Source organism: Bombina bombina, chromosome 3, assembly GCF_027579735.1.
Source record: "Bombina bombina isolate aBomBom1 chromosome 3, aBomBom1.pri, whole genome shotgun sequence".
Lineage (NCBI taxonomy): Eukaryota > Metazoa > Chordata > Amphibia > Anura > Bombinatoridae > Bombina > Bombina bombina.
The window spans coordinates 994,580,236-994,652,324 of record NC_069501.1 but is presented as its reverse complement, the minus strand read 5'-3'; the positions used below and the strand labels follow the sequence as shown (position 1 = coordinate 994,652,324).

General features: G+C 39.4%; 1 protein-coding gene across 2 annotated transcripts; it reads left to right on the top strand.

The window, feature by feature from the left end:
* The first annotated feature begins 41,310 nt into the window (after positions 1–41,310).
* On the top strand, positions 41,311–63,850 carry PYM1 (PYM homolog 1, exon junction complex associated factor). Of its 2 annotated transcripts, XM_053708135.1 has the most exons (3): positions 41,311–41,364; positions 56,875–56,968; positions 59,725–63,850. In XM_053708135.1, exons 1-3 carry the CDS (start codon positions 41,334–41,336, stop codon positions 60,170–60,172), a joined length of 573 nt encoding a protein of 190 aa, XP_053564110.1. In that variant the 5' UTR covers positions 41,311–41,333; the 3' UTR covers positions 60,173–63,850. The 2 variants fall into 2 exon arrangements, with proteins under 2 accessions (XP_053564110.1, XP_053564111.1); XM_053708136.1 differs by lacking the exons at positions 41,311–41,364; positions 56,875–56,968 and adding an exon at positions 59,323–59,439.
* Positions 63,851–72,089: the final 8,239 nt, after the last annotated feature.

The following is a 72,089-nucleotide window of genomic DNA, read 5'->3' as shown; positions in this document are numbered from 1 at the left end:
ATCGTCAAGGACAACCCAGGTTTTTTTTAAACAATTGTCCGTAATATAAAATATCATTATTGATTTGCAAAGAAACATAACAAGATAACTGTTTACATTTGATAATCGGATTAAATAATAAAGTTGATTAACATTTCATGCTCAATCACCAATGCTAAATTTGTTTGGACAGTGTCCCTTTAAGAGCTTTAAATAGTGTATTTACTTCTCTTCTTATCTTGACATACTTTGCTTGAAAAGCATATCGAGATCGGCTCAGTAGATGAAGATTGGTGGATGCACAGAGATGCCTTATGTGATTGGCTCAACCATGTGCATTTAAATTTCTTCTGTTGAGGATATATAAATACTAAGAGAAATTGATTTACATTTTAAAGTCTAAACAATCTTCTATCTCTACAGATCATTTGATACAATTGTTTGTTTGTAATGTCTATTTAAAACTAAAGACGCCATTGCACAATAACATATATGAGCACTTCAGAGAAATACAAGCTCGAGGTTTATTTGCTAATAACAAACCTGTAGTTTAACATTTATAAACAGATTATCAAATTTACTGACATTCTAACCGGAATTTGAACATTAAGAAATATTGCGTGGGAAACGCATCTTGAAACACCATATTTTCATCTTTAAACATTAGAGTCTAATGTCACGCAATAGCACACAATCAATGTGCATTATAAATACATTTAATAGAGCAATGTCAATACTTCACAATAAGTCAATAAATTTATTTAAAGAACAATAAAGACATACAATATTAAATGTGTATTTGTATTAAAGAAACAGACCGTTATTAAACCGAGAAATGTCGACAACATTTAATAATGTGACAGTATTAGATTTTAAAGAGTATTTAATCATTAATATTTAACGGATCACGGATATTAAATCTGCGTCACACATATCCGCATGACAGGCCCATGAGTTACAAATAAGTCTACATGAAAAATGAAGTAACAGCACCACCAAGCGGTATGTGTAAGGAAGTTACTAAGATATGAAACATTAAGGAACGGCCAATCAGAGTTCATCACACAAACACAACTTGATTCAGGATGGTCTCACAGACATTCAAACAATATTTCAAACTTTTATCCAATCAGATGTACAGATAACTTGTCCCATGGTGCATCTCATGTTTACTTCACCATATAAAAGTCCATTACACGTTGCCATCTTTGTCAGTTCTCTAATGCCTGCAGGCAGTATATATTATATCCATACATATATTCTACAACCCAGCAGGCATGTCAGTTCCCAGGTTCACCAAGGAGGAGAGCGCTGCACTGGTCCACACTTTTATCCCCAGCTGTTTGGGAACAAGAGGAGCTCGACAGATGCGCCTGTTAAGAAGGCCCTCTGGGAGTCTATCACCAATGCGGTTAGATTGGTGTGTGACGTCCAGAGGACTCAGGATCAGATCATGAGGAGATTCGGAGATATGAGGTTGCGTTTATCCAAAAAAGTCAACCTCATAAGGGACTGGGTACAAGCCCGTAAAAGAGGGGGCCAAAGAAAGGCCCCGCGGAAACTGTACCTACTCCCTTATGAGGTGACTTTATGCGAGCTCCTCAATCTCCGGGTCCCCAAAAGATTTCGATCCTCGCCATCCTCGGCCTCCTCTTCTTCCCTCCCAGCTGCGGGATCTGAAAGTCCTGACGCGGGGGACAGGGCAGATGCTTCTCCGTCTGGTGGCCTGGGAGGAGATAGAGAATCTGAACCAGGTAATTATCCAACTTCATATAATATCTTATTTATTTTTTTATAATCAAAAAATGTGTATATAGTCAGATACTAAACCTATACAGATCTCACAACATACACTACATATGATGTTTAGATATCTGATTTTAGATTAGTGACACATGAAATAGGAATGATGTTTCTTGCGCTCTACAGAATATGCGTCACAGAGCGGAAATGTAATTTCTCATCCACGTTAACATGGCTTTGCTGTAAGTTGCATTGCTTTATACATGTTGTTCAAATGACGGATGCGTAATTCCGCTTGGAATCATTGCGCAATGATCGCAAAAATGGAATTTCTCATCCACGTTAACATGGCTTTGCTGTAAGTGGCATTGCTTTATACATGTTGTTCAAATGACGGATGCGTAATTCCGCTTGGAATCATTGCGCAATGATCGCGAAAATGGAATTTCTCATCCACGTTAACATGGCTTTGCTGTAAGTGGCATTGCTTTATACATGTTGTTCAAATGACGGATGCGTAATTCCGCTTGGAATCATTGCGCAATGATCGCGAAAATGGAATTTCTCATCCACGTTAACATGGCTTTGCTGTAAGTGGCATTGCTTTACACATGTTGGTCAAAATTAAACGTGAATTCTTATATTAGTGAAGAATACAGTATTCTTATTTTCAATATTATAGCTAATAAAAAACGAAGAATACAAATAAATTATAACATATGGCCATCAATTGATGATTAGGAAATAACAACCAGAAATTATTAAAGATACAGTAAACAACACAACTGATTGAAAATAAGAGTCCAGGATATATTTATCATTAATTTAATTGAGGAAACAATTAACTCATGGGACTACCAAAGGATTAATATTTTTAAATTGATTTGTTAATAATGTAAAGTTTTTAAACATGGCATGATTAGTATTAATGATATGCAATCCTCATTTAATATATTACAGATATGGATGTGGCTGCTGGATCCTCAAGCCAGGGCTTGTCACAGTATGGTATGTCTCTTTTTAATTGACATTTGTCTTAGAAACATGGACAGAACATTACATACTAAATCCACATTGTTCAATATTTATATGTAATGTCTCTTTAATAGATGAAAATTAAATAATTCTTCGGATATCCTTAAATAACATATTTGATTTGAATTGCATGCTCAATACCATTCATTACATCAACATATGGAGTAGATAATTCATTAACAACAACATTGTCGAATCAATTTAATTTTAGATTAAAGGGATACTGAGCTACAATTATTAATGTAGTCATTCAGATACAGTATGCAATATTAATAAACATAAAAATATAATACTATCATCATATGTGACATATTCTATTGCTAAATGTATTTTAAAATCAAGAAAGTACGTTTATGTGCATCTAAATTTTGGTTGACCAACCTGGGTTTTTATTGATGATTGGTGGATACCTTCAACAAACAATATTTATTGAATCCAATATTGCTTATCTGCCTTTAAGATTAAAATCTAGCAACATTCTAATTATAATAGGAGTCAATGTTAAATCATTTAGAACAGTTTGAACATAGAAATCAATGATTTAAATTAATCATGTCAGTGTCCCTTTAAGACAAAATAGATTCATTCATCTTTACATTCTTTTGATTAGACAATATTGATATATAATTCACATATTCTCTGTTGGAGTTACTTTATAGATATCTGCATACTCTAACAGCACCATGATTACATATTTGTAATAATCAATTTTGTTTTGTATTGTGATAAATATGTGTTGTGTCCTAAACAAGATTACTGTACATTGCACAAATGGCTCGATGTGACACATGTGTTTGTTTAGATTTGTCAACAGATGCTCTTCAAAATGTGGTTTGTGTGTATTCTTTTAACCTCTTAAGGACATATGACGGAATTATTCCGTCATAAAACAATTGAGCAAACTGAAAGCTGTGTCCTTAAAGGGTTAAGAACATTGATCAATGGGTATATTTAGATATGCAATAGCATTGTATGAGATGATTTTGATGTCTAATATAGTCTGACATTAAACATATGTTCAATACAGAATATTTAACAGAATCCCCTTGATTCAATCAAGCATTTTCTGGTGTAATGACTGCTCTATTCTTCACATTTTAAAGTTGATTAATGGTAAAATTCGAGACAGATGTGATTTAGTGATATCCCAAATGTGTTTCATAATATATATCTATATCATTCATAGAGAGAGTTGGTGTGGTGAGCCCACAGGAATCCAGCAGTGACATAGAGCCGCCTTTGCGGTCTCCTGGTAAGTCCATTGACTCATTTATATGTAATTGAAGGTGTATTGCTAATCAATATTATGATCATGATTCTGAGGAAGCATAACATTAGAAAAAAAAATAAGATTGTCTCTTCTGATTATATATTAATTTTCTTTTAATATTGAACGATTAATAATTTCAACTTTATTAGTCTCCACATTTGTTATTCAGAAGATGTATAACATATGTTTGTTTCCATGTTCTTTTTTACAACAGTCATCAAGTGATACACACATGAGAAATCTTAAATGTTCTATGTACTATGCTTTTATGATTTTTACATTAATCCAAACAATACATCGAAAATATGAATCATTGAGAATAACAAATATAATGTAATTTGTATGCTCCATCAAAATGATGTAAATCATAACTTTGGGTGTGTATATCTTTAATGCAACATTGATGTGTGTCTTTGACCAACAGTAACATATGTTATAATATCTGTTGTTAACGTGTACACAACATGTTATGTTTTACAGAGATTGATTTAACATATGTGACGGAGGAGGAAGAGGCTGCCTTGGAGTCTAATGGTATGTGAAATATATCTATCATGTTTCCAACATGTTTGTTTATTTGAAATAATTTGATTGAAGACATTCAAAGTCTACATCTTTTGCACTTTAAAAAGGAATATTATTTGTCTGTTCAAATACATTACTGCCCCCTTTCTATATCAGGCAGCATGAAATATTTTGAATAGAAAATATGTAAAATTCATGACATCATTATGTCACATGCATATTCCAGGCCAAAACACAATAATAATGTAATAATTGTACAGACAGTCATTGATATTCATCTGAGTGCCTATATACATACCATATCCTCATTTCATAATTGTTTACAAATTCAAACACACTTCGAAGTATATTGAAAACATAATCAATTTGAAATGCGTTGATTTGATGTCAGGATGTATGAGATGTTAATATATTTTCTTTAAATTTTCAGATGGATCCACCACTTCTGGTCATCTGGTTTCCGCCCCTGCCCAGTCACAGACCCCTCCCCATGCACAGACCCCTGACCATGGCCAGACCCCTGCACAGACCCAGACCCCTGCCCATGACCAGACTCCTGACCATGCCCAGACCACTGCCGGCCCTTCCCATAGTTCATATCCTGTCCCTCCCAAAAAACGCACCTACACCCCCCTTCGCCGCTCTCCCCGTATTATGGCCCGTACAGCTGCCCAGACCCAAACTCCCCACTCCCCAGCTGTACGGCCTACCACGGAGCAGCAGCTCACCCCTCCCCAAGCCATTAACATCCCTCCCCAAGCCACTCCCATCCCTCCCCAAGCCAATCCCATCCCTCCCCCCTGTCTCAACCTTCATTGTCCTGGGTGTCGGATTGTCCTTCCCAGGCACAGCTGTAAGTATCATTCAAAATACACGTTATAAGATGCTTAAATGTACAGTGAAGTTAAATTTTGTAAATTGTGATTCCAATCCAGCATGCAATGTTAATCAAATTTATAATTTACTACTCTTATGAATTATTCTTCATTCTCTTGATATTTTTTTTGAAACAAAGAAATTCCTATAATTAGTTTAAACAATAAAATAATTCTGGCCATCATTTCTTTATTGTTGGATGAATGTATCCATCAACCAGCAGGGACAAACAAAGTTGATAAACAAATATTGGCTTCCATAAAAAGCAACATTCTTGCATTCAAAATCTAGCTAGAGAATTAAAAAATGTAATGAATATGTGTAAGTTTTAAAGATTTGTAATGTCATGCTCTATCTGAATCAGTCCATTAAATATTTAGGTTCAGTGTCCCTTTAATTGGATATCACTACATATACCAATCACCACTACTTGGATCCAACAATTTATGTACAAATGTTGATACATTATCTCTTGTCTAACCCAGTGGGAATGTAATTTCTTCAGGTTGCTATGTTTACACAGCTTGTCCTCAATGCCAAAATGTTTAAGGATAGGTGTGCCTACCACAGTATAATTTTAATTTTTAAATTGCTAATGTAAGTACAATGTAAATCCTTTAACAAGATTTGATACACTCAAGCTGTATAAGTGGATCATCTAAAACCAATTAAAGGGGACAACATGTTTGAGTTAAATGTCCCTTTAATGATTTCTGTCTGTCTGAATAACCTAATTCATGTGTAAAGAATAAATGTAAAATAATTGATGTAAAGAATTATTTGTCTTTATGATGACAATGTATGTTGTAAATTTTTTCGTCTGTTGTGTAATTATCCTTAATATTTAATGTATTCTTTATTTTAGGCTGTGACTCAGCATGGCTCATGCTAGAAGGTATAGCAAGAGTAGAGCAGGCCGTGTTGAGGAACGCAGCTGTCCTGAGAGGGATGAACGACACCATGCAGGCCCAGCTCCGGGTTCAGGACTTGACTCTGCGTGCAATTATGAGATTAAGTTCAAGGCCTGAATCTGGAGCTGGACATGCACAGGACGATGAAGAGGATGACCAGTAAGTGGAGGATCTGGAGATGCTCCATGGTGGCAGATAAGAATCCTCCGTCCACATGTTGATTTTGTTTTTTTATTGTTGCCATTTGGCCTTTTTAAAAGTTTATTGTTGTGCCTGTTGCACTCTTTTACCTTGTCATATGTCTCCAATGGGGCTATGCTGGCCCTTGTCAACTCTCTTCATGGACTGTGATGCACTGTGTTACCTTGTCATATGTCTCCAATGGGGCTATGCTGGCCCTTGTCAACTCTCTTCATGGACTGTGATGCACTGTGTTACCTTGTCATATGTCTCCAATGGGGCTATGCTGACCCTTGTCAACTCTCTTCATGGACTGTGATGCACTGTGTTACCTTGTCATATGTCTCCAATGGGGCTATGCTGGCCCTTGTCAACTCTCTTCATGGACTGTGATGCACTGTGTTACCTTGTCATATGTCTCCAATGGGGCTATGCTGGCCCTTGTCAACTCTCTTCATGGACTGTGATGCACTGTGTTACCTTGTCATATGTCTCCAATGGGGCTATGCTGGCCCTTGGCAACTCTCTTCATGGACTGTGATGCACTGTGTTACCTTGTCATATGTCTCCAATGGGGCTATGCTGGCCCTTGTCAACTCTCTTCATGGACTGTGATGCACTGTGTTACCTTGTCATATGTCTCCAATGGGGCTATGCTGGCCCTTGTCAACTCTCTTCATGGACTGTGATGCACTGTGTTACCTTGTCATATGTCTCCAATGGGGCTATGCTGGCCCTTGTCAACTCTCTTCATGGACTGTGATGCACTGTGTTACCTTGTCATATGTCTCCAATGGGGCTATGCTGGCCCTTGGCAACTCTCTTCATGGACTGTGATGCACTGTGTTACCTTGTCATATGTCTCCAATGGGGCTATGCTGGCCCTTGGCAACTCTCTTCATGGACTGTGATGCACTGTGTTACCTTGTCATATGTCTCCAATGGGGCTATGCTGGCCCTTGGCAACTCTCTTCATGGACTGTGATGCACTGTGTTACCTTGTCATATGTCTCCAATGGGGCTATGCTGGCCCTTGTCAACTCTCTTCATGGACTGTGATGCACTGTGTTACCTTGTCATATGTCTCCAATGGGGCTATGCTGGCCCTTGTCAACTCTCTTCATGGACTGTGATGCACTGTGTTACCTTGTCATATGTCTCCAATGGGGCTATGCTGGCCCTTGGCAACTCTCTTCATGGACTGTGATGCACTGTGTTACCTTGTCATATGTCTCCAATGGGGCTATGCTGGCCCTTGGCAACTCTCTTCATGGACTGTGATGCACTGTGTTACCTTGTCATATGTCTCCAATGGGGCTATGCTGGCCCTTGTCAACTCTCTTCATGGACTGTGATGCACTGTGTTACCTTGTCATATGTCTCCAATGGGGCTATGCTGGCCCTTGTCAACTCTCTTCATGGACTGTGATGCACTGTGTTACCTTGTCATATGTCTCCAATGGGGCTATGCTGGCCCTTGGCAACTCTCTTCATGGACTGTGATGCACTGTGTTACCTTGTCATATGTCTCCAATGGGGCTATGCTGGCCCTTGGCAACTCTCTTCATGGACTGTGATGCACTGTGTTACCTTGTCATATGGCTCATATATTCCTTATTTTTACAAGATTATTTATAAACGTTGTGTATGTTTTCTTACATACTAATAAAATACATTTTATTTCACGAATCTTTGTCCTGATTCTTCATGTTATTTTTTGAAAGCTCTAGTTTATGTTGTTGATCCTTAAAGGGACCTACCAAATATATTTGTAATAATAAAATCATATATGTAACACAATAGTAAATGACTTTAAGATTAACATCTCCAATGTAATCTTATTATTTGTCTTTATATATTTTTCTCTTAGCTTTATCATTGCCTGATTATGATTAGCATAGTAATTGTTTTATATATGTATATATAGATTGTTATTTGTGTATATATGTATATTTCAATGTTCAGATCCATGTGTGTATTTAGAAACTCTGCATGAATTGATGCACCTTTACCAAATGATCTGAGTATTGATACAATGATATAATCCCTGTAAAGTGTTCATTTTATTGAAATAGTATTGTCTATGTGTATGCTCTTTTTAAAAACAAAATAATGTCCCTTTAAGTGATGGTGAGCACAATTGTTAATGAATGTATTTCCATTTCTAAAGCGTTTTTGTCCTTTTTACATGAACAAGGACATATAATCTTATTAATAAACAATCTTATTGTAATGTTGACAGCACATGTATTTCATTTTCAATTCTATATTATTGTAAAAGTGTAACCAAATAAATCTCTGTGTGTAATGCAAATAATTTAGATGATGAATATTTGTTAACAAAGATGTTAACAAAATACTTATCCTCCCATATATGGTTATAGGTAGGCTGACAATAATTAAACTTGAATAAATGACACGTTTAATCAATCCATGTATAACTATTGTTATTCCACAACAATCCAAACATATCTTAAAACATCAATGGCATATGTATTTCTCATGTGTATCTTTTAAATGTTAAAGATATACACCATAGCTATAGTTCAAGGGACAGTCAAGTCCGAAAAGATGAATCATGATTTGGTGACATTCCTAGATAGCAATCTAGACACATACTAGTTCCTAAAATATAAATACGTTTCTTAGTGATATGCCAAGATGTCACTGAGTCCTTGTATTGTCTGCGGTTTTTCTGCGATCTCGGATGCGCCATGTTGCTTAAGACGTCACCTGCCAGGCTGTCCAATGATTCCTTGTATTGACTGACGTTCTTACGGGATCAAGAATGTGCCTTTTATTGGATTGCGTTTTGACGCGATCAAGGATGCGCCTTTTTTTTTGGGCGTTCTTACGTGATCAATAATGTGCCTTTCATTGGATGGCGTTTTAACGCGATCAAGGATGCGCCTTTTTTTTTGGCCGTTCTTACATGATCAATAATGTGCCTTTCATTGGATGGCGTTTTAACGCGATCAAGGATGCGCCTTTTTTTTGGCGTTCTTACGTGATCAAGAATGTGCCTTTCATTGGATGGCGTTCTTACGTGATCAAGGAAGCGCCATGTTAAGACGTCACATGCAAAGGTAAAAAAACGTCTGATTGGATTACGTAGTCCCGCAATATTTGTGCACGTTAAAAACGTTTGTGACTGCAGCCAATTTTAAAAACCTTGCGAATATGTATTATTTGCATCATGTTACATTGTTGACCCGTAGCTGATAAAGACCAACACATTCTCTTTTGCTGGATGTCTGGTTGAATAAACGAACGAAAGCAAAATGTTTTCATGCATATGATATTTCGAGGCAAGTGCAAATCTCTATAGTCCATGTTTAATATGTTTGTCAACAATGTTCCTTTTTCTGAAAAATGACTGTTGTGTTTAATGTTAAAGATATCTAATTAATAAATATGCGCTATTGTGTTTGAATAAAGTAATCAATATGCATTTATATTTATCATATGCTAAATATATGATGCCGACTTCTTCTAAATGTAATTTTGTTGTATATTTTATTAAAGGTTCATTAGACACTCACATTATAAATCAAAAGCTTTGATTTTGTCTCTAGTTAGATAGTCCATTGTTTAACCAATACGTTTATTTTTTCTTCTGTTCTACGAAAATGTAAGTAATTTTCTGACTCCTCGCAAAGCCTCTGAGTTTCATGTGAGTACCATCTCTAGCTTTCTCCAGTTTGTGTAAAGGGTCTTTTCATATGTTAATGATGGGGTATTGTCTTGTTTTACGGTTGTAATGGGGGTTCATCTATATTTTCAATATAGCTAACCCTATTTTATTTTCAAGTGTTTGAAGCTTTGTAATATTGATATCAGTATATGTTAATCTTGTTGTTTGTAGTAGTGTCTATTACATACAGTTCTGTTAAAAATATAGTATACTGTCCCTTGAATGCAAATGTTGTTTTTTGTATCATGTATGAGATCCACATTGTTTAATCTTCAAATATATTATTGTTAGCATATTTTCACCCCCCCTCTCCTAAAAGGACTTTAAACCATATTCATTGTTCAAACAAATGTCTTTACAATAAAATATTAACACAATAATGTCTCTTAAAGAAATAGACTTTATTTAACACGTCAATATAAATGTGATTTCAATATTTATTTTTTCACAAAGTACATGTAGATATACCAACAAGCTTCAAATATGTGTTAGCATATGTAATGTTGTTAAAGGGACAGTTTCGAAAACAAATAATGTTTTGCATTATTCTAAAAGTCAATTATGTAATATCAATGATATCAAATGTTTCTCAACAATTGAACATTTGTCTGTGTTTATTTAAATTTGGTAGCTAAACCTATGAGGTTGGTGTGCTCATTTCTTCGATCTTGAAGAGTGCTTGTAATCATTATACAATTTGAGCACTAGAGGGCATTTGGATAGCATTTGTATATGTAAAACCTTGTGCTCATACAGCATATTATTGACCATGTATTGATCATTGATATCTAAAATGTTGTTATGTCTGAACAACAAATAAGTGGTCATTTTTCATAGTCAGAGATACAAGGGTAAGCACATAAGTCACACGTATTTCTCCATGTTTTGTTGTTTCCAACTTTATAATGCGTAATACAGTGTTTTCTTTGTAATCAATAATTTTCTGACTGTCCCTTTAAGCTGTGTTATTGGCATTCAAACAGTAATATGCCATCATGGATAATTGTAATGGTAATTTTGTTTGCGATTCGGGAAACAGTTTGGACATCACATCACAGAAACCAATCAATATCATGAACAAGGATAGGTATGTGATGATGTGGTTTTCACACACTTATAACCCACACTCTGCAAACAATCTCCCTCCATGGACCCGGTCCCATAGAAGTCGATTATATACAGAGTGTGGTCCACAAGTGTATGAAAACCACATCATCACATACCTATCCATTACACATTAAATTAAGAAAACCCAGTAAAGATGAAAAAAAATACTTACTTCCTCTTCCTTCCCCTCTTCCCACGGGGCTGAGGCTCTGGGAGAGGCAACTGCCGACTTCGAAGAGTTCTCCTTGGAGCTGTTGTGGGAAGAGTGGAAGGAAGAGTACTGGGACGACCAAGGTGAGGAGAAGATGGATGAGGAGGAGAAGATGGATGAGGAGGAGAAGATGGCTGAGGAGGAGAAGATGGATGAGGAGGAGTAGATGGATGAGGAGGAGTAGATGGCCCGGCAGGAGGAGATGGGCCGGCAGGAGGAGATGTGCCGGCAGGAGGAGATGGCCCAGCAGCAAGAGGCCCAGCAACAAGAGGCCCAGCAACAAGAGGCCCAGCAACAAGAGGCGGACCAGGAGGTAGACCAGCATGCGCCTCCCGGAAAAAAGTGAACATTTCTTGGTGAAGCTGAAATATTCTGGTTTGTCCTTCTTCAATTCGATTCAGTATGGTGATGATTTGATTTTGTCCTTGAATAATTTGATTTTGGCCATCAAGTATTCTGTTGCGTCCTTCGATATTTTCTATCCGGGAGGTACGCATCTGGTCTATGTAGTCCAGTAGAACCCGCACCTCCGCTATTTCCTCTTGTTGGGCTTGTTGTTGTACCCGTGCACGGCGGGGTGCCCGTGCACGGCGGTGTGCGGGTCCTTGAGGTGCCTCGGGTTCCACGGGATCCTCCTGTGCTTCCGGGGCCTCTTGATCATCTCCCGTGCGCTCTTCGTCATGGGGGGCCTCTTCCCTCCGAAGTGGAAATTCCTCCCCACCACTCTCATCCCGGGGAGATGCATGAGGCTGTGTTTCCTGTGCTGCCTCCTCCCCAGACTCTGTATATTAAAAAAAAAAAAAAAGAAAAAAGTATATATTAGCATATTAGAAAATCAAGCTTTAAATGACTTAGCTTACGATACAATTACAAATGCAGAATCATTAATCCACTTAAAAATCTAACAAACAATCAATACGATTTCAGCTTTTTCATAAACCGTGTTTGTGATATCTCTGGTCAATCTGAATGTTTTAGCGTTTGTTTTCAGTCTGTTTAAATGCACACCTAACCTATAGCCTAGATACTGATGTAACCGCAAAGTAATTGAATGCGTGTAAACAACGTTATAGCATTAATCGGATCCTTAACACATGAAACCCAATGTTTTATCTTTCATGATTTAGAAGCATACATTTTTTATCAACTTTCGAATGTACTTTTATTATCTAATTCGCTTAATTCTCTGGATATTCTTTGCTGAAAAGCATATCTAAATATGCTTAGAAGATGCTGATTGTTAGCTGAATATAGCTGCCTCCTGTGATTGTTTCACCGTGTGCATGGCTATTTCTTCCTTAAAATATATCTCAAGAATGATTCAAATTAGGTAATTTAAGTACATTTGAATGTTTTGTCAAATTGTATTCGCTACCTCAATCATGAAAGTAAATGTTTGCGTATAGTGTCCATTGAAATACATTCGTATGTGAAATTATTGTTCAATGAGCTTACCGTCAGATGAGAGTGGCAGGTTCCCGGTATCAATTCCTCCGATACGACTACTTCCACCTCGGAGATGCTGGGCCGCAACATTTCCTCCCATCGGCAGTACTCGATTTCAAGGGCAGGTCTGCCACCGGTTCCTGCGGCATGTCGTGCCTCCAGACCTAACTTTTTTTTGAGTTCCTGTTTACAGTCCCGGTAGCGATGTTTGATAGAATCCATATCTCGGTTCCGGCCACCCACTGCATTGACTGCATTCCTGATCTCATTCCAGAGCCTCCTCCTGTCAGTAGAGGTTGTCTTTTGGTGCTGCAGCCTCCTATGCCTTGCCATATAGGCCTCTACGAGGGCCTCCTTCTCCTCCATCGTAAACCTCGCCTCCCTAGTCGCCTTGGCCTTCCCCTGTGATGATGCCCTCTGTTTCCCGGACTGTGAAGCCCTACTCTGACCGCCACTGGGCCCAGCCACTTGGTCATCTTGAACCAAGTGGCTGGGTCCACCCACCGCTTCCACCCCCGCTTCCTGCCCCCCTTCCTGCCCTGTTCCTCTCCCCCTCCCTCTCCTCCCCCCTCTACCTGTCCCCTGCCTGGCCTCCATCTCTTCCCTAAACTAAACCCCAAATAATCAAACAAAAAGTGAGTGTGATGAAATGAAAGGGGGTCAAAATAAAGAACTAAAAAGACTAAAAAGGTGCTTAAAGTGTGAGAGGGATGTAAAAAAACAAAGAGGGTAAGGAGTATTTAAATAAACGAAAAGAAGAAGACTAAAAGGAGGATATGTAAACTAAATGTAACTAGGGGATGGGTATGGGATGGGTATGGGGTATGGGATAAGAGTAAATGGGATGAAAGGGAATGGGACTACAAGGAATGGGGTATGGAGTGTAGTATGAGGGGGTAGGGGGTATGGAGTGTATGTAGTGTTATTGATAAGTGTATGTATGTATTGAATGTGTTTGCGTGTAAATGTGTTAAGTGTACAGAAAAATCACTCGCTCGCTAACTCACACTACTACTAATTCTCACTAACAAACACTCCCACTAACTCTCACTAACTACCAGTAACTTACGCTCCCACTAACAACTCTCACTAATAACTCCCACTAACTCACTCACGCTCCCACTAACAGACTCTCTCCCACTCCCACTAACTCCCACTAACTCACTCACTCTCTCACGCTAACACTAACAACTGACTCTCTCACGCTAACACTAACTCACTCTCAAAAATTCTCAAACTCTCTAATCTTAAACCTCCAATCTCCAAAGACCCAACAGCAACACAGTCAAAGAAGCCCTGCTTGTGTGGTGCTTATATACCCTGTGTAAATGTTTAATGATGTACCAATTTCCGTTGTAAATAGTTTTCAGGTGTGCTTTATTAGCAATTAATATTATTGCAATGTGTATTAAGTGTGTGAATTTGCGCATGCTCATTTAGAGTTGGTATTTGTGGAATGTGTAGAATGCGATGATGTCATAGTGGTCGTTTTCTCTTTCATTGTCCAATAGTATTCTTTTTAAATGTGAATTTGCGATGGTGTGTTCTTCGTGAAGTGTTGTATATGTATGTTTGTCATAATATATAGTGATATTGAATGCGATTTTTTTTCTAGCGTATGTATATCTTTTTTAATCCTTGTTGTTATTTTGCGATTTTCCGCATCTTAAAGTATATGCGTATTCCCCGTATAAAATTTTATTACAAATTCCCCCGCTTGTGAATGTGTAATGCTTGTGTGCTTTGTTGATTAATTGTTGTTGTGACATTTGCGGCGTGTTATTGTTGTGCATGATGTGGTATGCGTCATATGACCGAGCTGTGCGTATTCTCGCGAGATCGAGTGTTAGGTGAAAAAAAATCAATTTTTTGCCTTTCCCATTGATCTCTATGGGAGACTGTCTAACGTGGGCAGGATTACGCGTGTGACATACACGCGTTAAGAGCATCGTTAGATGGTCTTATTTGAACTCTAAATACCGGAGTCAAACAATGCCGTGCGTTAGACATAAAACACGCGTGGCGTTAGCAACCCATCTACCGCCGAACTCCAAATCTAGCCGAAAATTTGCAAAATGCAGTTGTTACTACAAGCAGAACATGTTATATTCTTAAGTTTTAAGAAAACAGAAGTAATAGAATGTAAAACATTTATAGTAATGCTTATAATTCTAAGTAGAAATTTGATTTTAAAAGGGTGGAAAAGCGAAAGGGCACCCTCACTTAAAATATTGAAAAATATAGTACAGAAGCAATTCTTGATTGAGCAAAATGATATTTGGGATAATGTTGAGGTAAATGTTAGCAGGTTTTTTGAAAAATGGAAATTCTGGATTAAGAACCAAGATAGAGAGTTCCAGAGAGAGCTTATTACAAGGTTTGAAAATACACTGTATATAATGGAAAGTAGGCTCAGAGAAGAATGGATATGAATGTATAAGGGGAAGGGGAAAGAAAGTTAGGGGAAAGGAAGGAAAAGGTACTAACTCCTCTGATATAAAATATTGTTTATGGTTTGATTATTGATAATGCACTTTCTTTTTCCTTCTATTTGTTTCCTTTGTTTGCACAAATACACCTGGATAAACATTGTATGAATTATGACAAAGTAAATGTCTGTATAATTATGTTAAGCTACTAATAAAAATTAATTGGAAAAAAAAAACAACTATGCACCGGTGCTGACAATATAGTCAAATTTAAAAAACATACATATGTATCTTATTTGTAAAACATTAATATGTATCTTGTTTATAAAACGTTAAAAATAGCAACAAGTGCTGTAAAAATTGACTAGAGCAGTTTCTATGGACAAAAATTATTATATATGCAGTGCACTATTTATCCGATATAAGAGTTTGGAGTTAACTATTGTCTCTTAAGTCTATTGTAACAAATTAAAGTGCAGCATATGTTTGCAGTGATGATTAGTGGATACAATGTATCCCGTATTACCTTACAGTGTATCTGACAGATTACACTATATTTGTAAAAGGTGATCTGTCCAAAAGTTCAAACAGTTATCCTCCTGTCTGTGACCGATTGTATGTTGGTAATTAACCGCTCTGTCTGCGATGATTCCTCAGCGGTTTTTCGTAATTGCGGTCCGTGTTAACCGCTTGGTGAAAAGTGCTTGGTTTCAAACTTTGGTGTTGGTACCTGTGGTATCACGATGATTGGTACTTGTTGTGGTCTTGTTGTGTGTGTTTGTAATAATGTGAGACAAGTGTAGTGTGTATCACACATGTAACTTTATAGAAAATAATATGTTTCCCAAGCTACATATATGAATTGTTATAAGCCAAACACAGTTTATACTGAAATCAGGGACATGCAATAACAGCAAGAAACAGTAAGGCTTTTAAATAAGAAATTGCACAAGTAAATGACAGTACCTTAAGTCCCAGATTAGTTCATGTAGCTTGAGTCAGCAGAAGAGTTTGGAGGTTGCTAAATGCTTAAGCAAGCAAAGGATCAGGAAAGAGGTGTTCCGGCGATACAGTGAACAGAGCTGCAGGGAGAGAGACAAGCTTACCGCACAGCGGCCGTAGCTGATGACGTATTCAGCGGCTTTGGATGGAACTGGAACGGTGCCAAGTTGAAATATCAGGTTACGCTGTTTGGGTAGCAGAGCGGTTGCAGCAATCTTTAGTTTGGTATCAGAATGTCAGGAAGCCGGTAGCTGCAAAGGAGGTAAAGGAGAATTCACTTGAATAGAGTAAACCTCTGTAAGGCTGACTGTGCTGAAGATCCTTTAGAGACTTCAATTAACCAGCAAGGAACTGCTGGGAGGAAGTTCCTTATAAAGGGAGGAGGTAGTGATCCTTAAAGGTACAGCCAGATAGAGTAATAGCGAGGAATCCTTACATAGGCCCCCCACCAAGGAAACCACAGCGAGGTTTCACGGACGAGGTCTATCTGGGTTTCTCCGATGAAAGAGGGAGACAAGACGAGGAGCAGAGAGGTTAGAGGCCGGCTCCCAGGAGTCCTCCTCATGACCATAACCCAACCAATGGACCAGGTAGTAGAGTTGACCACGGAGAAGACGGGAATCAAGGATACTATGAACTTGGTATTCCTCCTGAGGATCCAAACCCACCTCGTCAGGCTGTAGAATGGGAGTAGGCACAGTAGAGGTACAGGGTTTCACCAAGGAAATGTGGAAGGTGGGATGCACCCGCAAAGAGGGTGGAAGATCCAAAGTAACAGTAACCGGGTTACGCATGGAGGTGATAACAAAAGGACCAATGTAAGTCCTACTCAACTTCCTACAGGGATAGTGTAACTTCAAGTTCTTAGTGGAGAGCCAGACCCGCTGTCCAACCGCATACTGAGGACTGTCCCTATGACGTAGGTTATAGTATTTACTCTGGGAGGCCTGGGCTTCAAGGATATGAGCCCGTGCAGAAGTGAATATGCGTGAAATGTCATTCACCGTATCGTTCACCAGAGGACATGGAGAATCGATTTTAGGTAAAAGATCATGCCGAGGATGAAGTCCATAGTTGATGAAAAAGGGGCTGAAACCAGTGGAAGAACTGACATGGTTGTTATGCACAAACTCTGCCAAAGGTAAATAAGTCGCCCAGGCATTCTGTTCCTGAGAGCAGTAACATCTCAGATACTGTTCCACAGCTTGATTCATTCGCTCAATCTGCCCGTTAGACTGTGGGTGGAAAGAAGTCGTGAGGCATTGGTCAATATGTAAGGCCTTACAAAGGTGTCTCCAAAACCTAGACGTGAACTGCGTTCCTCGGTCACTAACCACAGATTTTGGTATGCCATGCAAGCGAATCACCTCTCTAATGAAGAGTTCAGCAGTATGTTTAGACGTAGGAAGAGCAGAAATAGGGATAAAGTGGACCATCTTCGAAAACAGATCGGTAACAACGAAGATAGTAGTATACCCATTGGATCTGGGCAACTCAACGATGAAGTCCATAGAGACTTTATCCCAGGGCCTCAGTGGGGCTTGGAGTGGTTGTAAGAATCCAATTGGACGTTGTTTTGAATGTTTTGAGGTGGCACAGATAGTACAATTAGATAGATAGGATTTAACTGATTTTCTGATTCCAGGCCACCAATAAGAACGAAGAATAAGTTCGGTGGTCTTGCTTACCCCCATGTGTCCTGCTAAAGGTGAGTCATGGACACTTTTCAACACCAAAGGACGGAGGGAAGCTGGCACATACAATTTCTCTTCTTTGTATAACAACCCATCTGTATGCAAAGTAAGACCATCTGAAGGTCTGTTGTCGTCAGAATTTTGAGCATTCTTCATCTGTGGCAAGATATCACCTAAGAAACCTAGGATACAGTCTCGAGGAATTATAGTGGATGGGGTATTGTCAAAGGTGGAAATGGCATGTTGTCTAGAGAGGGCATCGGCTTTTCCGTTCTTCTCTCCTGGCCTATAAGTGATAACGTAGTTAAACCTCGAAAAATAAAGGCTCCATCGTAATTGTCTGGAGGAGAGAGTTTTATTGGATTGCAAATATTGCAGATTCTTATGGTCTGTGAATATTATGATAGGGTGAACAGCGCCTTCCAGCAGATGTCTCCAGTGATCAAATGAACTTTTGTTCGCCAGCAATTCCTTTTCACCGACAGAGTAATTAATTTTGGCAGGCTGTAAAATCCTGGAGAAATAGGCAACCGGATGCAAAGGATCCTTGAATGATGGTCTTTGGGAGAGGATAGCACCGATTGTATATTCGGAAGCGTCTACCTCCAGTACGAATTGATGATTCATATCTGGAAATCTCAAGATAGGGGCTGTAGAGAATCTTTCCTTGAGGATATCAAATGCTTCTTGAGCTTTAGGCGTCCAGCGGAATATGCTATGTATCTTTGTGAGTTCCGTAAGAGGTTTAGCAATTGCAGCAAACCCAGGAATAAACTTCCTATAGAAGTTTGAGAATCCTAGGAAGCGTTGAGTTTCTTTTCTAGTGCTAGGAATTGGCCAATCAAGCACCGCTTGTACCTTTTTGTTATCCATAGAAATTCCTTGTACGGTGATATGATAGCCTAGGAAAGAGATGTCTTGAGTTTCAAAAATACATTTCTCAAGTTTAGCGTATAAACAATTTTTTCTTAATCTGGTTAGTACTTCTTTGACGTGAATTCTATGTTGGTCAAGATTTTGTGAATATATTAGAATGTCATCTAAATAGACGACAATATATACATCCAATATGTCTCTGAAAAGGTCGTTAATGAAGCACTGAAATGTTGCTGGGGCATTACAAAGCCCGAATGGCATTACAGTATACTCATAAAGACCATGTCTGGTCCTAAATGCTGTAAGCCATTCGTCACCAGCTCTTATTCTGATAAGATTATAGGCGCCCCTAAGATCCAATTTGGTGAATATTGAGGCGCCCCGCAATCTTTCTATCAGTTCAGGGATTAATGGAAGAGGGTACCTGTTTTTTCTAGTGCGTTTATTTAGCTCTCTATAGTCTATTATAGGTCTGAGAGAACCGTCTTTGTTGGTAACAAAGAACATGCCAGCACCCGCAGGTGAGGTGCTGGGTCTTATAAAGCCTTTTTTAAGGTTCTCATCTATATATGTTTTCAAATGCTCCAATTCAGGCTTAGACAGGGGATACAGATGCCCGAATGGTATAGAGACACCTGGAAGCAGATCGATGGGGCAGTCATATGCCCTGTGGGGAGGTAAGGATTCTGCTTCTTTTTTGTCAAATACGTCAGTGAATTCATAGTACTGAGGGGGTAACTTATTCTCTGAATCAGTCAGAGTTAAACAAATAGGATTACTAGTTGTAATCTTGATGTTATGGTTTTCTGGGAATGTAATGGTTAGACTAGACCAATCAATATGTGGTTTATGCAGACTTAACCATTTAATTCCAAGAATAACTTCGAACATAGGTGAAGAGATAACATCTAAACTTATCTGTTCAGAGTGATTCTGTTCTGTGTGTAACAGGAGGGGAATGGTTTGATGAGTGAGTGGACCACTAGGTAAAAGATTACCATCAATAACCTTCACAGAGACTGGGATGTGCTTAGTGATCAAAGGAATTTTATTTATTTTCACAAAATTCGCATCAATGAAATTACCACAGGACCCTGTGTCAATTATGGCTGTAGTCCGGATCTTGTAATGTTCCCACTGTTAAGAGATGGGCAATGTTAAATACTTAGTGGCAGCAGTTTTGGAGAAAAAGTTAGGAAGAGGAAGGTCATTCTTACCTAACTTCTGTTTTGCCAGTAGGGGGCATTCCTTAACCTCGTGTTTAGGGGAAGCACAATATAAACACAGGTTTAGTGTTTTTCTTCTAGATTTTTCTTGTGTGGATAAAGGGCCTTTAATAAAGCCTATTTCCATAGGTTGTGGGAAATCTTTTCCTGAAGAAGGAGAAGGTATAGCAGAAACTCTCTTTGTGAATCCAGATTTTTCAGAACGTCTCTCCCTCAGACGCCGGTCGATGGATATGGACACTGTGTACAGCTCCTCCAAGGTGTCTGGTATTCCAATCCGTGAGAGTTCATCTTTCAGCTCCTCACTTAATCCCAGGCGAAATTGATTCCTTAGTGAAATCTCATTCCACAAAGAGTCAGTGGCATAAATCTTAAACTGAGTTATGTATGTTTCAACAGCATTTTTATTTTGTTTCAAAGCTCTGAGGTTATTCTCTGCTGAGATCTGCTTATAAGGATCATCGTAGAGTGTGGACATTTCTGAAAATAAAGCGTCCAAAGAACCTAGGATAGAATCCTGTTTTTCAAAAAAGGTGTTCGCCCATGCCCTGGGCTCTCCCCTTAAATATGATATAACGGTTAGAACTCTGGTTCTTTCAGAAGCGTATGTTTTAGGTCTCAGTTCAAATAATAACATACAGGAGTTTCTGAACTCTCTGAACTGAGAGCGGTTGCCAGAAAATTTCTCTGGTGTAGAAACTGCAGGTTCAGGCTGATGCTCATTCTGACCTGGTTTAACAGCAAGTGTTTCCCTAAGACAGGCTTTTAGAGCCTGATTTTCTATTTGCAATTCATGAAATGAGCTGGCAAGCAGGTCAACCCTGTCAGATAGATTCTTTAGGTGTTCAGACATAGTACTCAGACCCATTTGCATATATGTGTATTTTAAACAGGACGAAAAGGAATCAAACAAAAAAATAAATTCAATGAAAATTCAACAAGTCCTGTATCTCTTTTGGCTGGTTAATTATGTAATAATGTGAGACAAGTGTAGTGTGTATCACACATGTAACTTTATAGAAAATAATATGTTTCCCAAGCTACATATATGAATTGTTATAAGCCAAACACAGTTAATACTGAAATCAGGGACATGCAATAACAGTAAGAAACAGTAAGGCTTTTAAATAAGAAATTGCACAAGTAAATGACAGTACCTTAAGTCCCAGATTAGTTCATGTAGCTTGAGTCAGCAGAAGAGTTTGGAGGTTGCTAAATGCTTAAGCAAGCAAAGGATCAGGAAAGAGGTGTTCCGGCGATACAGTGAACAGAGCTGCAGGGAGAGAGACAAGCTTACCGCACAGCGGCCGTAGCTGATGACGTATTCAGCGGCTTTGGATGGAACTGGAACGGTGCCAAGTTGAAATATCAGGTTAGGCTGTTTGGGTAGCAGAGCGGTTGCAGCAATCTTTAGTTTGGTATCAGAATGTCAGGAAGCCGGTAGCTGCAAAGGAGGTAAAGGAGAATTCACTTGAATAGAGTAAACCTCTGTAAGGCTGACTGTGCTGAAGATCCTTTAGAGACTTCAATTAACCAGCAAGGAACTGCTGGGAGGAAGTTCCTTATAAAGGGAGGAGGTAGTGATCCTTAAAGGTACAGCCAGATAGAGTAATAGCGAGGAATCCTTACAGTGTTCCTCTTTTCGGTCAGTGACCGATCGCTTGTTAAGATGCAGCTTCTCCTTCTGCAGGGTTCCTCCGTGATTCTGTGCGGGTAAACGTTCTCCGCTAGATGTAAATTCCTGCTTGGGGTTATAAGTTTCCCTTATGTTGGGCAAGAGTATGCAACAATAGTATGCATAAGCTGGTTGAACTTGCCGGTTTTGCTGACGGTGAAAAAGCTGGTTTCCACACTGGAAACTTGAAGCTCTCTTCTTGCTGTTTGTGTCCTTGTTCACCACAATCAGTGTGGCAGTAGCTCAGGTATCTACGCGTTTCGGCTTAGCAGCCTTTCTCAAAATACCGGTGGGATGGATTTCCTGGCTATTTAAAGCCTAATTGTTAACTCTTGAAATGCTGGTTGTAATTTCATTGTGGGTGTCATTTTTAATTTGCTTATTTCGGACTTAGCTGATAATGCATCATATACAACACTCTTAAATGGCTCAGTCTTTAAAACACGACATGTTTATAACATGTTTGTACTTAAAAGAACTGAAATAAGGGGCAGTCAGTAGGGGCTTAGATACAAGGTAATTACAGAGGTAAAAATGTTATTAATATAACTGTGTTGGTTATGCAAAAAGGAAGAAAGGGTAATAAAGGGATTATCTATCTTTTTTAACAATTAAAATTCTAGAGTAGACTGTCCCTTTAAGTTTAGCTATAGTGTAGAGATTACCCTCCCACCTAACTCCCACCCCCTGATCCCTCCTAAACAGCTCTCTTCCCTCCCTCACCCCCACTAGTTATCACAATCTTAGGTACCAGTAGACAGTCTGCCAATGTGAAGTTTTAGAGCATTTCTTTTTTTAATATTATTTATTTTTTATTTTCTGCAGTGTAGGATACCCCTCTTACTCTCCCACCTCCCTGAACCCCCCAAACAGCTCTCTAACCGCCCCCCCCCCCCTTCTAACTAGTATCCGTTATCTCAGGTACTGGTAGCTGTCTGCCATACCTAGTTCATATATTTTTTTACCTTTTTTTTATTTATTAGAAAAAAATGTATTTGGTGTAGCGTGGGGCATGCAGAAATAGCGTGATACAGGGTACAGTGCTGGTTATTAAGGGGCTAATATTGTTTTAGTTACACTTCAACCTGAGGTTGGAGTACTGCCATCATACTTAAATGGACAGAAAACACCTTGTAATTTAAAGACGTTTGTCTACTACTACAAATTAATTAACATACTAGCTGAGATGCTCTGAATACCTTAAAACATTCTTTGCTGTGAATGCAGGGGGAGCTCAATGCTTAATTTATTTAATTAGCCTGTTATGTGAGCACTACCTAAAACTGAATTGATCAGACAAAATTTAAAGGGAAGATTTCACATAACTATTATATATATATACAAAACAAGTGTGGGAACTTACCAAGACTTCCACCCCCCTCACAATTAATATTGTTTTATATACACACACACACACACTGTATTTATATGTATATAATCTGTACACCTTGGTTAAGGAAAGCAAATTAAAGCCAATGAAGAGTTGAATGGTTGCCTTTGGGCCTGAGAATCCTCCTCTGTCACAGAGTCTCACCCAGAATTGTAAGCACCATGTGTTACACACAGCAATCACACAGCAGAACTGTTGACACTCTTGCAATTAGTGTATTGAAGGAAGTGTTACTGCCCATTACTAGAGGATCTCACTATCCCTCTATCTATCTATTGGGTACTTATAGAGCGCAAACTAATCACCCGTGAGGGTCTCAAGGCGCTAAGGGAAAGGGGATAGGAGAAGGGGGAGGATGGGCATTCAGTCGAAGAGCCAGGTTTTGAGGTCCTTTCTGAACTTTGTAAGGGAGGTGGATTGTCTGAGGTGCAGCGGGAGGGTGTTCCATGTCTTTCCTGCCATGTGGGAGAAGGATCTTCTGCCCGGTGTGGATTTTCTGATGTGGGGGATGACTGCGAGTGCTTGGTCGGCCGATCGGAGTTGTCTGGCGGGGCTGTAGAAATGTACGCGGTGGTTGAGGTATTCGGGTCCGATGTTGTAGGGTCTTGAATGCGTGGGTATGGAGCTTGAAGGTGATTCTCTTGTTGATGGGGAGCCAGTGAAGGTTCCTTAGGTGGTCGGTGATGTGGCATTGGAGAGGGATGTCAAGGATAAGTCTGGCTGAGGTGTTCTGGATACGTTGGAGACTCTTTTTGAGTTTGATGGTGGAGCCGGCGCAGAGTACATTGCCGTAGTCTAACCGGCTGCTGACAAGGGTGTGGGTGACTGTTTTCTTGGTTTCAGTAGGGATCCACTTGAAGATTTTTCATAGTAGGTGGAGAATGTGGAAGCACGTTGAGGTGATGGCATTGATTTGTCGGTCCATGGAGAGTGAGGAGTCCAGGATGAAGCCTAGATTTTGTGCGTGGTCGGTTGGGGTTGGAGGGTGACTGAGGGCTGTGGGCCACCAGGAGTCATCCCATGCAGATTTATTGGGTCCGAGGAGGAGGACTTCGGTTTTGTCTGTGTTCAGTTTGAGCCGGTTGTCCTTCATTCAGGCAGCAACTGCTTTCAGGCCTTCATGGACGTTCTTTTTGGCGGTGGTGGGATCTCGGGTGAGTGTGATGATTAACTGGGTGTCGTCGGCATAGGAGACGATGTTGAGGTCATGGCGTCGAATGATGGTGGCGAGAGGGGCCATGTAGATGTTGAAGAGTGTGGGGCTCAGCGAGGAGCCTTGTGGTACAGTTGACTGGTGTGGGTATGGAGGAGAAAGGCAGGAGTCTGACTTTCTGGGTCCTGCCCGTGAGGAAGGAGGTGATCCATTCAAGGGCTTTGCTGCGGATGCCGACGTCATGTAGGTGGGTGGGGAGGGTGTTGTTGTCAACAGTGTTGAAAGTTGCTTAGAGGTCTAGGAGGATGAGGGCAGCGGTTTCTCCTCGGTAGAGCATGGCACGGATGTCATCTGTGGCGGCGAGGAGGGTGGTCTCGGTGCTGTGGTTGCTTCTGAAACCGGATTGGGAATGGTCCAGGGTGTGGTCGGCCTCAATGTGGTCAATAAGTTGCAAGTTGATGGATTTCTCTATGACTTTGGCTGGGAAGGGGAGTAGTAGCTATTCGGGGTCCGTGGGGTCTGCTGAGGGTTTCTTCAGCAGGGGTTTCAGTTCCATGTGCTTCCAGATATCCGGGAAGGTGCTGTTTTTTTTGAGGTGGTCATAACAATCACAATGCAAACAGGCTATTGAAGGGTACAGTTACAATTACAAGAAACAATAAAAATAAAGGAACAATATAATGTAACGAGTGTGGGTAGAGACCTTTCATGAGTGGGTGTTTGCATAATCAATCACCCTTCTTTAACACACCTCATTTTATTGTTATGGATTCATAGTGTCCTCCATGAGAGATAGATCCACACGAGGGACCTTAGGGTTAAAGAGCAGCTGAGGGCACAAAGTCAGTGACAACTGATTTAAAGATCTAGAAAAACAGTATGGTCTGCTGATAACAAGTTTAAACATGAACAACAACAAAAAATACCATCATTAGATCATCAACAAGAGCCATCACATATTTTATATCAATGAAATATAAAAAAAAAAAACATAGCAAATTTTCTGAGAAGAGAACCCAAAGAACTTTGAAAAGATCGGAAAGATCGCCACTGTTGTATTTAAAAAAAAAGAGGGGGGCACAATAAAAAAGGGAGGGAAGGGGAGGAGGGGGAAGGGGGGAATGGTAAATGATGAATTGGGAAGAAAATAGGGGAAGGTATTGGAGGTTGAGGAGGGCGGACAGTTACTCAACATTCGGGAGTCCCTACTTGGCACAGTACGCCTTCTCTGTATTGTCATTAGTTTAATCATTCCCGTCAAATTGTAGTCTATTTCTCTGGTACTCGTCCCATTTATACCATATGGAGCAATAGAGATTGTAGCACCCCTCTACTCTCAGAGAGTATTCTTCCATTTTCTGTATATAGTCAATGATATCTAGTACTAGCGTCAGGGTTATGGGGGAGTCTTTAGCCCACTGTCTAGCTATCGCTAGCTTAGCAGCCAGCAGAATGATAACACATAGGGTCCTGGCTGGCCTCTGGAATTGTTGCAGTCCCAAATGGAAGAGCGCAGTGTCCCCAGTAAGCTGCTGTACTAGATGTAGATGGGATAGTAAATATGCCACCTGAGCCCAGAAGGCTGTCAATCTAGGGCAGCTCCACCACATATGCAGGTGGGTGCCTCTCTGCCCACAACCCCTCCAGCACTCTGCCGATCTAAGAGGAAAAATTCTATGCAACCTGGTCGGGACCCAATGCCATCTAAGTAGTAGCTTAATGTATAGTTCAAACAAATTAGAGCAACGTACTGCCATATTAACGTCCTGGAGAGATGGGGGGAATCGAGCAAAAGTTTGTAGTGGAAAGATAGCGAGCCTCGGAGAGATGTGCCCATCATCCATCTTCTTTCCCAGTGAGTTAGAGAGCGGGAATCTGACTTGGGGAAGCCCCAGGATAGGAGAAGCGATGTTAATCTGAGATATTCAAATTGTAGATCTCCAGGAAAATCAGCTAATGGGAAATTGAGAGGCGGCAGCATAAGGGTATCACCTCTATAAAGGTCCGAGACCTGCCTGATCCCCAGGGACTCCCATCTCCCTGGCATTGAGTCAGGGATCACTGCAGCAGTGCCTTAATTGAATGGATTGGCGAGGGATGCGGCACAACCATAGTATGAGAACGAAGCTCTCTCCAGCAGCGTAAGCATGTCTTAATTGTGCGTCTGTGAATCCCCTTAAGAATATCAGCATGATCTGGAATCCAGATCAGATCAGTCAAATCAACTCCCGCTGTCAGTGAATCCTGTTCAATCTGATACCAACGGGAGGTAGATGTCTGGGCCCCCCAAGCTGTAATGTGCGAAAGCATAGTCACCTTATAGTAATGGGCAACATTGGGAGCCGAGATGCCGCCGCATTTCTTAGGCTTTTGTAATTGAAGGAGAGATAGCCTAGGGGGTCGACCCTTCCAGATAAATTTAGTGAAGACATACTGAAAGTGATTAATTAGGTAGGCAGGGACAGCCACAGGAAAACACCTGAAGAGATAAGTCAGTTTAGGAAGTAACATCATCTTCAGGGCCATTACTCTACCCATCCACGAGACCTCCAAATCCGACCATTTCATAGTTGTCTGTCTGAAATCCTGGAGGAGGAGCTCGTAGTTTTTTGGGATAATTATCTTGGGGTCATGAGAGAGTTCTATTCCCATTTATTCCCATTTTTTGGACCATTTAAATGGGTATAGCTTCTTCAGGTTATCCAGTCTGGTGGTGTCCAAGCCCAGCGCATATGCTTCAGTCTTATTATAGTTAAGTTTATAATATGATAAGGCTGCAAACTCGGCTAAGAGTTTGAACAATTCCGGTAGGGAATCTTCCGGCTCGGATAAAAACACTGTCAAATTGTTCGCGAAATGCACTAAGGTATGCGGAGTATCGTAGAGCACAAGGCCCTGAACTAGCGGGCTCGCCCTAAGCCTAGTCGCTAAAGCTTCAATCATCAAGGCAAACAATAAAGGTGACAAGGGACACCCCTGTCTTGTGCCATTCTATATATCGAAGTCCTGGAAACAAAACCCAATCCTCGTACCCTAGCCGAGGGCCTTGTATACAGCGCCATAACCGCCGCTATGAACTAAGGTGCTGGTTTTGATGGAGCAGTTGATGGTGCGGCAGAGTTCAGAGGCAATGGTGTTGCTTGCTTTGTTGAATATGTGATGGGGGCATGGCTCCGAGGGTGTCATCTGTGGTGACGGGGCTCCAGATAGTCCATGTGTGGTTAGGGGGGGCGAATTTGGGTGGGGTGTCGTTGGGTGTATGGGAGTGGGTGGTGGAGGTTGAGTTATGAAGCGTGAAACTGTCATAGATGTCGAGGATCTTGCGGTGGAAGTGTGCAGCAAGGGTATTGCAGAGGTCCTGGGAGGGCGGTATGTTGGTGGTGTCGCTGATGGGTTTAGAGAATTCCTTGATGACTGAGAACAACTCCTTGCTGTTTTGTGCATTAGAGTTGATTCTGTCTTGGATGGCTGTTTTTTTGGCGGTTTTTATGAGGTGGTGGTGGGTGGTGATTGCTTCCTTAAAGGGTCTTGCTGGATCTCCAAGTTCTTTCCAGTCATCTGCAGTGGCGTTTGGAGTCCTGGAGGGCCGGGGTGAAACAGCTGGCTTTGTTGGTGGTTTGGTGGCCAGATGGTTTTTTGAGGGGGGGAGGGTGTTGGAGCAGTCTGTAATCCAGCGGTGGAGGTTGCGGGCGGAGGAGTTGGCGTCTGTGGAGGAAGGTGGGGAGGATTTGTTTAAGGTGCAGAGTAGTTGGTTTTGGGTGATGTTGTTCCATTTTCTGCGGGGCGGGTGGTACTATCGGAGGTGGGTGGTGGGTTTGTTGAAGGAGAAGTGTATGCAGTGGTGGTCAGTCCAGAGGAGTTTGGTGATGTGATTGACTGAGATGTGGTTGCCTGAGGAGAAGATCGGGTCGAGGCTGGCTGTGTGGATTGGGTAGTTTACGAGTTGCTTCAGTCCGATAGTTCCAAAGTTTTCCAGGAGGGTGGAGGTTTTGTGATCATTGGGGTTGTCAAGATGGAAGTTAAGGTCACCGAGGAGGATGTAGTCCTTTAAGGTGAGGGCATGGGGTGCGATATGGTTGGTGATGGAGTCGCAGAAGGTGGGACGAGGTCCGGGAGGTCTGTAGATGAGGGTGCCATGGAGGGTGGTGTTCGGGTTGACCTGGATCTTGAAGTGTAGGTGTTCTAGGCCTGATGAGTGGTCATCGGAGCTGGTTGTGACTTGGTGTGTTTGTGGATGATGGTGATGCCTCCTCCATGCAGGATTGAATAAGGGTACCCTTGTTAAGGATTCAGGGAGCTCCCTGTTTCTGTATAGCACCAGTCGTGGGGTAATTCCACCCAGTTAATAGTCCCTTTATTAGTAATCATTACACAAGTGTCCAAGCAAATTGCGCCTTAAGATGCAGAACCCCATCTGAAGGTATGGTTATTAAGCAGTCTCCCCCACATGAGGTCTGTCGGCAATTCAAGCATAGGATGGTTAAGTAGTCATACTCACTTCCTTGTGATATCCAGATTGATCGTTGCTGCTCCGTGAGTGGGGCCTACTTTGGTGACTTACCTTACCCTCCTGTTTTGCTTAGCTCCACTGTCTGTAATAGCTGTGGGGGTCAAATACAGTTCAAAACCGACTGCTTACCAGACCGGGCGTTCTGTTGAATCCGGAGCTTCCTTTGTAAGGTTAATAGCTAGTTGCAGCTTATTATAGCTTAAGCGGGTCCTGGTGTATCCTGCTGGAGTTTAATGTAGCTGCCTTGCTACTCACGTTTCACCCCTAAAGGCACGGGGCTTCTTCAGGCTTAGTTTGATTACGTCACTCTGTATCGACGCCCTTTAAAAGCATATAGCTCCGCCTTCATCTCTGGGTGAAGTTGAGACATAAAGTTTCATTTTTTATAAAAACAAACAATGTTTTACCGCTAGTGGCTATAATGTGGCTCATTATTATTTACATTCATGGTAATGTTAATTCATCTATTTAACACGATTAAATCCACAGCAAAGGATTTTGATTCATTGTTATAAATCACAATGTATTTTCTAGTCAGTCAAACTTTCTTAACAAATAGTTATGTTTATAGAAGTATACAATGTTAACTATTTTACTCAGATTCACATCTTTAGGGAAAATAAATTGTTTACTATGTTTGCCATTTATATACTCAAGGTGTATAGAAAATACATAAAAATATTTTGCCACCGCCCGGAAGACCCATAATCTCTGGGATTAATTCCATGACTAAAAACATTTCTGAATATGTTGATTATTGTCTGAGACTATTCCTGAGCTCATTGCCCTCGTACATACAAGACACACTAGAATGGTGGGGCAAAAAACAAGTTCAACAACTAACCTAAAGGACAAATTAGTAAGTAGTCTATTTAAAGGTCAGAAAAGCAAAATGTGGATAAATACAAAGCAAGAGATGGCAACTTTAGATGTACAAAGTGTTCAGTTTGATGGATATTAAAAATAAATTTATCAAAACCAGTAGTGTAGCAAGGCACTTTTTCTATAATCACAATAGTGATGAGAAAGCCCTACAATTTAGAGGCCTTGAATTAGTTACTTTGAATGAAAGAGGTGGCAACCTGGATAAACTATTACTATAAAAAAATGTAATTGGATTTTCAATTTAGGTTCCTCTAAACCCAAGGGTATGAATGAGGAACTTAACTTTGCCCCCTTTTTAGGTAGCTAATTCCTGCTAACACTAGTCACGGTATACACCTTGAGTATATAAATGGCAAACATAGTAAACAATTTATTTTCCCTAAAGATGTGAATCTGAGTAAAATAGTTAACTTTGTATACTTCTATAAGCATAACTATTTGTTAAGAAAGTTTGACTGACTAGAAAGTACATTGTGGTTTATAACAATGAATTAAAATCCTTTTCTGTGGATTTAATCATGTTAAATACATGAATTAACATTACCATGAATGTAAATAATAATGAGCCACATTATAGACACACGGTAAAACATTGTTTTTGTAAAAAATGAATCTTTATGTCTCAACTTCACACGGAGATGAAGGCTAAGTTATATGCCTTTAAAGGGTGTGACGCCATCAAACTAAGCAGGAAGAAGCCCCATGCCTTTAGGGGTGAAACTTGGGTAGCAAGGCAGCTACATTATACTCCAGCAGGATACACCAGGACCTGCTCAAGCAGCTACAACTAGCTATTAACCTTACAAAGGAAGCTCCGGATTCAACAGAATGCCCGGTCTGGTAAGCAGGCGGTTTCGAACCATATTTGACCCCTACAGCTATTACGGACAGTGGCGCTAAGCGAAACAGGAGGGTAAGGTAAGTCACCAAAGTAGGCCCCACTCACAGAACAGCAACGATCAATCTGGATATTACAAAGAAGTGAGTATGGTGGTCTGACTACTTTCCCGTCCTATGCTTGTGTTGCCGACGGACAGCTTGTGGGGGAGACTGCTTAATACTAACCATACCTTCAGGTGGGGTTCTGCATCTTAAAGGGATAGTAAACCCCAACATTTTCTTTTATGATTCAGATAGAACATACAATTTGAAACAACTTTCCAATTTAATTATATTATCAAATTTTCTTCATTCTCTTGTTATCCATTGCTGAAGGGACAGCATTGCACTACTGACAGGAAGCTGAAAATATCTATTTAGCCAATCACAAGAGACAAATGTGTGCAGGCACCAATTAGCAGCAGCTCCCACTAGTGTATGATATCTGCGTATTCATTTTTTAAACACAAAAAGAAGTAATCTCTGCGCTGATATGTACTATAATGCCAATGGATAAACAAGGGTTCCCCAACCTTTGATGGATATATTAAAGATGAAAAAAAAAATTCACAATAAAGAAACTTTAGGCCCACAGCACTGAATGAACAGCTTACTAGTAACTTAGACAGACATGGTGCTAATTAGGCAATGATATGTTGCAGAAATATATTGCAAAAATATTTAATTATAGAAATTTACACATTAAAACATCTCATAAAAAAGTACAAAGAAAAGATTACAATGTAATATATACGTTGATCAGACGTATATCTAACTGAGTATAGTATCTCAAAATATGGCCAATGAAATGCTTTTGAAACTAATGTTATAAAGCTAAAAAAAATAAAACATCAAAAAAATAAAACTTCAAAAAACAAAGAGAAACATTAAAACAAAATGTGTCCAGATAGAGCAATGGAAGCGGTAAAAGGAAGTCGAGGGGATTCAGATGACAGCGAGATCCATGATGATATCAACAGGCGTTACAGGAATGGTTGCAAGGTGAGTATGGTCTTTCCCTTCATTGGCAACTCCTTTCTGCTGTACCTCTGTTGGAGTGTGACTTTCCCGGAGCGCCTTTGCTGTGTTAAGAGGTGCCGGTGAGTCCTATTAGCTCTGAGAGTACTTTTGCTTACGGAGGCCGTGGAGGGACAAAAGGAAGCAATGGAGAGCAATGCTTTTCAACCCGTGCAGGGTCTTTTTCAAGCTCTTGAGTAGTATACGATGTCCACTTTTAAAGGCTGTATCTTCAATTTGATTGGCCCCTTTGTTTCTCTGCATATATCACTCTGTTCAGAAGCTGCAGCTTCTATGTTTTGAAACATAAAAGCTGCAGCACCTGAACAGAGTGATATATGCAGAGAAACAAAGGGGCCAATCAAATTGAAGATACAGCCTTTAAAAGTGGACATCGTATACTACTCAAGAGCTTGAAAAAGACCCTGCACGGGTTGAAACGCATTGCTCTCCATTGCTTCCTTTTGTCCCTCCACGGCCTCCGTAAGCAAAAGTACTCTCAGAGCTAATAGGACACACGGCACCTCTTAACACAGCAAAGGCGCTCCGGGAAAGTCACACTCCAACAGAGGTACAGCAGAAAGGAGTTGCCAATGAAGGGAAAGACCATACTCACCTTGCAACCATTCCTGTAACGCCTGTTGATATCATCATGGATCTCGCTGTCATCTGATTCCCCTCGACTTCCTTTTACCGCTTCCATTGCTCTATCTGGACACATTTTGTTTTAATGTTTCTCTTTGTTTTTTGAAGTTTTATTTTTTTGATGTTTTATTTTTTTTAGCTTTATAACATTAGTTTCAAAAGCATTTCATTGGCCATATTTTGAGATACTATACTCAGTTAGATATACGTCTGATCAACGTATATATTACATTGTAATCTTTTCTTTGTACTTTTTTATGAGATGTTTTAATGTGTAAATTTCTTTTATTAAATATTTTTGCAATATATTTTTGCAACATATCATTGCCTAATTAGTACCATGTCTGTCTAAGTTACTAGTAAGCTGTTCATTCAGTGCTGTGGGCCTAAAGTTTCTTCATTGTGAAAAAACTTTTTTTCATCTTTAATGTATTCATTTTTTAACAAGGGATACTAAGAGAACGAAGCACATTTGAAAATAGAAGTGAATTTAAAAGTGTCTTAAAATTGCATGCTCTATCTGAATCATGCAAGATTAATTTTGACTTTCCTATCCCTTTAAGGAGCAATTTGCTTGGACACTTCTGTAATGCTTACTAATAAAGGGACTGTTAACTGGGTGGAATTACCCCCGACTGGTGCTATACAGAAACAGGGAGCTCCCTTAATCCATAACAAGGGTACCCTTATTCAATCCTGCATGGACTATAACTATGAGTTACCGCTTTTGTGGCTTTTTCAATTTATTGTGAAATCAATTGTAAAATTAAATATATGGTTTGGTGCATCTATATGTTGTGACCTCTGATCTTTTAATATAAGGACTGTTGTTAGGTTGAGTGCCAGATAAGTACGGTGACCATATTGCCGCTTTAAAAAGGGACACATGAAAAATACATATGTCAGGGTTCTTATACAGAACATTCTTTAAACAGCCCTGAGAAAATCCCTGACATATGTATTTTTCATATATGTCCCTTTTTAAAGCTGCAATATGGTCAACCTACAGATGAGGGTATAGTTTAACCAATCTGGGGGAGATATATATTTCTGTATACTTTTTTTTTGTTTTAAATATATATATATATATACAGGTATACCCCGCTCATACAGCGGGTTAGGGACCGGAGCCTCGCTGTAAAGTGAAAACCGCCTTAAAGTGAAACAAGGCAGTTTTAGCTTTTTATTCATTTGCCAGTGTGTTTAAAGACTTTAAAAAATGTTTGAACTAACATATATTAGGGGTGCAGTAGTGCTACGTTTAGTTTAACACTAGCACAACACAGTATTCAATTAGGATTCAATAAATATTGTACCTGTAAAATAGTGACAATTACTGTAGTAAAATTTGCCAGACTATAGCACTGAGACACAGATTGCACTGTAATGCTGTAAACAGAGTGAACTAAGCATAACAAAATGGTGCCAGTCACTTTGACCATACATCTAGGCAATATTAAAATAAATAAAGACACCGACACAACAAATGGGGGAAAAAGGCCGCAGCCCACATTTATTATTTAAATTAATTGCGATAAAACTTTATTAAACAACATTAACATTAAAAGGTGCTTGCCAAATTAAAATCCTGTGCCTTCCACTGGCGCTCCGCCAGGCACGCCCACATCCTTAACCTCTCCCCATACCTGAGGAGGTACCCAGAATAATTATATAAAACTTAGCGGCTAGCACCCCGCCACTGCTCGAAAGCCCTTCGAGTACCAACCCACAGGGCTAAGGCCTTTTTTACCCCTTCGCTCATGTTGAAATTAAAAAGATGTAGACCGATTTTGTTAAGATGTACACCAGCTTTCAAAAAGAAACAGCTTCCAGACTCTCCTTCAAACTCAACATGCCTGATACCAAAACCACCCAATTTTGCCACAAAACTTGTAATAGTCCGATTAATCTTTTTACGAGATGAGTCCAATCTTTTAACGTCCCAAGCAGACCTCCACGCTAATCTGCACTCAATGTCGGACCATATAATCATTATGTCAGGCAATAATTCCTTTAACCTAACAATATCCCTTTTTATAATATCGATAAGGCATTTTTGCGCCATAAACCCCAGATCATTACCCCCTGCATGAATGATTAAAATGTCAGGTGGATGAAAAAGTCTGGCCCAACTAATAACTTTAACTAATAGCTGGTCCCACTTCATACCCCTAATACCGAACCATTTGATTAATATCTCCTCAGAAGAACAGCTAAGCTGCATCCCTGATTCTCTTATCGCTGCCTCTTTCCTTGCCCAGTATATGTATGAGTGCCCCACGATCCAACAATGAATGGGACCTGCCAAAATAAAAACTATAACTTATAACTTATTAACAAGCTCAGGTCTCACATATAACCTAAAACACTCCATCTCCCAATCTTTTTCACTGTACCAACATTCAATCCAGAAATACTAGCTTCAGTCGCTGCCCCGATTCTAAAATAATGACAACCGAATTCACTACTATCCAAACCAATTGCTACTAACGCTTTTTTTAAAACTGATTCGAATTGAAAACGAGATAAAAAGGTCCCGTCTTCATGAACCAATAACGGAATACCATCAATACATTTTCTGACAGATAAAAAATCCCTAACTGCCTTAACTGGGCAGCACAAACCCCCAATTTCTCTCAAGCAAATCCAGCAACCTTTTCCCATTTGGTCAGTCTTTGATTTTTTCAACCATAGTAACACCTCATGCGGGTTTAATACTACATCTTTATAACACAAACCCCCGGAATTCCACGGATTAGCAGATACTAACTCTGAAATCCTAAAAACCCCAAAAAAGGCTAACAAAAATGCAACTCTGAATAACAGAACTTCAAATTGTGAAAAACAAATAACGGGCAACACATTAACAATCCTGACCAACACTGAAAAAACCAAGGGCCTTCTATTATCTACAGAAACTTTACCCCTAAGTAGACTCCTAACCGCCATCCTCACAGAATTTTTTTTAGACATATCGACCCAACCCAAAAGGTTAAACAAAAAGGATAATGCCGCCATGTTCTTCTGTACCATATATTTAGACATATCCCTCTCTCTCCATTCATCAATCCAATCTAATAACAGAAACTCCTCCTTGTCACCTTCAAAAACAGCTAATTTATTTAACCATTGCACCCACACAGGTAGGTACGCTTTCCAAGTACTAGGAGCTAAGGCTCCCCTCACTGATCTCAACAATCTAGGAAGTTCAGATACCACATCTCCTCCGGGCAAGGAGAACCGATCCCTTCCGCATCTGGCACTGCCTCCCGGAATCTCTGCCACTGAAAACGAGAAAGAGCGTCAGCCCCCACATTCTCTTTTCCAGGAACATGAATAGCTCTGAAATAAACAGTGTGCTTCATACATTCAAAAACGAACATCCTGAGCAACCCAATCACTGGCTTCGAACTGGATGATAGGCGGTTGATCGCAAAAACAACCCCCATATTATCAGAATGAAAAACCACCTTTCTGTTCTCAAATTCGGAACCCCAAATTTTTAAAGCTACCACTAGCGGAAATAATTCCAGAAATACAAGGTTTTTTGTTAAACCCGCAGCCGCCCAATACTCAGGCCAAGCACCAGCGCACCATTTTTTCCCAAATAGGGCCCCAAAACCATGCGCCCCCGAAGCATCAGTGAATAAATGAAGTTCCTTTATGGAAAGCTTTCCAGACTTTCAAATCTTCCTTTACCTGAGCCGATAAACGAATTCAAAAGTGGGGAATTTTAACTCCCACTGTGGATAAGGATAACCTTCTGTAAAAAATTCTTCCAACCGGAATGATTTTACATGCAAAATTCAGTTACCCACTAGTGACTGAATTTCCATTAAAGAAAGCTTCTTTCTTCAAGGGCCAAGTCAATTGAAGATACCAGATCACTAACTTTTTCCAAAGGAAGTCTACATTCCATGGAAACAGCATCAATACAGATGCCCAGAAAATTAATCACGGGAGAAGGGCTTTCGGTTTCTTCACTAGCAACAGGGATTCCAAAATCCCTAGCTATCAGCATAAAAGAATCCATCAGAATTTGGCATGACTCAAGCCCTACAGGGCCCACAAATAGAAAATCATCCAAATAATGAGTAACTGATGACAATCCAGAAATCTGTTTTACTACCCATTCTAAGAAACAACTAAATTTTTCAAAATAAGAACAGGAAATGGAGCAGCCCATGGGTAAGCATAAGTCCACAAAATAAAACCCATCAACAAAACATCCTAATAAATGATGACACGAGGGGTGAACAGGTAAAAGCCTGAATGCCGATTCAAAGTCAACCTTCACCAACAAGGCGTTAGGACCAGCATCACGAACCAAATCTAAAGCCTTATCAAAAGATACGTATCTGACTGCAGATAACTCCGGATCAATACCATCATTGACCGAAAAACCTTTTGGGAAGGACAAATGATGAATCAATCTAAATTGATTTGGAACCTTCTTGGGAATAACTCCCAAAGGAGAAACTCGTAAGTTCTTAAACGGAGGGACCGCAAAAGGGCCCACCATCCTACCCAACGAAATTTCTTTCTGAATCTTTGCCACCGCCACTTCAGGAAAATCCAATGCAGACTTCAAATTCCCAGCAAAAACAGATTCAATCCCCTCAGAAAAGGGGATTGAACCCTTCAATAAAGTAATCGCATCCGATAGCTTAGATTTTTTCCTACCGTACAATTCTAACCACGGCGTCATCTTTTCGACTTTCACTGGCGTCCTGGCTTTGAATAACACTGTCTCTTTTTGTGAAAGATTTACCTTTCTTGAAGCACTTTGAACTTGAGTGGATTCCTCCACAAAATGAACATTCATGCTTGTATTTACAAGCTGTCCCAAATTTACAGGCCCCTTCATTAAATTGGAAGCAAAGCCCTTTCCTGAGGGCCACTGCTGATGATGCTGAAGAGGAAGCATTGCTTCCTCCTCCCGAACCACGAAAGGACTGGGACCTTAATGGTGTCATAAGCTCCAACCATATGCCCATATCCCTATCATACCATCTCATCTCTGGCCGAACCGCCAAACGCTGACGGAACTGCTCATCATACTTCCACCACGCAAGACCACCATATGTACGACAAGCACTAGCAATTTCGTTGAGATAACAAAAAAGGGAAGAACAAAGCTCAGGGTTTTTTTCACCAATTACACTTGCCAAAATACAAAAAGCAGTTGACCAATTAGATAATGTTTTTGGCAGTTTCCTAAATTTTCTTTGCGTTCTTCCTCCTCTTTTTTAACAGACTCGCCTCTAGAATCCTCTTTAACATCAAACACCTGATCCACCGGGAGCAGGGAAAAGATTCCAATAAACTCTCTCCTACAAATCTTCTCTTTTACCTCTAAAGCTAAGTGAATACCCAGAGGCCCAACAGAACATAAACAAGGGCGTCTAAAAGCCTGATCAGATACTTTTGATTGCCCAATCATGCTCGCACTACTTAAAATTACAGAACCAGTCTGCTCCGGAAGACCACCCCCAGAGGGCACAATTTGGGGAACCCAAACTCCCGCAGGGCCCGAAGTGCCAACAACACTTGACGATCCACTATTTTCCAACTGGGAAACTAACTCTTTCAAACCTTTTAACATCAACTCACACCTTGCATCAGAGGCACTCACATCAGGGACCACATCTGTACTCTCACCTGCATTATTGGACATTACAGGATTCTCCCTTGCAATGACCGTATCCCTCCTAGTTTCCTGACGTGCTGATTCACTGCCTTTCCTCTGCTTCTCTCTTTCATTTTGTCTCCTTTTTACCGGAGTCCTAGACCTTCCGGGTCTCCCTCTCTCCCTTGACTGCTTATCCAGGGATCCCCATAAAGAAGCATCACCTGGCTCTTTATTTATTCTGAAAGTAATAGGCGAACGGGATCTCTCCCGCCGCCGTGACACTGGACTCCTGGAACTTTCTTCCTGTCTTTTTCTTTCAACTTGGACTACCTGAGGCTGAGAGGATGCGTATTCCCTGTTAGCTAACCCTCTAGCATAATGACTAACACCACTATCCCCCGAGCCCCTACTTTGAAAAACCCTTTCATACTCATTTCTAACCATAGGATTAACCCCTAAAATGCTACCTAACCTATTACCCTTAGTATTACCACTGTCCGGAACTAGTGCCCTGATTAATTGTGATAAAACCTCTAAACCTTTTACCTGTTCCGTCGCTGCTGGTCCAGACATAGCCGCTTGTTCCTCCTCTTCCCCGAAGTCACTATAGTGTTCGTCAATCCACAATGAATCTGCATCCTCCTGTATCCTAGAAGGAAGAGTATCACTGCTCCGTCCGGCTGGCATAACTCTAGAATGCACAGAGTCTGAGGAAAAAGAAACGTTAACCTGCCTAGAGGCAGCCTCCCTAACAACCATGTCATTTGCTCTATCAGTACATTTATTTCCCCTCAAAAACCCTTCTCTACTACTCTCACCTACACTGTAACTTTCCCAATTTTTTAAACTCTCTGGCCTAACATCCATCTCAACGTTTTTTCTTCCTGAACCTGTATAGCAGTGCTTCCTTTTTGCAACTGCTTTTTTCCCTGTTACAGAAGTAGCTTTATCAGCTATTGGCTTATTAGCCGTAATGTTCCTTGCTTTAGTGTGACCCTCCACATAGCCCCTCAAATTCATAGGCTCATTGGCCATTACAAACCTATCCTGTTTTGTATTCCTAAAATGTCCTCCATGTAATTCTGCATGCGACATGCCTGGCTCCCTGGCCGTAAACAAAACCTGTCCCCTGTGATCAAAATCTTCCTCCATACCCGAGTATGCCGCTACATTTTTGGCCCCATGATAGGACTTCATACCCCCGCTGGCTAATCCTATAGGCCTAGAGGCCGTAACTATCTCCAGTTGTGTTGCGGTACTTGGGCCTGGTAATGCCGTTAACCCCAAAGGCCTAGCGGCCGTACAAATTTCCTGAGGCGCTGCATTGTTTGGGCCTGGTACGGCCGTAATCTCCTGTATTGGCGCCAAATTACATACGTGATGGGCCTCACTCGAATCTTCTTTGCCTGCCGCCATTTCCGCTTCGTCGGACTCCACTACCTCACTACGTAAGAAACCGGCACCTGGAAAGAAGAATAATTACCTGCTGCAGCCTCTCCTTGAAGAAACCGCGACTCGTCCGGCCTGGTGATGATCCCTGCTCCTGTCCGACTTCCTGCAGCTCCGCCTTTCTTCACCGACGCCATCCGATGACCAGCTCCTCCTGCTGACGACCTCACCAGCTTCCTCCTACGGCTCCCGGATTCCTGCCTCTTCCCGGTGGATGGACTCAACCTCTCTGGCGGACGGGATCTGCGCGCAGGCCTGGATGCTTCACCGCCCGCCGTGACGACTCCTCCGGCTCCGGTATCTTCTTCCACTGCAAGACGCTTCCGGATCCATTCCTCGCCCTTTGAAGACAGCAACTCCTGGACCGTCGAAAGAATCTCCTGGAAATCCGCCATGGTAAGTAGACCGCTTCTCTTCACAGGTCTTCTCTCCTGCTCAGCCAAACAGCAAGTGAGCAACGGCTCACGTGACCACGCCCCTATGCCTAGAGTGAGGTCATTGGCCCCTCCTCTCATAGGCATTCCTCCGGGGCTCCATTTCTTGCAATATCACAATGATTACAGCACTGTTTCAAAATCCTTGGAGGTTGAACTTCAGCTCCACAGAGCGCTGTATTAGCGAATCGCTGTAAAGTGAAGCGCTGTAAAGTAAGGTATACCTGTATATATATTGCTTTTTGCAGAGTAAGCAAAAATAGTACAAACAAAGGTACGATTTCAGGCTATCTGGATCCTGGCAATGGTTGAGCACTTTCTTATGCACTCATGAGATTTGACTTTACTAAAATCACTTTCCCTTGTCCAAATAATCTCCTTTGCTCGCTCTAAATAAATATTTCGCATGCTGAAAGAAAACGGGACATAGAGTGCATTGCCAGACATCTGCACAATCTTGAGTATTTCACAAAAAAATGACAAGTAACACAAAACAGAAAATTGATTAAATTAATTGTATTTGTAAATATTTCACCATTAAAAGTTAATACTCAATGTTTTACCAATTGTTATACATGCTTCAGAGAATTAAATGTATGGGAAAATGTTCATTCAGGTTTAATTATTTTTGTTTGAGATAGTTTTTCTCATTGAAACCAACACCCACATGTCCATAATTCAGCCGTGTCTGCAGGAAGAGCAGACAAGCTCGTGCTATCTCTCATACACACAAAAGCCAATAGGGGAATTCTCTCCCACCAATCCCCAACTGCGAGGTTATCTGTGGCTAAATAAATACAAACACTTTATTTTAACCCTTTCGTGACAGGGTTAAAGTGCCTACATCGGAACAACTGTTCCGATGTAGACAAATTGAAACTACGCGATCGTGCATACGATCGCGAGATTTCAATTATTGGATCGCATCTGGGGGGCGTCCCTACAATCCTAGGAACGCCCTCCAGACCGCGATTAAATCCCTGAAGCAAAGAAGGCTTCAGGACAGCCGTTAGTTATGACGTTCCATTCCGTCATAACGGCTTTAAAGCCCAGTCTAATTATGACGGAATGGAACGGCATAACGGCTTTAAAAGGTTAAAAAGCATTTCTACTATTATTTTGTTAGCGAAATGTGTATTGTTTTGCAGTCCAGACAGGAACACGCATATCGAAAAGTATTTTAATCTTTTATCGTAGTTTCTTTTGCTGTGGCATGAAACAGAGCTGGGTATTGGTAATAATGCAGACTACACATAATGTAAACAGATAAACATCTGGTAGTACACCTCTATACTAAGCAAACAGAGCATCCTTCAGACAAGTACGGATGTGAGAAGCGGCAGATCCGTCAATCAAACAAGCGTCAGATTCGCAATTGCTACTTGTCGACTATTTACCGCCCCTTTTCTGACGTCACCATAGAGGGGGTTGGCGGAAGTCATCGTGGTGAGAGGACCAAGATGGCGAGCTCCTATGTGACCGATGAATCTGGTAAGAATTATTAGGAGCGGAGACTGAAAGCGCTAATTTGTCATTTTCATGCACAGTGCGCCATGTTATATTGCACGACGTAGTAATGTGCCAGTTATTAAATTTGTATATAATTCGTATTGTGTGTTTCTGCATCATTACAACACGTGCGCTTCTAATTCCGTGTGTAAAATATTGCCGCATCTCTTTCTTTGTGATAAATTATGATTTCCCCTCGTAAGGAAATGTCACCGACTTTCTGCTGTATACTGTAACGTACGTCTGCTGCGTAAAGTGTACTACTCTACTGTGTATTGTGATACTCTTCCATCAGTGTTGTGCTTTGTGCCAGTTATGGTCGTTACATGACACCTCTGCTGAATGAAATGTGAGCCTCATAGGTTCTCCAGATTTCTCACACATTTCTCTTACCTTGCTGTTTTGTTTGTAAAGCATTTATTCATTCCATTCTTCTTTTTTAAGATAGTCATTCGTGATGCTATGGTGCATTTGGTGACAGGCCAACTGCCCAACACATATGGATATTGTCACCGTTCATCACCTATCTCTGTATATGGTGTGACATCTTACTCTCCTCTTGATTATATTGTATGACATGCCTCTGCCATGCAACCCTGTGTTAGCATTACACAAGTTTAGCCTGTCAGTCATGACATCCCACCTTCAGGCTAGTCTGTGAGATCTGTGCATCTTGCTTCAGTGTTTGTTCTGCAGACATCCCAAGTCTCGATGAAGTTCAGGGAGTCTCCCTGATTGTAATAGTGGCTCCCTGATGCCAGCAAATGGAATGCAATCTCCCTGAAACTCCAAGTACTATGATCCAATGTGGCCCAAAGCCAGAAAAGTGTTTCTTTAAGGAATGCCTGTAGTTGCTGGGATGTTATAGAACCCTCAAAGCATGCATCAGTAACCAAAAAGCCCCCACTGATTCTAATAAAATAAAACACAAATACTACCTTATTTACTGCACATAATTAAACTTTGTATTCTAAACAATTTGAGCATTCAACAAGCGTAGGATCACTGGAAAATAGGTTTGTTGTATGTGGTTGTGCAATAAAGCTACTTTTTTATGTGACTTTAGTGGTAAGCTAATTTAATAAGGCTCTATCTTATTTAGGGTTTCAAGGTGTCCAGTATAAAACTGGGAGGGGGTGGCGGCGCAGTAGCGGGAGAATTCACCTCCCTGAAATGAGTTTTTGCAGGTTGGGATGTCTGGTTCTGATACCCCTCTGTTACCCTGCTGTATACATTGTGTAAGGCTTCTCCGTCATCCTGCTATATTCATTGTATGACATTGCACAATCATCCTACCCTACAACACAGAAAAAAACTAATAAATGGGGAGTTCCTTTAAAAAAGGATCAATGGCATATTGTGTCTCCAAACAGCTAACAAACATAGAATCTAAAAGGGTAACACAAATGTACATCAATGGGTCTGCAAAAAATCCCTAAAGTTACCTTAGGTTGACCAGGTCAAATAAAGGTACGTGCCGGCACTAAAAGTTCAACTCAAAGTCCTTAAAAAATCCACAGCTGAAAAGATTCAATGGAGCTTAGATACAAGACATCCTCTCTTTAAGGGGAAAATAGCACAACTCTGCAAAAAAGAGGAATAAAAAGAGGAAAAAAGGTACTCACTGGTTGGTTCAAACAGCCTATGCATTTTTTGACCTATAATGGTCTTTATCAAGGCTGTTGCTTAACTTTGAGTAAGTTTGTAGAACGAAGCTGGTGAAAGGCTGTTGTCTTAATATGTGAAAATATTAAAGGGCCATGGAACCCAATATTTTTCTTTCAGTTAAAGATATAATTTTTTTAAAAGTTTCCAATTCACTTCTATGATCAGATTTGCTTAGTTTCCATGTTATTCTTTGTTGAAGAGGTATGTAAGTAGCGTGCACATGCCTGATGCACTACATGACAGGAAATAGTGCTGCCATCTAAAATTCTTGCTAATGTATAACATTGTTGCAAGATTGCTGCCATAAAGTGCTGCAAACATGGGCACACTCCCGAGGAGCTTACATTCCTGCTTTTTAACAAAGGATAACAAGAAAAAAAAAACCCAAAAATTCAAGATTCAGATACAGCATAACATTTTAAACAACTTTCCAATTCACATCTATTATCTAATTTTGTTTGTTCTCTTGGTATCTTTTGTTGAAAAGAATACATAGGTATGCTCATGAGCAGCAATGCGCTGCTGATTGGCTACACATATATTCTCAGAGTTTAGCTAGCTTCCTGTAGTGCAATACTACTCCAACAAATAACGGCAAAGGAATTAAATACATTTGCTAAATGAAGTAAGGTTGTTTTTAAAAACTGCATTCTCTATCTGAAGCATGGGAGAAAATGTTGGGTTGTATGTAAGTAGTATTTAGCTATTATGTACTTTCACACTCCTACATGATTCTTCATATAAAATCTAACAGACTGACTAAATAAAAAATAAAAAGTATATATGTGTGTGTGTTTTACCTTTGTGATTACCTTGTATCTAAGCCTCTGCAGACTGCCTCCTTATCTCAGGGCTATTTATTATCCATTGACTTGCATTGTAGCTAATTAGTGCTTTAATCTGCACAACTCCATGGGAGTGAGCACAATGTTATCTATATGTCTCAAATGAATTAGCAGTGTCTTGTATATAATCCATTTTTTTTTTTTTTTGCTTCAGGATAAGTAGATTGGGCTACCACTTTATATCCTTAGACGAGATTTTTTTTTTTTTTTTTTTTTTTTTTTTAAATCCACACCACTGAGGGTCAATAGTCTTTTTCAACTATTGTAGCCCTATTAGACTAGAGTAGTTGAACAGATTGGTGTCTCCTTTACCTTGGGCATATATAGTGCAGTGGATATAAAAAGTCTACACACCCTTGTTAAAATGGCCGGTTTCTGTGATGTAAAAAAATGAGACAAAGATAAATCATTTCAGAACTTTTTCCACCTTTTAATGTGACCTATAAACTATGCAACTCAATTAAAAACAAACTGAAATCTTTTAGGTGAAGGGAAGTAAAAATAAAATATGGTTGCATAAGTGTGCACACCCTTAAACTAATACTTTGTTGAAGCAACTTTTGATTTTATTACAGCACTCTCTCTTTTGGGGTATGAGTCTATCAGCATGGCACATCTTGACTTGGCAAGATTTGCCCACTCTTCTTTGCAAAAACACTCCAAATCTGTCAGATTGTGAGGGCATCTCCTGTGCACAGCCCTCTTCAGATCACCCCACAGATTTTCGATTGGATTCAGGTCTGGGCTCTGGCTGGCCCATTCCAAAACTTTAATCTTCTTCTGGTGAAGCCATTCCTTTGTTAATTTGGATGTATGCTTTGGGTCGTTGTCATGCTGAAAGATGAAGTTCCTCTTCATGTTCAGCTTTCTAGCAGAAGCCTGAAGGTTTTGTGCCAATATTGACTGGTATTTGGAACTGTTCATAATTCCCTCTACCTTGAATAAGGCCCCAGTTCCAGCTGTAGAAAAACAGCCCCAAAGCATGATGCTGCCATCACCATGTTTCACTGTGGGTATGGTGTTGTTTTTGCTCCAAACATATCTTTTGGAATTATTGTCAAAAAGTTCAACCTTAGTTTCATCAGACCATAACACCTTTTCTCACATACTTTTGGGACACTTCAGATGTGTTTTTGCTAAATTTAGCTGGGCTTGGATGTTTTTCTTCGTAAGAAAAGGCTTCCGTCTACCCCTAAGCCCAAACATATGAAGAATACGTGAGATTGTTTTCACATGTACCACACAGCCAGTACTTGCCAGATATTCCTGCAGCTCCTTTAATGTTGCTGTAGGCCTCTTGGTAGCCTCCCAGACCAGTTTTCTTCTTGTCTTTTCATCAATTTTGGAGGGACATCCAGTTCTTGGTAATGTCATTGTTGTGCCATATGTTCTCCACTTGATGATGATTGTCTTCACTGTGCTCCATGGTATATTTAATGCCTTGGAAATTCTTTTGTACCCTTCTCCTGACTGATACCTTTTAACAATGAGATCCCTCTGATGCTTTGGAAGCTCTCTGCGGACCATGGCTTTTGTGTAGGATGTGACTAAGAAAATGTCAGGAAAGACCTACTAGAACAGCTGAACTTTATTCAGGGTTAATCAGAGGCACTTTAAATTATGGCAGGTGTGTGATGACTCTTATTTAACATGGTTTTGAATGTGATTGCTTAATTCTGAACACAGTTACATCCCCAGTTATAAGAGGGTGTGCACACTTATGCAACCACATTATTTTAGTTTTTTTTAGGGTTGCACCGATACCATTTTTTTAAGACCGAGTACAAGTACCGATACTTTTTTATGTCGTGACAGTTTACCAAGCACAATACAGACTAATGATTTAAGATCACTTCTTATGAACTGTATCTCAAAAGACATTTTGAAATAATAAAAGTTTTATGTGTTTGTTGTCACAAAGTTCGCAGAATATGTTTATAAATGAAAATATTACAATAAAATATATTATCAATAAATAACCGCTGCAGCAGCTGGGGCTGGAAAGCTACAATTTAAAGGGGTGATTACTAGATGCAATTGGGTTGTAGGGTGCCTATATAACTCATCAATCTGACATTTGTACTTGATACAAAGTAATATAAGTTAATTCTGAAAATAATATTGAGGAAGGAGCATTCAGTAATCCCCTTTGAGAAAAATGGGGCATTTTCATTCTACTGACTCAACAGAAAATAGGGCTAGTCTTCATATTTTTCCAGGGCTGCTTTTTATTCCCAGTCTAGCCCTGGCTAAGGGTGTTCCTCAGAGTACAGTATGTTTTGAGCATAATTGTGCAAGATGAGAACTAGCAGTATATCAGGTAATCTAGCAATTGGAATATTTTTTCAAAAGTTAGTGTCAAGTTCTTATAAAGGAACAGAAGCATCTCTGCATGTTCAGCTATAAGTCTGTTTCTGCTATCAGTAAGGACGTTTGACACCTAAGCTGAACAGTCTTTCACTTTTCACACTACTGAATGGGTCAGAAAGATATTTTTGGGCCATTAAATCTTAGTTTATTAACTGCCCAGTACTTCAGGGGTTTGCCTGAATGAGGTACAGTGATCTCTCCCAGGTAAGCTTCCAGCTGTATAGTATAGCAGCTTTTGGAGCACTGCTCTGACGTACAATAATACAAATAACAGCAATTTGTATTGGCAGAACAGGAATATGGGTAGAAATTGGAGGTATCGGTTTAAGTATCGGTGCATTTGCACGAGTACAAGTACTCATGCAAATACTTGGTATAGGTATCGGTGCAACCCTTGTTTTTTTGGTTTACTTCCCTCCACCTTAAAGATTTCAGTTTGTTTTTCAATTGAGTTGTGTAGTTTATAGGTCACATTAAAGGATGAAAAAGTTCTAAAATGATTTATCTTTGTCTATTTTAACAGGGTGTGTAGACTTTTTACATCTACTGTATATAGACATGAAACCTCCTTTTTTTTTTTTTTTTTTTTTTTTTTCCCCCCCCCATGATTCAGATAGAACATACAATTTTAAACAACTTTCTAACTTATGTCTGTTGTCAGTTTTGCTTTGTTCTTGTGGCATATTTTGTTAAACGAGCAGCAATGCTGAACTAGCTGGGAGCTAGCTGAACACATCAAGTAAGCCAAAAACAAGAGGCATATATGTGCAGCAACCAATCCGTAGTGAGTTCCCTGTAGTGGTTTGCTACCCCCTGAGTCTACCTAGTTATTCTTTTCAACAAAGGATAGCAAGAGAACAAAGCAAATTCATAATAGTAGTAAATTGGAAAGGTGTTTCAAATTACATGCTTTATGAGAATCATTAACCTTTTACCGCCGTTATGCCATTGTATTTCGTCCAAACGGCGCTGGGCTTTAGCGCTGTTATGTCAGAATACAACGTCATAGCTAACGGCTGTCCTGAAGCCTTCTGAGCTTCCTGAATTTGATCGCGGTCTGGAGGGCATTGCTAGCATTATAGGGATGCCCCCCCAGACCCGATCCAATAATTGAAATCTTGCGATCGTGTGATTTCAATTTGTCTACATCGGAACAGTTTTTCCGATGTAGACGCTTTATCCTCGGCAGGAAAGGGTTAACGAAAAAATTTGGCTTTGAGGGTAGATTTGATACATGCTTTTGTCACATTTCCTTGGGATTCTGTATTTAGGCAGTGATTATCACAATGTACATTTGGCTAGAGCTTAAAATAGTTTGTATGGCTATTTAAAGGGACATTCAAGTCCAAAATAAACTTTCATGATTTAAATAGGACATGTAAATTTAAACAACTTTCCAATTTAATTTTATCACTTATTTTGCTTTGTTCTCTTGGTATTCTTGTAGTCTCTAATCTGAATGCATTTTGTCATTTGTTTACCACTAGAGGGTGTTAGTTCATGTGTGTCATAGATAACATGGAGCTCACACACGTGAAGTTACCTAGGAGTCAGCACTGACTGGCTAAAATGCATGTCTTTCTAAAGAACTGAAATAAGGGGGCAGTTTGCAGAGGCTTGGATACAAGGTAATTACAGAGGTAAAACATGTTTTATTATAACTGTTGGTTATGCAAAACTGGGGAATGGGTAATAAAGGAATTATCTTTCTTTTTAAATAACAAACATGTTGGTGTTGACTGTTCCTTTTATTCACTGTTTTTAATTAACTAAGGTAAATTAAATCTAATGACACTTCACTCCACTGTATTTTAATATTTTAAAGTTCCTGATTTGGTTGAAACTTAATCAGTATTATCCCCATCTTTTATCAGTTTACATTCCCTGTCTAACTCAATTGGAAATCTCATTAGCTACTTTGGATTACGTTTTATTATGATTTATATAATGGTTATATTGCTTTAAAATTTATGCACGCAACAAGCACAAATGTGAAAAAAAAGGTGTGGAAGGCTAAGTAAATTGAATTCTTTCTCAAAGCAAGCTTCAGTCCTCCACCCTGTGTTTTTCCTATCACGCTGTTATATATGGAAAATTAATTCACACATTCTACTTTCTTTAACACTTTTGTCTTTGACGATTTTATTTCTGTTACTTGCTTACTAAAGACAAACCAATGTAAAGCACCTACTTCTGCAATTCACATAAAAAAGGCAGGCATTTAAACAATCCTGGACAAATAACATGAATGAGCCAGAAGTTAGTGTACACACACAACACCATTAATAAGCCTGGGGTTCTTGGGATTGTACTTACAGATGGACGAATATCCGGTTATACTTGCGGCCCTCTGTATCTTCCGGGCATGCCACAAAGGTTCCTTAGGAAGAATTGCGTTACCGCTCCAGCTCCAAGCCGGTCCGTCCCTGTACTCTCGTCCTAACTCCCTTGGCGTGTGACGTCATCTGACTCTGGTCACGTGTGCACTATAGAAACAAGCCTGAAGACTCCCGATCTGTGATACACTTTCTAGTGCTCACTTCATCCAATCACTAAACTCGATACAAAGAACTTTTCAGGAGCACTCGATAGCTGTATAAAACGTAGCCTTTATCATTTACGGATAAAATGATGATAGGAGTTTCCCCCCTGAAACTGCTGACTCTAAATTTTGCACTTTAGAGTTTTTTTTAATGGTTTGGTTTAGTTTTTTTAGCTTATAATAAATGTTGTCATCTTATATAAAAAAATATTACTAGTATTTGTCACAATTTTATAAAAATATACTTTCCCTAACTTATCAGCAGTGATATTCCATTTAATGTTTTTAAAATGTGGAAATAAAGTTTTTGACTTGTCACTTTTTACTCCCTTCTTAAGACTCAATACTTCACATTTTTCAATTTATTTTACATTTAAATATATCTGCACATCTTTAAAGGGACTGTAAAGTCAAAATAAAAATGTCTTCCATCCACCCAGAGGCAGAGGTTTTTTTTCACTTTCTTTGATGAGATTTGTTGTTTAGTGCAGGTCATTTTTAAATTAATATTCAATTACAGTTGCACTAAAGCACCAGTTCGATTGGAGAGTAAAGCCATTTTTAAAGTTTTAGAATATAGCTGCAGACAAAAAAAAAAAAAGAAATTGTAAAATGTCTCTTGGATACATTTGTTTCCTTTTTCTCTTGGTCTAACATAGAAAATGTGCTTTGCTCTACATATATTTTAGCGTCTACAATGATTTTAATCAATGAAAGTGTCCTTCATTTATGTTTTTTTTGTCACAAATATTGTTGAGCGTATAGCTTAACTTTACAATCACTTTAAGAGAATGTATATTCCTGCTTCTTATATTGAGAAATTTACTGCTATCACTCTGGAGGATAGTACTTTTTTGAAGTCCCTTTGGATAGGTAACTGGAATCCTTTTATAGTAGGGCTTGTTTCAGGCAGGTTATCTTTTCAGACTAGCTATTGCTGATGTTTCTACTGCTGCTTTCATTTAGTTTGTTAGTTTTTCTGATGATTCTGACCAGGGCTGCCACTAGAAATTTTGGGGCCCCTGACTTAACCATTGAATCCCAAATATATTAGGTTGCTGGTCTCACAGAGCGCCTGATGCGCATTTCGCTGTACCCGGCTTTATCAAAGGCTAACCCGACATGGGAAAGTCTTCCTGGCTAAGTAGTGTTTCATTAGTCAATCAGGGGTACGAAAGGGTACACACCCCTGAAGCGGACCAATAGTGAAAGTCCTCCTATCATTGGATAGATGTCGGTCACTTGATTGTAAACGTTGGAGAGCTATGTTTGCGTGCACGCAATGCTCAATATGACAGATTCAGAAATATGCAAATAACAAAACGATCTGTGTGAGTTCATTGGAGTGTTAGCCAATAAATATAATAAAGAGTATATCTGTAAGTAATCGTAGTGGATCGTTGTGAGTGTATATGACAATCCCACATTAATACAGTACTATGTACTCGTTCAGTACTTCCACAATATTGTTGAATTGCGGTTTGATGATAAATAGAATTCGAAGTTAAAGACTGGTATTTCAAAATTTGATAGTTAAACTAATCACTATCCGTACCTTAAACAATGATCAAGAGGTCTTTTAAGCAAAAGAAAGTAAGACAAATAAAAATTAGTGTGTTAGATTAGTATATTATAATATATAATACTACATATTAAAACCACAGGATATAATGCAGCAGATGCTGTCCTTACAGTGGACCGGAACTAGTAATATCCTTAAGATATGCCATGGATACTAACCATTGCAGTGCCCTCTATTTGTAGATAGAAATTGTCATTGAATACGAAATAATTATGTTTTAGAACAAATTTAAGAAGAGTCAAAATAAATTCATTTTGTTTTTCCGTAGATTCCATACTAAATATTTGACTGCTTTACACCCATTTTCATGCTTAATTGACATGTATAAGGATTCCACGTCACATGTTATGTAGAGCTGCGCATCTTCACTTGTCTCACGATTCGATTCGATTACGATTATCATCGTAACGATTCGATACGATTCGATTCTACGATGCATCGCGATGCATCACGATTACTGCCTATGATTTTCATGATCTTGTTCTATTCCATATTTTATATATATATATATATATATATATATATATATATATATATATACACACACACTTATATATATATATATATATATATATATATATACACATACACACATTTATTTATATATATATATATATAGAGAGAGAGATCTATACATACACACACTATATATATATATATATATATATATATATATATATATATATATATATATATATATATATATATATAGTGTGTGTGTGTGTGTATATATAATAATCTTTTAAACAACTGTGTAAGATGGAAGAGCACTTATAAACATAATGCTACAATATGCACAGATATGTATGTGTAGATTTATTTTACAAAGGAAAACCAGCAGCAGTGTACTCACTCAAACATTCTCACAGAGTACATGCAGACATCTGAAACCTGACCCAGAGAGCATTACCAATAGACCTCCTCTCACATGTTCCGGTCAGGAATTTTTATGACACCTATCCTAAAGAGCCGACAGCAGCCTCATGTAAACAGTGAATCTTTTCTTGTATTATAGATTCACTGTTTACTGTTGCGGTCTCTGCTGCATGTTTCCTCTCTGTCAGACCCCTAGCCCAAACGAGCATTTGAGGGTTGCTGTAAAACTTTTGACTTGCTGTATCTAATAGCAACCCTCAAATGCTCCTTTGGGCTAGGGGTCTGACAGAGAGGAAACATGCAGCAGAGACCGCAACAGTAAACAGTGAATCTATAATACAAGAAAAGATTCACTGTTTACATGAGGCTGCTGTCGGCTCTTTAGGATAGGTGTCATAAAAATTCCTGACCGGAACATGTGAGAGGAGGTCTATTGGATGTTATGAGTGTCCCCTTGTTCAACTGATAGTTCATTAATTTTCCTGAGAATATCCATTGTATCTCTAACAAAAGATGGTAGGGACCACACTATGTCTCTCAGGTATAGATCTAAAAATCTACTAGCTTGTTCACATGCACTGTCAATACTGGATACGATTGGTCATCCAGGTGACTTTTGTTTTTATGAACTTTCGGGAGGAGATACAATGTTGCTACTCTCGGGTTTTTAACTTGTAGAAACCTCCATTCTTTCTGGCTAATTAGACCTTCTCGTTTTGCATTGTCAATTATAGTGATGTATTTGGTCAAAAATTGGGCAGCAGGATTAGAAAATGTTTTATAACATTTCTTGTCCATGAGTTGTCTTTTGGCTTCCCAAATAACAATGTTGCCACCCTTGTTTGACGAGGCTATCTTCCCATTAATTAATTTTATTTAATGCTAAGATTTCATCTTTATGTTAGAGATATTGGTCTCTTTGATTTGCAAGAAATGTTCCATCACCATTCTCAGAAATACCTCCATCTGGGGGATCTTATTGAGTGGTGGCATAAATCTGGACTTGATTTTGAGTTTATCAAGAAATTCTTCCCTTTTTGGGGAATCACATCCCTCACTCTCATTCCACAGTTCTATTTGGACATCAAGGGTTCGTAGATCATCAGTGACACTGTCATTATGCATTTTATACAGTCTTTTCAAGGCCAGTTTTCTACAAAATAGGTGTAGGTATTTTATTAACTCAAATGTATCAAGAGATGGGGTAGGGGAGAAGGACAGTCCTTTAGATAAAATATGTATGGAAGTCAAGGTTCTTTTTGATCACTTGCAATTTATCTGTTTTTCTGGGGTTCAAGAAAGACAATCTCATGGCAACTGAATCTATCAGATCAAAGAAAACTAAAGTTGGTTTTAGCCTTTCTAAGTTGTTGATTCCCCCAGTTATCCACTGTTGCTCTTTGTGTGGAGGTTCTAGGTCTTATTATTACTGCATCGGGTGCTATTCCATTTGCACATTTTCATAGGAGACCTCTTCAGCTTTGTATGCTTCGACAGTGGGAGATCTTTCTATGTCTCAGTTTTTTTTCTAGATTTCTAAACAAGACAGCCTCTGTCTTGGTATCTGGATCTTCAGCCTATTTTGTGGAGTGGCTTCATTTGCTCATTCTATATGGTCTGTTATCTCCACAAATGTAAGTATTTCAGGATGAGGAGCTTTTTTGTGGGTCTCTGAGAGCACTGGGATTGTGGGCTTCTTTCTAGGCAAGGTTGCCTATAAACATTTTACAACTTTGTGCAATTTTCAGAACTCTTCAAGCTTGGCCGGTTCTGAAAGGAGAATCTTTTTCTCCAGTTCCAGTCAGACAGTGTCACAACTGTGACTTATGCCAACCATTAAGAATAAGTTTCTGTTGAACAGATTTGCAAGGCAGCTACTTTGGACGTCTTTGCATACTGTTACTAAATTCTACCATTTTGATGTTTTCACTTCTTTTGAGGCAGCTTTTGGTAGAAAGGTCCTCCAGGCTGTTGTTTTTGTGTTATTTTGCCTGTTTAATACATGGGGAAAAATGAAAATATATATGTACTTTCCTTTTAGGGTTGTGGATTTAGTTTCCTTATGGAAAATATTTCTTATCCCACTCTATCCTTTTATTACTCGTGGGCTCTCCACAGCTTTGGTACTGATTCCCAGGGGTAATGGATTCTTACCACCTTTATGGAAAAAAAACCCATAAATCATGCTTACTTGATAAATTAATTTATTTTATGGTGGTAAGAGTCCGAGACCTTTTTATTTGGTGATGGTTCTTTGTTATGACACATCTTTTTCCCAGCTCCTATATATTTTTGACTCTTTATTTCTTATCTCCTACCTTTTTTGCTTGTCTACACTGCAGACTAACTACCATAGAGGTCTGAGGGGTTATATAGATTTCTTGGAGTTTGGGAATCTCTTCTTAATGTTAGGGAAGGTAATTCCCAGGAGTAATGGATCGTGGACTCTTACTACCATGGAAGAAATTAATTAATCAGGTAAGCATAAATTATGGTTGTTTTTGTGTGTTTTCTTTCCTATGCCTCACAGAGGCCAGAGTATCAACATTTACATTGGTGCCTGGTGGTGTGAAAGGTCACTGTCATCCACTGTGTTCATTCTGGTTCTCCCCATAAAGGATGGGTGAATGTGGTGAAAGTGCAATCCTCTTGGTAGAACAAGTAATCCTGTGGACATTTGTTTTGGACAATTGAATGTTAATAAGAATGAAAATTCATTAAAATTTGGTAATTTTTCATTCTTTATTTCCAGTCTTTAAATGTTACTTTAGTTTTCAAATGTTCATATTTAGATTGACTATCCACATCCAAAATTTTGAATGTAACTCATTCGATTTAACAAATACTATTCAGAAGTTCAATAGTTCATGTGGAAGGCAATTTGGTAAATTGATACATAATACAAATATATAGTTATAATTTTTCTATTTCAAATATTGCATAATTCAAATATTACATTTAAATAGAACATTAGAAATACTTTTACAAATATATTGATATATATATATATATATATATATATATATATATATATATATATATATATATATATATATATATATTATAATGCAGCTTATACATGCAGCCTAAATGTAGTTTTAATAATTTTGTAATACTTTTGTATTCATAGAACCATCAGGAAGATAGTACAGTTATCAGAGAGGTAATAATTGTTGTTTTCAAAAAATATAGACTAGAATTATTTTTTTTTTATATCTCGCGCGTCTCTCTCCTTTCTCTTCTATCCTCCACAGAAAATGTTGCTACCCGGCATTATGAGCGTTGTAATACTTAGTAATATTATAACATTTTCTGTTATTTATAAATGTTACTTAAGCTATCCAAAGCACAGATTGATTGCATAGTTTAACATAAATTGATTTATTATTAAATAAATTGTGCAATAAACATTGAATACATGTAATCGTTAATTATGGCTTCATATTGGCATACATTTTAGCTGGTTGGTCAGTAAAATCAGCCAAGTTGTGCCCCCAACTCTCAATTTCAGAATAATTCTGATATTAATTAAAGTCATTCTTGAATATCTCACTGGCCTTGTCTCACTGTTTAAATTAAATCTAACGGATAATGCTTTTTTTGCTGTATTAATTTTCACTGGTTGATACAGACAACTGTCAAAGGTCTGTTGATGGACAGAGGCCATGCAAGAAAAAGAGGTTTATCTAACAGCAATATCTTTTGCGGTTTTAGCACAAATAAAACAACAAAAACTATTTTGAACGTAACAAACACATTGGAGTACCATGTCTCTTAGCAAGTTTATAGTTGATGGAAATCAGCACATCACTTGGGTGTGGCAAACAAAAGGTTGAATTAGAGACCACTATCTACCAGGTAGTTCTCTGCCATATGTTAAATTCATTAATTTAATGTAGATTTTTACATCTTGTGATCGGGCCCCTCAGCACCCTGTCTGTGTAAATGTGTTTCCTTGCTGTGCTAGCAGACTCTCTGAAGGGCTTTATAAATAACGCTATTAATAGTAATAATAATGTTTGTGCTATTTCATTGTGGTTTGTAGTTTCGGGATGACACTCGCTGCAATGACTCAGGCATTTCGCTCCTTGCATGGTGCCTTTTACTCTTTGTGTAATGACATCACTTGCAGTGAGGAAGTGTCCACAGGTTCATTGTTTGTGGCACTGGGAATATCTCTATCCCAATGCCACTGACATGCAACCCCTCATTTCTAAGATAAAGCCAAAAAAGGCAATCACTTTGCAGACAATGCCATCAGTGTAAGATATTCGCTAGGGAACAGGTGACAGAATCGAGACATACACATAAGTGGTGAATAAAAAGATGTTATATTGTGTACAGGAATTAAAACTGTTACACGAGTTGCGTAGGAAAAAAAATAACATAAACATGCACAGAGTACAAAAACAAATTGTACTACTATATTAAAACGAATATATTTTGGGGTCTCACTCTCTGATGGGCCAGTGTTCCCAGACTGCTTGTGGGCCTTTTATCTTTAGGGACTGATCTCTGGTCCAAGGTTCTCTCAGGATCTGCTGACTGCTGGCTCCCAAAGTTCCATTTTGCACTGCCCAGAAGTGCTGACCCTTCTTAGTTCCACTCTCAGCAACCTCCGGAACTTCAGCTTCCACTCTTAGCAGTCTATACACACTAGTTCCAACTGTAAAAATATATTAACCTAACTAGTTAGGCCAGTACCTCCTCCAGCCAACTCAGGATGTCTCTTGGCTAGGGAGTTCTTCGCACCTTTATACAAAACAGAAGGTAAACTAAAATATTGTGAAAACAAATAAAACCCAAAACTTAAGTGTATACAACCCAAAATAAAAGGATATGTGTGAAGTCCAATAGAGGTCAGCAGAGAGAGCCCATAAGAGACATAAATTCAGAGAAGATAATGTCCCAAATGTTGATTTGTAATAATGTTTATATACCTCACAGGATAGAGGGAGAGAGATACAATAGTGAAGTCTATTAAAGGGTACAAGGAAGGTCGAAATGGATAAATATTTACTTTTATGAGCTGTGACTCGGCTCTAAGTTAGTCGGCTCCCAAAACATTCATCAGCCAATCACAAATGTAAATGTGTATATTTTGTTAATTCTTGCACATGCTCAGTAGGAGTTGGTGACTTGAAACGTGTAAATATAAAAAGAATGTGTATATTTTTGTTAACGGAAGTAAATTAGAAAGTTGTTTTAAATTGCTGCTCTATCTGAAAGGACTCGCATACAGACTGACGTCACAAAGTGTTTGACAAGCATCAATAACGGCTCTTGAGCAGAGCCACTAGCTGAAGCAAAGGCGAGTAAATATGAGCAACTATTGCAACGTTATGCCAATCAGCTCTTTGTATAGTGACACAAATCTCCATAGTCCTATAAAAACATTCTACATACTTTTCACTGGTGTTGACTGGCTTTTTCAAGAATTAAAATGGTTAAAACCTCCAGACTATTGTATAAAGAGAGATGCAATCAACATTATTTTTTAACAAGGAGATAAATAAGAAACCAAAGGACATAATTTCTTACAAAATGGCTGTTGTGACAGTTGTAGGAAAATATAACTATAACAGCATTTATTTCTGTAATATTTTTAGGGAAGTACATACCAGCCACTCAGCGTCCAGACGGCACCTGGCGAAAGCCAAGGAAAGTGAAGGATGGATATGTGCCCCAGGAGGAGGTTCCTGTGTAAGTACTTGGCATAATAAATTTTGATTTGCAATTCATTCTACAGAGTGGAGTTCTGTTTTTTTAAAACTATGTTGAATGCGAGAGGCACAGAGTTTGTCGCAACCAGTCCAGTTGGTAAAATATATTGTTCAATACATTTGTCATTGTACCTATGTATCACAAAACAGAAAGTAGGAGTATGAGCGCAAAACAAGCTCACTAGCAACAGTTCTTCAAGACAAGCATCTTTTTAATTTTTGCATTTTCTAATAAACATCTTAGAAATCCTTTAGCCATTTTCCCCTTAACCCAAAAGGATATATATATATATATATATATATATATATATACATAATATACGCACCATACGGTACTTTGCCTATCATACCACATGACTTATATATATGTCCGAGCTGCAGGAAGCTAAAGCAGTCCTGGTAGTTAAGTTCCTGAGCTCCACGCATCTGTCTGCATATGAAACCGGAACATGATTGGGGCTCCTGTTCCATATGAAGGTAGATGCCTGATCATTAGAAACGGTGACACTGTGTTTGTAACCGTCTGTAACTATCATCTGCGGTTGGGTGGTCCAGCAAGGGGAGGTAGTGGGATGGCCTTACACTGCCGAAAATAAAATGAAGGAAGAGATGGGGAGCTACACTACAGAAAAATATGTGGGCTGAGAGGGGGTACCTAGCTAACAATCGCAGGAGGGGGAGGTGGGGGGGACCACTACACTACAGAAAAAGAAAATGTATGTATAGGTACTAGCAGACAGCTGCCAGTACTAAAGATGGCCGCAGTTAGGGGGAGGGTTTGAGAGCTATTTGGGGGTATCAGGGAGGTGGGAGGGTTAAGGAGGATCACTACACTGCAGAAAAAATGTGTATATATAAAAAAAATAATCATAAAAAACTAAACTGCACTCTGGCAGACTGTCTGCTAGCACCTAAGATAACATCATTCACTGCCGGGAATAATAGAAGTCTGGTGCACAGCTGCAATTAGCAGCATTCTAATTTCTAAAGACCAATGGCAAAGCCATATATCTCTGCTATTTCTGAACAAAGAAGATGCCAGAGAAGCTTTTACAATCATTTATGCCATGATTGCACAAGCGGTATGTAAATAATTTCAGTGAGAAACCCCAAATTTGTAAAAAAAAATTCTATATGTAATCGCATTTGGCGGTGAAATGGTGGCATGAAATATACCAAAATGGACGTAGATCAATACCTTGGGTTGTCTACTTAAAAAATATATATAGTTTTGACAGGTAAATAAAAAACAAACAAGGCTCTGTTTCTGTTTGATTTGGCAAAAATGCTAAAAATTCTCCGGTATTTTGGGCAAGTTCTTCTCTGAAATTCCTGGTAGTGAAGGGGTTAAGTCTGACATTAAATCTCTATGAATGTGCTGAATTTTATAACCCACATTATTCCAGCACTCTTTTAGAGCATCTCAGAGCGTGTCTTCAGATGTCAGTGTGTTTCGCTTTTTCCAAAGATGAATAGGGTTGAGATCGGCTGATTTGTTAAAGGTAAAGTTGGGCATATTAGCCCTCCTCAGTCCTCATTGGACTTCAAAAACACCTCAAAGCTTTTCTAGGTGTGTTTGATTGTTCTCTTGCTGTAAAATGAAACCTATTCTATACAGCTTTAAAGGGACAGTATACACTCATTTTCATATAACTGCATGTAATAGACACTACTATAAAGAATAAGATGCACAGATACTGATATAAAAATCCAGTATAAAACTGTTTAAAGACTTACTTAGAACCTGTTAGTTTAGCTCTGTTGAAAAGGTAGCTGGAAAGCCCACTGCAAGTGGCAAATAAGACACTCCCCCCTCCACCTTCTTTTGCATATGAATAGACCCTTTACACAAACAGGAGCAAGCTGGAGAAGGTAGCTGACGGTATTCACATACAACTTTGGGGCTTGGTTAGGAGTCTGAAAATCAGAGCAATGTTCTTTAAAAATAAGCAAAACTATACATTTATTTTAAAAAAAAAAACTTTATGGGCTATATAAATAGATCATCTACAAAACATTTATGCAAAGAAAAAATGAGTGTATAATGTCCCGTTAAGTCAGAAGGCAAGGCATGGCATGCCACTAAAGAATAGGGCAGTATTCTAGAGGGGGCAAACCTTAAACAAATGGTTGTACACCCTGTGGTGTTATTCTATAATGCCATCTCCTTCCATGAACTCTACAATTGCAACCAAAAAGTACAAATTTTGAATTTTTTTTTTTTTTTAGCAAAAAAATATTCAGTGTTTCGGGTGAAGTTGTTGTACTGTTTGTCCCATGCTAAAGTTTACACTTATTTTTTTGCCGAAGGAGCGGTTTAGAGACAGATCCTATGACAACCGCAACTTTGCCAGTCGTTTCTTGACTATGCTTTTCCTTACTGGGTTAGGAAGTTCCTGGTTCATCTGGGCTTGAATTGTGGATGCAGATGCTGTTCTACTCCTTAACGATGTAAGCTTGATGTACTTAGTCTTCTGATGGTCTGATCACTGTAGGTCTGTCTGGTCATTCTTTGGATGGTAATAATTTGGTTTCAGAAAATCTCTTTAGTGCGCACTTTTAGTGCTTAATTGCATTTTAATGAAGAAAAAAAGAAAAATGTGTCCAAGTTTTGCGTAAGGCATTATCCTGCTAAGGTTTTCTTCAATCATTTATGTTTTAATGACTTAATTTAGAAAATATTTACAGCTTCTCTGATTAAGTGATAATCCTTTATTTTTTTTATTTTTTTTAAAGGTATGAAAATAAATATGTCAAGTTTTTCAAAAGCAAACCAGATTTGCCTCCTGGAATGAGTCCTGTAGATGTCCCCGCAGGCAAAGCCCAACAGCCATCCAAACCTGATTCTGAGACCAACTTATCCAAAACAGCAAAAAGAAACCTGAAGCGTAAAGAAAAAAGAAAGCAAGAAAAAGGTGAGAGAGAGGTGGTGGAAGAGACAAGAAATGAACTGGAAAAAGTCACCATTTCAGAACCTGCTGTGCTTAAAGATGGCAGTGAAAATGCTTCAGCAGAAAAGGCCAAAAAAATCAAAAATCTACGCAAGAAGCTTCGTCAAATTGAGGACTTGCAGCAGAAAATAGACTCTGGGGAGATCAAGCAGCCGACCAAAGAGCAGCAAGAGAAACTGGGACGGAGGAAAGCACTAGAAGAAGAACTGGAGGATTTGGAGCTAGACTTATAGAGTGCTTGCAGATTTTACAAGAAAAGATGAGGGGGGCCTTGCTAGATCACCAGGGACATTTTTAGCCCTTTTTCTAGGTTTTGTGTCTCCCAGTTGTTTTACGTTTATGTGCTGATAGGGATATACCATTAGGATTAACTGAATCTTTTCCTAGCAATCAGGATAAGGTATTCACCATAGGATCAGTCCATTATGGGGGTATTCCTGCCTCATTAATAGTAAGTACATCTTTGTAATTAAACAGATTCATTTAGAATCTTTTCTTTTTTGAGGCCGCTTCCATAAGTGCTGATTGCTGACCCATGTTTAAAAGTAGAACAAAGACTATATTCTTATTCTGATTGAGGAAATATCATTGTATGGAGTAACAGCAGTTAATACATACACACCATCAAGTCCCTTTCTTAACTTTTTTATTTGTGTGTAGTGTTTGTACACTATATTAAATTGCAAATTCTGCATTATTGGGGTGGTTTCTACAAATCACATTTATATGTGATCCAATATTAAGCAATAATGGGTTGAACAGTTTATGGTACATTTTTCCTCATAAAATGGGCGGCTAAAGTTGGTTTAGGCCAGAAATCAGATTTCTCATCTGTAAAATAAATGTTTAGTGCTGAATTTCCATATTGGCAGTTATAAGAAATACACAAGACCGAAACATGGGTTTTACTCTTGCATTTACTGTTCCTAGTTTGTGGGGATTGGTGCTTCGTTTTGAGATGTTTTCCTTGCAAATTGAACAGGGTTTAGTGATCTGAGATGTACAAAAAAAAAGATTTAATTTCATTCTCTTGAGCGCTTCTTGCACACACCATAAAATGGTGATTTATAGCTAGATTTTTTGTTATGAATTCATACTGCAATTGGTGTGCGTATTTAAATAAAAAGTACCTACTGTTATGTCCAGGCGGTACTAACATATAGTTGTATACAGCTATAGGTGGGGCGATGTATCTGTTTTGCACTGTTGTCGTCAGTGACATCCGGCATAGATGTACTCCCAAGGACCCCAGAACAGTGCTACACTTTAAGTGTAAAAAAGGGAAATTTTATTTTTACATTTCGCTATGTGGTATGCAAATGTGAGATAGAAAAAAAAATATAATTTGTCTTTTAAAGGGACACTAAACCCACATTTTTTTTCTTTCATGATTCAGATAGAGCATGCAATTTTAAACAACTTTGTAATTTACTCCTATTATCACATTTTCTTCGTTCTCTTGGTATCTTTATTTGAAAAAGCAGAGATTCACTTTGGAGCCGGCCCATTTTTGGTTCAGCATCTGGGTAGCTCTTGCTGATTGGTGGCTAAATGTACACACTGATCAGCAAGTGCTACCCAGGGGTGCTGAAACAAAAATGGACTGGCTTACATTTCTGCTTTTTAAATAAAGACACAAAGAGAATGAATAAAATTGATCATCAGAGTAAATTAGAAAGTTGCTTAAAATTGCATGCACTAACTAAATCATGAAAGAAAAAATTTGGGTTTAGTATCCCTTTAATTATTTCCTCCGTGTTTGAGAAAATGGTTATAATGAATTCAGTGAATTTGACATGTGAGGAGGTAGTGGCATAAATGTAATTTATCTCCTTATCCCTGTGTAAGAATAAAAATTAGCATGTTGGCTCCAACATTGAGGCAGAAACAAAGAACTAGATGCTTTTGCTACTACTTCATGATAACAAAAATCTTCATTAAAGGTCCATTATAGTAAAAAATAAAATAAATTGAGCATTTAATTTTAAGACTACCAATGCTGCATATACTGTGTGTTTAATGTGCACAAATGAGTTAAACACAATAAGTAGTACTAGTACCACTAGTTACACAGCTGAGTCATGCTACTAGCACTGCTGATTAGAACAGCAGCGTTTTCCAATTGGGACCAGCAGTGCGCTACAGGTCCTAAACGGCACTTCTACTGTGTGTTTTAAACCCCTTTATGGGAGTTAAAAACATAGTAGCGCAGGGTGTCTCGTCTTACAATTGCATGCTCTAACAAATTAAAGCGTGTAATTTCTCTATTATGGCTTTTTAATAGCTATATTACTATCTTGTTTACAACAACAATATCCTCTCTTCTAAGTTAGTTTTCAGTCCACAACATATTATTATATATTTATTTTTTGTTCCTTTTTAGACATTTGCTAAAAAAACAAAACCTTGTTTGCGTAGCGTGCTTATTTACTGTCTGAAGACAAACGTTTTCTAACACAAAAAATAGACGTTTCATATAGGGAAATCGTATTGGTTTATTAGTGTTAATCTTACTGTTCTGAGTGTTGAGAGAGAGACGAATGAAAACATTTTAAAACTTAAACAGAAAAGCAGTATTTTATCACACTGATATTTAATCATGGCAATAAGGTTTAGATGGCTCAATCTTCACCATGCAACTTATAAGTCTAGAGTAGAATGTTGTTGCTGTACATGGTAAATAACCGGAGCATTATTGGCATGCTAACTAGCCAGTTACCTGGTGTGTGTATGTTTGTGTGTGTGTGTGTGTGTATGTATATATAATCTCATTTGAGGAATGTAGGAAAATTGTATCCTGTCTTTAGCCATTGATGTTTTCTTTGTTGTGAAAGCTTTAATGCTTCTAACTAAGACAGTGAAATGGGACAACACATTTAAGGGACAGTCTAGTCAAAATTAAGGGCATGCAATTTTAAATAAATTTCAAATTTGCTTTGTTCTCTTGGTATTTGTTGAAAACTAAACCTAGGTATCCTCATATGCTAATTTTGAAGTCTGCCTCTTATCTCCGTGCATTTTGACAGTTTTTCACTGTTAGACAGCGCTAGTTCATGTGTGTCATATAGATGATGTGCTCAGTCCCGTGAAGTTACATATGAGTCAGCACTGATTTGGCTAAAATACAAGTTTGTCAAAAGAACTGAAATAAGGGGGCAGTCTGCAGGGGCTTAGATACAAGGTTATCACAGATGAGTATATTAATATAACCCTATTGGTTATGCAAAACTGGGGAATGGGTAATAAAAGGATTATCTTTTGAAACAATAAAGATTCTTGCGTAGACTGTCCCTTTAACTCTCCCCTTCAATAGATGCTAACACTTTTTCACAGACATACATTGTTCATGATATTGGAGGATATAGTTTATCTGCTTGCTATCACCACAGAATTTTTTATTTTAAATTAGGACAAGTTCATGGTGCCTTGTAGAGTCTAGTAATGTTAAAACAGTGTAAAGTACATCTCAAGATGAAATTTCAGGTGTATGATTTAATTATTATTACCCAATCATGCATTCTTAAAAATCCATGCTATAGTTTTCATATCGAAATAAGACCAGTATATTTTATAGTGTATATTTTAATCACATAGATGGAAATAGGGTCAGGAAGCAAGGGTGCAAAGTTAAAATTGATTTAAACCAGCAGCACTATTAGACCAGTAGTGAAGAATATGATCGTGTTATGTAGCACTAAGGAATGTATGTCTCTAGAAATATTTACATGTATGTGGGCGTTATTGTTGCCTGTACAGCAATTGTATAACTTGGCAGTTTCCATTTAAACCACCTTATTTGTCTACAGACATATATTGTTTGACAGAAGAAATCTACATCATTTATGTAAACTGATGCACTACTTTGTGTAGTATTTGGTTTGTTTGTTTTTTTAATAAAATTGGAGGTGTAATATCTGTGTTTTTGAATTTTTAGTGCCTTTTATGGTTAATTATCCAGCAATATCAGATACGGACAGCTTGGTCCTCCGTTTACAAAATTAGTTCTTGATATGCTTTTAAATTAAACTTTCTGAACAGTAAATACCTAAATAAAAGTACTAAATTTAAATACTGGTTTGAACGCAATATTTTACATCAAGCAAAATGTTTTGACAGCACATGTAGAAATGTGTTTCTAATGCAATTTTTAGGTTGATTCTATCTGTCGAGGTAGAACTTTAAAGGCACTGGCTCTTAAGCTTTCAATGAGACTGTCTTTTGTTGAACAATTGCAAGTTGTAGCTCCTTTTCTTTCCAATGGCATGGAGAGTCCACAAATCCATTCTAATTACTAGTGGGAATTCAACTCCTGGCCAAAAGGAGGAGGTGAAGAACACCCCCAGCAAAGCTGTTATGTATCACTCCCACTTCCCATAAACCCCCAGTCTTTCTTTGCCTTGTACATCGGGAGACTGTGCGAAAATGTCTGAAGATATTTAATCCTTTTATTGGGTACTTTTTCCTGCAAGTAAGGATTGGGGCTATGCTGTGTCCGTGTAATCCTCTTTAGCAGTTGGAAGACGACGATGTAGTCCTTGCTTAAAGGGACACTAAACCCAAATTTTGTCTTTCATGATTCAGATAGAGCATGCATTTTTATGCTACTTTCTAATTTACTCCTATTATGAATTTTTCTTCGTTCTCTTGCTGTCTTTATTTAAAAAGCTGGCATGTAAAGCATAGAAACTGGCCCACTTTTGGTTCAGAACCTGGGTTATGCTTTCTTATTTGTGGCTAAATATCAGCCACCAATAAGCAAGAGCTATCCATGGTGCTGAACCTAAAATGGGCCGGCTACTATGCTTTACATGCCAGTTTTTTAAATAAAGATAGCAAGAGAACGAAGAAAAATTCATAATAGCAGTAAATTAGAAAGTTGCTTAAAATTGCATGCTCTATCTGAATCATGAAAGAAAAAAATTGGGGTTAGTGTCCCTTTAACTTCCAACATGTATGCTACCCCTGTATAGAAAACCAGGGTTGGTTACTCTGCTTTTCTTTTTCTACAGGTCCCTGTCAGGTCTGCTGTGTCTGTCATACCTAAGAAGCTGTTCCTGCCCTGCAGCTATTTCTCCAACATTGGTGTGTCCGGTCCAAGCATCATCCTTACTTGTGGGATATTCTCTTCCCCAACAGGAAATGGCAAAGAGTCCCAGCAAAGCTGGTCACATGATCCCTCCTAGGCTCCGCCCACCCCAGTCATTCTCTTTGCCGTTGCACAGGCAACATCTCCACAGAGATGGTTAAGAGTTTTTTGGTGTTTAAATGTAGTTTTTATTCTTCTATCAAGTGTTTGTTATTTTAAAATAGTGCTGGTATGTACTATTTACTCTGAAACAGAAAAGGATGAAGATTTCTGTTTGTAAGAGGAAGATGATTTTAGCAGACAGTAACTAAAATCGATTGCTGTTTCCACATAGGACTGTTGAGATGAAGTAACTTCAGTTGGGGGAAACAGTTAGCAGACTTTTCTGCTTAAGGTATGACTAGCCATATTTCTAACAAGACTGTGTAATGCTGGAAGGCTGTCATTTCCCCTCATGGGGACCGGTAAGCCATTTTCTTAGTCAAACAAACAGAATAAAGGGCTTATTATGGGCTAAAAAACTGGTAGACATTTTTATGGGCTAAATCGATTGCTTTATTTGTGCATATTATTCAAATTTAGGCTAACAATTGACATTTATAATCTTGGGGAACGTTTATAAAACGGCAGGCACTGTATTGGACACCTTTTTCAGTCAGGGGGCCTTTCTAGTCATAGACTGAGCCTCATTTTCGCGCCATTAATGCGCAGTTGTTTTTTGAGAGCAGGGCATGCAGATGCATGTGTGAGGATCTAAGAATCTCTGAAAAAGCTTTTAGAAGGCGTCATTTGGTATAGTATTCCCCTCAGGGCTTGGTTGGGTCTTAGCAAAGACTGTATCTGGGACTGTATAGGGGTTACATTGAAAAACGGCTCCGGTTCCGTTATTTTAAGGGTTAAAGCTCTGAAATTTGGTGTGCAATACTTTTAAGGCTTTAAGACACTGTGGTGAAAATTTGGTAATTTTTGAACAATTCCTTCATACTTTTTCACATATTCAGTAATAAAGTGTTTTCTTTTTGAAATTTAAAGTGACAGTAACGGTTTTATTTTAAAACGTTTTTTGTGCATTGTTGACAAGTTTAAGCCTGTTTAACATGTCTGTACCTTCAGATAAGCTATGTTCTATATGTATGAAAGCCAATGTGTCTCCCCATTTAAATGTATGTGATAATTGTGCCATAGCGTCCAAACAAAGTAAGGACAGTACTGCCACAAATAATGATATTGCCCAAGATGATTCCTCAAATGAGGGGAGTAAACATGATACTACATCATCTCCTGCTGTCTACACCAGTTTTGCCCATGCAGGAGGCCCCTAGTACATCTAGTGTGCCAATACTTATTACCATGGAACAATTAACGGCTGTAATGGATAACTCCATAGCAAATCTTTTATCCAAAATGCCTACTTATCAGAGAAAGCGCGATTGCTCTGTTTTAAACACTGAAGAGCAAGAGGACGCTGATGATAATTGTTCTGTCATACCCTCACACCAATCTGAAGGGGCCATGAGGGAGGTTTTGTCTGAGGGAGAAATTTCAGATTCAGGAAAAATTTCTCATCAAGCTGAACCTGATGTTGTGACATTTAAATTTAAATTAGAACATCTCCGCGCACTGCTTAAGGAGGTGTTATCTACTCTGGATGATTGTGACAATTTGGTCATTCCAGAGAAATTATGCAAGATGGACAGGTTCCTAGAGGTTCCGGTGCCCCCCGACGCTTTTCCTATACCCAAGCGGGTGGCGGACATAGTAAATAAAGAGTGGGAAAAGCCCGGCATACCTTTTGTTCCTCCCCCTATATTTAAGAAATTATTTCCTATGGTCGACCCCAGAAAGGACTTATGGCAGACAGTCCCCAAGGTCGAGGGGGCAGTTTCTACTCTAAACAAACGCACTACTATTCCTATCGAAGATAGTTGTGCTTTCAAAGATCCTATGGATAAAAAATTGGAAGGTTTGCTTAAAAAGATTTTTGTACAGCAAGGCTACCTTCTACAACCAATTTCATGCATTGTTCCTGTCACTACGGCAGCGTGGTTCTGGTTCGAGGAACTAGAAAAGTCGCTCAGTAGAGAAACTTCATATGAGGAGGTTATGGACAGAGTTCACGCACTTAAATTGGCTAACTCTTTTATTTTAGATGCCGCTTTGCAATTAGCAAAATTAGCGGCGAAAAATTCAGGGTTTGCTATTGTGGCGCGCAGAGCGCTTTGGTTAAAGTCTTGGTCAGCGGATGTGTCATCCAAGACAAAATTACTTAACATTCCTTTCAAAGGTAGAACTTTATTTGGACCTGATTTGAAAGAGATTATTTCAGACATCACTGGGGGAAAGGGCCACGCCCTTCCACAGGATAGGTCTTTTAAGGCTAAAAATAAGCCTAATTTTCATCCCTTTCGCAGAAATGGACCAGCCTCTAATTCTGCATCCTCTAAGCAAGAGGGTAATGCCTCACAACCCAAACCAGCCTGGAAACCAATGCAAGGCTGGAACAAGGGTAAGCAGGCCAAGAAGCCTGCCACTGCTAACAAAACAGCATGAAGGAGTAGCCCCCGATCCGGGACCGGATCTGGTGGGGGGCAGACTCTCTCTCTTTGCTCAGGCTTGGGCAAGAGATGTTCAGGATCCTTGGGCGCTAGAAATAGTTTCTCAAGGTTATCTCCTGGAATTCAAGGAACTACCCCCAAGGGGAAGGTTCCACAAGTCTCACTTATCCTCAAACCAAATAAAGAGACAGGCATTCTTACATTGTGTAGAAGACCTGTTAAAGATGGGAGTGATACACCCAGTTCCAATAAAGGAACAAGGAATGGGATTTTATTCCAATCTGTTCGTAGTTCCCAAAAAAGAGGGAACGTTCAGACCAATTTTGGATTTGAAGATCCTAAACAAATTTCTCAGGGTACCATCGTTCAAAATGGAAACTATTCGAACGATTCTACCCACCATCCAGGAAAGTCAATTTATGACTACCGTGGATCTAAAGGATGCGTACCTACATATCCCTATCCACAAGGCACATCATCAGTTCCTAAGGTTCGCTTTTCTGGACAAACATTACCAGTTTGTGGCTCTTCCATTCGGATTAGCCACTGCTCCAAGGATTTTCACAAAGGTACTAGGGTCCCTTCTAGCGGTTCTAAGACCAAGGGGCATTGCAGTAGCCACGGACGTGGCGAAATGCGCATCTATATATCATACCCAATCCTGCAAACTCATCATACAGAACTATTTACTATTAGGACTATTTGAGTGCTCTGTTATATCCATTTTTTTCTTTACATTTTCTCGATGTTTATCTAGGATATTGAGCACCCCCCACCCTATTAATTAGTAAAAAAGGAAAAATCTTTTTCCTCCAGCTTATTAGGTATAATTGTGTTGGGGATCTAATATGTATTTTACTATTACAGTATCTCACTACTATAATTTATATAGCATTGCAGTAGTACCTTACTTGGACGACATTCTAATACAAGCGTCGTCCCTGTCAAAGGCAAAGGCTCATACGGACATCGTTCTAGCCTTTCTCACATCTCACGGATGGAAGGTGAACAAAGAAAAGAGTTCTGTGTCCCCGTCAACAAGAGTTCCCTTCTTGGGAACAATAATAGATTCCTTAGAAATGAGGATTTTTTTCTGACAGAGGTCAGAAAATCAAAACTTCTAAGCTCTTGTCAAGTGCTTCATTCTGTTCCTCGTCCTTCCATAGCGCAGTGCATGGAAGTAATAGGATTGATGGTTGCAACAATGGACATAGTTCCTTTTGCACGAATTCATCTAAGACCATTACAACTGTGCATGCTCAAACAGTGGAATGGGGATTATACAGACTTGTCTCCAATGTTTCAAGTAGATCAAAAGACCAGAGATTCACTCCGTTGGTGGCTGACCCTGGACCATCTGTCCCAGGGAATGAGCTTCCGCAGGCCGGAGTGGGTCATTGTCACGACCGACGCCAGTCTAGTGGGCTGGGGTGCGGTCTGGGAATCCCTGAAAGCTCAGGGTCTATGGTCTCGGGAAGAGTCTCTTCTACCGATAAACATTCTGGAACTGAGAGCGATATTCAATGCTCTCAGAGCTTGGCCTCAACTAGCAAAGGCCAAATTCATAAGGTTCCAATCAGACAACATGACGACTGTTGCTTATATCAATCATCAAGGGGGAACAAAGAGTTCCCTGGCGATGAAAGAAGTGACCAAAATAATTCAATGGGCGGAGGATCACTCCTGCCACTTGTCTGCGATCCACATCCCAGGAGTGGAAAATTGGGAAGCAGATTTTCTGAGTCGTCAGACATTTCATCCGGGGGAGTGGGAACTCCATCCGGAAATCTTTGCCCAAATAACTCGATTATGGGGCATTCCAGACATGGATCTGATGGCGTCTCGTCAGAACTTCAAGGTTCCTTGCTACGGGTCCAGATCCAGGGATCCCATGGCGACTCTAGTAGATGCACTAGTAGCTCCTTGGACTTTCAACCTAGCTTACGTATTCCCACCGTTTCCTCTCATTCCCAGGCTGGTAGCCAGGATCAATCAGGAGAGGGCCTCGGTGATCTTGATAGCTCCTGCGTGGCCACGCAGGACTTGGTATGCAGACCTGGTGAATATGTCATCGGCTCCACCATGGAAGCTACCTTTGAGACAGGAACTTCTTGTTCAAGGTCCATTCGAACACCCAAATCTGGTCTCCCTCCAACTGACGGCTTGGAGATTGAACGCTTGATTCTATCAAAGCGTGGGTTTTCAGATTCGGTGATAGATACTCTGGTTCAGGCCAGAAAACCTGTAACTAGAAAAATTTACCATAAAATATGGAAAAAATATATCTGTTGGTGTGAATCCAAAGGATTCCCATGGAATAAGATAACAATTCCTAAGATTCTCTCCTTTCTTCAGGAAGGTTTGGAGAAAGGATTATCTGCAAGTTCTCTAAAGGGACAGATCTCTGCTTTATCTGTCTTACTACACAAAAGACTGGCAGCTGTGCCAGATGTTCAAGCATTTGTTCAGGCTCTGGTTAGGATCAAGCCTGTTTACAGACCTTTGACTCCTCCCTGGAGTCTAAATCTAGTTCTTTCAGTTCTTCAAGGGGTTCCGTTTGAACCCTTACATTCCATAGATATTAAGTTACTATCTTGGAAAGTTTTATTTTTGGTTGCAATTTCTTCTGCTAGAAGAGTTTCAGAGTTATCTGCTCTGCAGTGTTCTCCTTATCTGGTGTTCCATGCAGATAAGGTGGTTTTGCGTACTAAGCCTGGTTTTCTTCCTAAAGTTGTTTCTAACAAAAATATTAACCAGGAGATAGTTGTACCTTCTTTGTGTCCGAATCCAGTTTCAAAGAAGGAACGTTTGTTACACAATTTGGACGTTGTCCGTGCTCTAAAGTTCTATTTAGAGGCTACTAAAGATTTCAGACAAACATCTTCCTTGTTTGTTGTTTATTCTGGTAAAAGGAGAGGTCAAAAAGCGACTTCTACCTCTCTATCCTTTTGGCTTAAAAGCATTATCCGATTGGCTTATGAGACTGCCGGACGGCAGCCTCCTGAAAGAATCACAGCTCACTCCACTAGGGCTGTGGCTTCCACGTGGGCCTTCAAGAACAAGGCTTCTGTTGACCAGATATGTAAGGCAGCGACTTGGTCTTCACTGCACACTTTTGCCAAATTTTACAAATTTGATACTTTTGCTTCTTCGGAGGCTATTTTTGGGAGAGAGGTTTTGCAAGCTGTGGTGCCTTCCGTTTAGGTGACCTGATTTGCTCCCTCCCTTCATCCGTGTCCTAAAGCTTTGGTATTGGTTCCCACAAGTAAGGATGACGCCGTGGACCGGACACACCAATGTTGGAGAAAACAGAATTTATGCTTACCTGATAAATTACTTTCTCCAACGGTGTGTCCGGTCCACGGCCCGCCCTGGTTTTTTAATCAGGTCTGATGAATTATTTTCTCTAACTACAGTCACCACGGTATCATATGGTTTCTCCTATATATATTTCCTCCTGTCCGTCGGTCGAATGACTGGGGTGGGCGGAGCCTAGGAGGGATCATGTGACCAGCTTTGCTGGGACTCTTTGCCATTTCCTGTTGGGGAAGAGAATATCCCACAAGTAAGGATGACGCCGTGGACCGGACACACCGTTGGAGAAAGTAATTTATCAGGTAAGCATAAATTCTGTTTTTCCACAGTTAAGTGCTTTTTTTCCTTCTAGGTTAGGAGGATATAGTACTTCAGGGGGTTAATACCCTTTGTGGAGTTCTGGGTATAATATCCCTTTACTGTGGGGATTATATTGGGTAGCAGGCCCAGGGTACTTTCTGCAAGGGAGATATCTAAGGGCTAACTTTCCCTTTGCATTTGTGAGGCTGGCTCTTGAGGGGTTAATCTCATGTATTCCCTTTATACCTTCCAACGTGATGTTGGAACGGAGACTTGATGTTACAGGGGATTGTGTATTTTATTTATTATCCCCATTGTGTCAATGTATTGCAAGATTGTGCTAGCGAACACTTAACATTGAGCTGAATCTTAGTGCTGCAGATGCACGCATTTTCTGTGGCGCAGTTTGTTTGATTTTTGTTGCGGTCACATGCGGATGCACTTCCATTCAATTGATCTTCTAACAGTCAGTCCGCTACGGTTTATGTTGTCCATGACGTGCCTCAGTTTTCTCCTCAGACATCCCAGTCTCTAGCAGTTACGCAAGCAGTGCCCTGCGGTTTCTCTTTCAGAACCTGGGGGTTTATTTTTACCAGGTGATTTTGCTGCGCAACTAACTTCTGCCGTTTCTGCAGCCCTGAGTGCCTTACCTATTGCTGGTAAAAGAAAGAGAAAATCTAAGCACACTTCTAAAACAAAAGTTCTTCTAAATCCACCCAGGCTGCTTTAATCAGTCTATCTCAGCTTTCTGAGGAGGATCACTCCTCAGAGACCTCTGAGGGTGAGATTTCTGAATCTGCTGTTGCTAGTACAGTGTACTCAGAGGAGGTAAATTTTAGATTTAAGCTTGAACACCTCCATTTGCTTTTGAAGGGGGTTCTGGCTACTTTGGAA

Coding starts and splice junctions, on each gene's coding strand:
- PYM1 (XM_053708135.1), top strand. CDS start 41,334: ATGGCGAGCTCCTATGTGACCGATGAATCTG. Junction 41,365..56,874: donor CTATGTGACCGATGAATCTG/GTAAGAATTATT, acceptor TAATATTTTTAG/GGAAGTACATACCAGCCACT. Junction 56,969..59,724: donor CCCCAGGAGGAGGTTCCTGT/GTAAGTACTTGG, acceptor TTTTTTTTAAAG/GTATGAAAATAAATATGTCA.